Below are 57,821 nucleotides of genomic sequence, written 5' to 3'. Positions count from 1 at the left end.
GTATTGATGTGTAAGGAGACTAAAGGATAATGTATTGGACCAAGACTTTGAGTATGGGACGAAAAACTGGATTTCGTCAGCATATATTTTAAATTGGATATTTAGGCTATATAACAAGTAATAATGGCAGGAACATAAGAACAATAAGAAATTGCCATGCTGGGTCAGACCAAGGGTCCATCAAGCCCAGCATCCTGTTTCCAACAGAGGCCAATCCAGGCCACAAGAACCTGGCAATTACCCAGACACTAAGAAGAACCCATGCTACTGATGCAATTAATAGCAGTGGCTATTCCCTAAGTAAACTTGATTAATAGCCGTTAATTGACTTCTCCTCCAAGAACTTATCCAAACCTTTTTTGAACCCAGCTACACTAACTGCACTAACCACATCCTCTGGCAACAAATTCCAGAGCTTTATTGTGCGTTGAGTGAAAAAGAATTTTCTCCGATTAGTCTTAAATGTGCTACTTGCTAACTTCATGGAATGCCCCCTAGTCCTTCTATTATCCGAAAGAGTAAAAAACCGATTCACATCTACCCGTTCTAGACCTCTCATGATCTTAAAGACCTCTATCATATCCCCCCTCAGTCGTCTCTTCTCCAAGCTGAACAGCCCTAACCTCTTCAGCCTTTCCTCATAGGGGAGCTGTTCCATTCCCCTTTATCATTTTGGTCGCCCTTCTTTTCTTTTTTGAATTGGTAATATAGACGTCAATTTAAAGTGGTCAGGGGTAGATACCAGTAGTGAGAGACTGGTTTATTAAGTTGGTGAGAAAACCGAGAACGGGAGCAGGAAGTTCCTTTAATAGTGAACCATGACAGGGGTTAAATGGGGAAAGTGAGATCTTTGTCTTATGCAATACACGGGATATTGTTTCTGGGTCTGTGGGAGAGAAAGAATTCCAGATGCAATCTGTGTTATGATTTGACTCCTTGGGGTAAGGTAAATCTGAAAACTCAGAAGATACATTGATTATTTTGTTCATGAAGTGAGAAGCAATGGCATTGCAGGAATCGTTACTTAAAGCTGATGGGATGGGTGAGGGAAGAGATTTAGTTTCTCCACCATATTAAATAGTGTGGAACTATTTCCATTAGCTGCTTTTATTTCTGAAGAGTAGAAATTAGTTTTTGCCAGGGAATCTTCTTTTCTATATTTTCTAAGGCAGATGAAACAACATTTCTTTGAATTTGGGGTTTTTCGCTTTCTCCAGGCGCATTCTGATTTACGTAATCTCAATTTTAACTGCTTGAGTTTGCCTGTGTATCAACTTTAGGTTTTGACTGTGTGCGTGTGATTGGAGCTATAGAGTCTAAGACATTAGAGATAGTCTCATTCCAGAGGTTAACTGAGGAGTCGACATCTAACAAGGGAGAGGAAGGTTATCCGTGAGGTGAGTTACAAACTGTCTTGAAGTGATTTTTTTTGTGTTTTGAGATAAATTGGGTGGTTACTGATAGATTAGAGTTAATATATATTTAGGTGTGTATGTAACTCAATTAAACTGTGATCTGACCATGGAATGGAAACTACAGACAGAGCAATGTCTTCAGATTTCAAGAATTCTGGATTACAGAAGATTTGATCAAGGGTGTAGCAGTGTTTAGTATGTAATGCCAGCCTAATCCGGATAGAGCATCAGTAAAAGCTGTAGCTGATCAAAATGAATATTAAAGTCTCCTGCAATTATGGTTTTTGTGAGATCTAGAGGAAGTGTGGATATGGTTTCAATAATTATAGAGGGATCGTGATTAATTGAGCCAGGAGGGCAGTAAACCAGAAGAATGTTCAAGATATCAGTGGCGATGAGTAACACTTCAAAGGGTAAAATAGAATGAAGATTGACTTTACGCGGTGATATAGAAGATTCACAGATTGATAAAAGGCCGCCGCTGCCTCTTCTATTTGGTCTAGGTTCTGAGATGGGGTAGTATCCTGGGGGACAAAAAGAATTTATGGTGATGTTATCAGTGTCAGTTAACCATGATTCAGTGATAAGGAAACAGTCGGGCTTTTTTCCTATCAAAATGTCATGAATAATGGTTGTGTTTTTCCTAATGGATTGTACAAAGTAATGTGAACGAAGAGATGAGAAACAAAGGTGTGACTAATGACGTGGAAATATTAATTAGAGAGCCTCTAGAGATTTGTTTAGATTTAAAAGACTTATATTTGTTAGCCTGTGGTTGTGATTTGCCATATTTACCATAACCTGTTATAGTCGGTATTTCCATAGTTGAAATTTATCAGAGGAGGGGGAGAGTAGCTTGAATATATTTAGCTGAGTATGGATACAATTGTTATGAGAAGCCAGGAAAAAATGTAATTTAATAATAGAGAGATTTCTCAGAGCTATTTAAAAGTTCAGAATGGTTGCATGAGTAGTTGCACGAAGGGGCGCACAAAAGGGCATGCCCCTTTGTCGTGCTCCTTTTCGTGATTCTTTGTTGTGCCCCTTTGTTGTGCTCCTTTGGCGTGCTCCTTTGTCGTGGCAGGAGTACAAGCAAATGTCGTGCCCCTTTGTCGTGATTCTTTGTCATGCTCCTTTGTCGTGCCCCTTTGGCGTGCTTCTTTGTCGTGCCCCTTTGTCGTGATTCTTTGTCATGCTCCTTTGTCGTGCCCCTTTGGCATGCTTCTTTGTCATGCCCCTTTGTCGTGCTTCTTTGTCATGCCCCTGCCCCTTTGTCGTGCCCCTTTGTTATGCCCCTTTGTCATGCTCCTTTGGCGAGCTCCTTTGTCGTGCCCCTTTGTTGTGCTCCTTTGGCGAGCCCCTTTGTCATGCTCCTTTGGCGAGCTCCTTTGTCATGCCCCTTTGTCATGCTCCTTTGGCGAGCTCCTTTGTCATGCCCCTTGTATTGCTCCTTTGTCATGCCCCTTGTCGTGCTCCTTTGGCGAGCTCCTTTGTCATGCCCCTTGTATTGCTCCTTTGTCGTGCCCCTTGTATTGTTCCTTTGTCGTGCCCCTTTGTCATGCCCCTTGTACTGCTCCTTTGTCATGCTCCTTGTATTGCTCCTTTGTCATGCCCCTTGTATTGCTCCTTTGGCGAGCCCCTTTGTCATGCCCCTTGTACTGCTCCTTTGTCATGCCCCTTGTATTGCTCCTTTGTCGTGCCCCTTTGTTCTGCTCCTTTGGCAAGCCCCTTTGTTGTGCTCCTTTGGCAAGCTCCTTTGTCGTGCTCCTTTGTTGTGCTCCTTTGGCATGCGGCGCCTCTGGCGTCGCTGTGGGCTATTTATGCTTTTGCTTCAGATGATGTCAGGAAGGGGGAAGAGCGACTGGTCCCGGCGGCTTACAGAGAGGAGTAGGATAAGGAGGGGGAGGGATACAGAAATACAATATTTGGATATTTCCTCCCCCCCAGTGGATATATGTAAGCTGCTGTTCACAGCGTGCGTAATTTTACGTGCTGTGAAAACAGGTCAGGGGTATATGGAGGGTGGGGGGGGGTGGCAGGAGTACAAGCAAAGATTTCATTGTCGCAAGAGCAAATTTAGGTTTTGAACTCTCAAAGGTCCTCATGTGAATTTGAAATGAAGAATGCTAATGTGTGCTCATGTTAGTGACGGGCTCTGCACAAACTTTACTCCTGATTTCAGGAATTTTGTGCACCATCCAGCATCTTCATGCAAATCCCATTAGCTACGATCCCCACCCTCACCCCTACTGCAGAGAGGTGGGTGAGCTTTACGCACGTTTGATTGCTGCTTAAAATTTAACTTCTGGTGAGAAGTAAAGTTCCTGGGGTTAGTGCTCGTGTGTGCTGAGCTTGTGGTGCGGGGGCTGCAGTCCTCCACTTTTATGTGCACGGACCATGATTTCTGCATGGAAAATATTTTCAGAAAATAGGCTTTGTGCAGAAAGTGCGTTTTACGCCGTAGTAAATCATGGTTTACGCACAGAAAACACATTGTGTGCTGATGAACAACCTGGAACACTGCTTGCACAGAGCGGAGCAGGAACCAGGAACACAGAGGCAAACTGCTACTCCAGTGGAGTCGACCTATCGCCGAGGCATAGGAGGTGTGTCCAGGCAGACTTTCTGTACAGGAGGCCCCATGATGTCATCAGAGGGCGCCATGGCGGATTTATAGTTTATTATTTTTTATATGCCGACATTTCGGGGTTCCATCATATCGGTTAACAATAAATAAACTTAAACATAATAAAATCACAATTAAAAAAAAAACACAGCTAAACAATTAATACTAAAATACTAAAATCGGAACAATATCAGTTTGAACAATATGAATAAAATTTAAAATTCAATAAAATATATAAATAGACTGAGATGAAACTACATTAATATACTCTAGAATCATCATAAAATGAACATTTACATTCTAGACAAAACGAAGCTATCCAAGTAAGCACATTTGAAAAGCCAGGTTTTTAACTCAATTAGCAGGCAGAAAAATGTAGAGGCCAGTTTGGCAACATATGCACATTTAACGCTTCCACAATTGCAAGTTTATTTCTTTATATAGGGGGACTTACAGCCTGCGACATCCACAAAAGAACCATCAGATTAAAACACCCAGATGAGAGCATGCAACCATTTTAAGATGGGGTTAAAGCGAAGCACCACGTGTTAAGACAACAAATAGATTTCATAAAGGACCAAACGAAAGTCCAAAGAGTAGAGAAATCACAAGCAATGCAATGGTGCCAGCGTAGCACAACATCAGCTGGGCCGCAAACCCACTTCTGAAGCTAAAAATGCACAGGCCTGCGCCAGAGAGAGAGCTGGAACATTTCTTTTGATTTTTCAAAATAATAAAATGCAAGCAAATCTGTGGAGAAGAAAAAGAGATTGCATATTACATAAGCATTCGCAAGAACAATAAGACAGAGAGAAAATATTTACACCTAACCCAGCACCAGACAGAGCTGCGTGAAGGACGTTCCAAGGGCAACGCTAATTATGAATTCAAGGTCAAAACAGGCCGACTGCTAGAGAAAGAGAAAACCCAAAGATGCTGGAGTACCGTCCAGAAATGTTTTTAAGTGAGAGTGGTCATAAAAACTAGATTTGTTATTTTCCAATGTAATTATGCACGTGGCAGGATAACGTAACGAAAACTCTCCCCTTAAAACGAACCTTAATTTCACAAACAGAAAAGATAAAAGGTCTTTCCTTCTGACGTGAGTCTGCCTGCATACATCAGGGAAGATCCTGCTCCTCTGTCCTCAAAAAAAAAAGCACATTACAAGAGTATAAAAGGATTAGTGTGGGGTTTGGTTTTTTTTTCCTGCTCCAGAAACCCTAGGAATTATCAAAGTCGCACGTTCAGTCACCACCACCTCTTCAGTTTCTTCTAATAAACGAGTCAAAAACTTGTAGGGTAGAACATTTCTATCGCGAGCCTCAGCCAAACGGGCCCTGCTTTCACGGAAGGGACATCCGACGACGTGCGTGGATGCATCTGAACCCTCATCCCCAAATACCTCTAAACCACCGCCCTATCCTTCCTCCCTCGCTGTCCTGCACGCTGCACCTGCTCTCCGGGGATATAAAAGGCCCTCTAAACATGTGCGCACGCGTCCATGGCGGTTTTACAGGCGTGAAAATTCACCGGAACATGTTTAATGGATGATAATGTCTCTTTTTACCCACATGCTTGGATTTGCACGGCTTTTTTAAAATCCCCCATACATTACTACACCATTAGCTTACTGCACAGGGAAATAACTCAGGGAAATTCCAGGTAAAATTTAACTCACTTTTTTTTTTCTACTCACATTCATTACATTGGGCTCTTAAAAGTAGGCACCTAAATCCTTCAGACTTTGACCCCATTCTGCAGGCTGGGGCAGAATAACAGCCAGGCTGAGATTTGCAAGGCTGGGGAAGATAGATCGGGGAGGCAGCTCCCTCCGCTGGTAATCTCAGGAACCTGCTGCTTTTCTTATTTTTTTAAATTTAAAGAGCTTTTTATCTCCTTTACTGCAATGTGCTCCAGAAATAAAAGGTTGACTATTTACAAAAGCAGGACTATATTATTTATTTACGTAAAGAATTCATATTCTGCTGATCCATAAATCTCATTGGATTACAAGTAACATACACAAAAATATGTCTTTACATCTCTAGCTGGTGATTCCTTTCTGTTAGGGACTCAGCTTTCTCAGGTCGGAAATCACATGAACAGAAGGCGAAATCAGCAGGAAATGAAAAATAGTGAGGCTGCCATAAGGGAATCATAAACGCCTTCCAGTGATAGGATGGAGGGAAAAGGTGGGTGGCTATGGGGGGTTCATGGGTGATCAGAGGGTGACGGGCAGTATAATAGCTCAAAAAGCGAGAGGAAACACAGGCCACTGCTGAGTCCTTTTTTTTCCCAGTTGCAAAGTGTGCAATCTCTTAAAGTAAAATGTCTTACATTCCGGGATTGTTTAAAATCTTCCTTTAATTATCCTGATCATAAGGTCAGTGATGCAGTGGTCGGGTTCTGAAAACGGAGCAGGAGCAGGATCCCCTTCCCTGTGCTGTGTGATCCTGTGTCCTGCCTTTAATGTCAGGCCTGTCTCACCAGTGTAGCATGCTTCCTCACTCTCCCTGCACTGGATGAGATACACTGCATCACAGGAGGAGCAGGAGCAGGATCCCCTTCCCTGTGCTGTGTGATCCTGTGTCTTGCCTTTAATGTCAGGCCTGTCTCACCAGTGTAGCATGCTTCCTCACTCTCCCTGCACTGGATAAGATACACTGCATCACAGGAGGAGCAGCAATCAGATCCCCTTCCCTGTGCTGTGTGATCCTGTGTCTTGCCTTTAATGTCAGGCCTGTCTCACCAGTGTAGCATGCTTCCTCACTCTCCCTGCACTGGATAAGATACACTGCATCACAGGAGGAGCAGCAATCAGATCCCCTTCCCTGTGCTGTGTGATCCTGTGTCTTGCCTTTAATGTCAGGCCTGTCTCACCAGTGTAGCATGCTTCCTCACTCTCCCTGCACTGGATGAGATACATTGCATCACAGGAGGAGCAGGATCCCCTTCCCTGTGCTGTGTGATCCTGTGTCTTGCCTTTAATGTCAGGCCTGTCTCACCAGTGTAGCATGCTTCCTCACTCTCCCTGCACTGGATGAGATACACTGCATCACAGGAGGAGCAGGAGCAGGATCCCCTTCCCTGTGCTGTGTGATCCTGTGTCTTGCCTTTAATGTCAGGCCTGTCTCACCAGTGTAGCATGCTTCCTCACTCTCCCTGCACTGGATAAGATACACTGCATCACAGGAGGAGCAGCAATCAGATCCCCTTCCCTGTGCTGTGTGATCCTGTGTCTTGCCTTTAATGTCAGGCCTGTCTCACCAGTGTAGCATGCTTCCTCACAATCCCTGCACTGGATAAGATACACTGCATCACAGGAGGAGCAGGAGCAGGATCCCCCTTCCCTGTGCTGTGTGATCCTGTGTCTTGCCTTTAATGTCAGGCCTGTCTCAGCAGTGTAGCATGCTTCCTCACTCTCCCTGCACTGGATAAGATACACTGCATCACAGGAGGAACAGGATCCCCTTCCCTGTGCTTTGTGATCCTGTGTCCTGCCTTTAATGTCAGGCCTGTCTCACCAGTGTAGCATGCTTCCTCACTCTCCCTGCACTGGATGAGATACACTGCATCACAGGAGGAGCAGGATCCCCTTCCCTGTGCTGTGTGATCCTGTGTCTTGCCTTTAATGTCAGTCCTGTCTCACCAATGTAGCATGCTTCCTCACTCTCCCTGCACTGGATGAGATACACTGCATCACAGGAGGAGCAGGATCCCCTTCCCTGTGCTGTGTGATCCTGTGTCTTGCCTTTAATGTCAGGCCTGTCTCACCAGTGTAGCATGCTTCCTCACTCTCCCTGCACTGGATGAGATGCACTCCATCACAGGAGGAGCAGGAGCAGGATCCTCTTCCCTGTGCTGTGTGATCCTGTGTCTTGCCTTTAATATCAGGCTTGTCTCACCAGTGTAGCATGCTTCCTCACTCTCCCTGCACTGGATGAGATACATTGCATCACAGGAGGAGCAGGATCCCCTTCCCTGTGCTACGTGATCCTGTGTCTTGCCTTTAATGTCAGGCCTATCTCACCAGTGTAGCATGCTTCCTCACTCTCCCTGCACTGGATGAGATACACTGCATCACAGGAGGAGCAGGATCCCCTTCCCTGTGCTGTGTGATCCTGTGTCATGCCTTTAATGTCAGGCCTGTCTCACCAGTGTAGCATGCTTCCTCACTCTCCCTGCACTGAATGAGATACACTGCATCACAGGAGGAGAAGGAGCAGCATCTCCTTCCCTGTGCTGTGTGATCCTGTGTCTTGCCTTTAATGTCAGGCCTGTCTCACCAGTGTAGCATGCTTCCTCACTCTCCCTGCACTGGATGAGATACACTGCATCACAGGAGGAGAAGGAGCAGCATCTCCTTCCCTGTGCTGTGTGATCCTGTGTCCTGCCTTTAATGTCAGGCCTGTATCACCAGTGTAGCATGCTTCCTCACTCTCCCTGCACTGAATGAGATACACTGCATCACAGGAGGAGCAGGATCCCCTTCCCTGTGCTGTGTGATCCTGTGTCCTGCCTTTAATGTCAGGCCTATCTCACCAGTGTAGCATGTCCTCACTCTCCCTGCACTGGATGAGATACACTGCATCACAGGAGGAGCAGGATCCCCTTCCCTGTGCTGTGTGATCCTGTGTCCTGCCTTTAATGTCTGGCCTGTCTCACCAGTGTAGCATGCTTCCTCACTCTCCCTGCACTGAATGAGATACACTGCATCACAGGAGGAGCAGGATCCCCTTCCCTGTGCTGTGTGATCCTGTGTCATGCCTTTAATGTCAGGCCTGTCTCACCAGTGTAGCATGCTTCCTCACTCTCCCTGCACTGGATGAGATACACTGCATCACAGGAGGAGAAGGAGCAGCATCCCCTTCCCTGTGCTGTGTGATCCTGTGTCCTGCCTTTAATGTCAGGCCTGTCTCACCAGTGTAGCATGCTTCCTCACTCTCCCTGCACTGGATGAGATACACTGCATCACAGGAGGAGCAGGAGCAGGATCCCCTTCCCTGTGCTGAGTGATCCTGTGTCCTGCCTTTAATGTCAGGCCTGTCTCACCAGTGTAGCATGCTTCCTCACTCTCCCTGCACTGGATGAGATACACTGCATCACAGGAGGAGCAGGATCCCCTTCCCTGTGCTGTGTGATCCTGTGTCCTGCCTTTAATGTCAGGCCTGTATCACCAGTGTAGCATGCTTCCTCACTCTCCCTGCACTGGATGAGATACACTGCATCACAGGAGGAGCAGGATCCCCTTCCCTGTGCTGTGTGATCCTGTGTCCTGCCTTTAATGTCAGGCCTGTCTCACCAGTGTAGCATGCTTCCTCACTCTCCCTGCACTGAATGAGATACACTGCATCACAGGAGGAGCAGGATCCCCTTCCCTGTGCTGTGTGATCCTGTGTCCTGCCTTTAATGTCAGGCCTGTATCACCAGTGTAGCATGCTTCCTCACTCTCCCTGCACTGGATGAGATACACTGCATCACAGGAGGGGCAGGATCCCCTTCCCTGTGCTGTGTGATCCTGTGTCCTGCCTTTAATGTCAGGCCTGTCTCACCAGTGTAGCATGCTTCCTCACTCTCCCTGCACTGGATGAGATACACTGCATCACAGGAGGGGCAGGATCCCCTTCCCTGTGCTGTGTGATCCTGTGTCCTGCCTTTAATGTCAGGCCTGTATCACCAGTGTAGCATGCTTCCTCACTCTCCCTGCACTGGATGAGATACACTGCATCACAGGAGGAGCAGGATCCCCTTCCCTGTGCTGTGTGATCCTGTGTCCTGCCTTTAATGTCAGGCCTGTCTCACCAGTGTAGCATGCTTCCTCACTCTCCCTGCACTGGATGAGATACACTGCATCACAGGAGGAGAAGGAGCAGCATCCCCTTCCCTGTGCTGTGTGATCCTGTGTCTTGCCTTTAATGTCAGGCCTGTATCACCAGTGTAGCATGCTTCCTCACTCTCCCTGCACTGGATGAGATACACTGCATCACAGGAGGAGCAGGATCCCCTTCCCTGTGCTGTGTGAACCTGTGTCCTGCCTTTAATGTCAGGCCTGTCTCACCAGTGTAGCATGCTTCCTCACTCTCCCTGCACTGGATGAGATACACTGCATCACAGGAGGGGCAGGAGCAGGATCCCCCTTCCCTGTGCTGTGTGATCCTGTGTCTTGCCTTTAATGTCAGGCCTGTCTCACCAGTGTAGCATGCTTCCTCACTCTCCCTGCACTGGATGAGATATACTGCATTACAGGAGGAGCAGGAGCACGATCCCCTTCCCTGTGCTGAGTGATCCTGTGTCCTGCCTTTAATGTCAGGCCTGTCTCACCAGTGTAGCATGCTTCCTCACTCTCCCTGCACTGGATGAGATACACTGCATCACAGGAGGAGCAGGAGCAGGATCCCCTTCCCTGTGCTGTGTGATCCTGTGTCCTGCCTTTAATGTCAGGCCTGTCTCAGCAGTGTAGCATGCTTCCTCACTCTCCCTGCACTGGATGAGATACACTGCATCACAGGAGGAGCAGGAGCAGGATCCCCTTCCCTGTGCTGTGTGATCCTGTGTCCTGCCTTTAATGTCAGGCCTGTCTCACCAGTGTAGCATGCTTCCTCAATCTCCCTGCACTGGATGAGATACACTGCATCACAGGAGGAGCAGGATCCCCTTCCCTGTGCTGAGTGATCCTGTGTCCTGCCTTTAATGTCAGGCCTATCTCAGCAGATATCACACACACACACACACCCTTATACACCCAGATATAGAAGCTCACACACACACCCTTATACACCCAGATATAGAAGCTCTCACACACACACACACACACCCTGATATAGAAGCTCTCTCACACACACACACACCCTTATACACCCAGATATAGAAGCTCTCACACACACACACCCTTATACACCCACATATAGAAGCTCTCACACACACACCCTTATACACCCAGATATAGAAGCTCTCACTCACACACACATACATACACACACACACACCCTTATACACCCAGATATAGAGGCTCTCACACACACACACACCCTTATACACACAGATATAGAGGCTCTCTCACACACACACACCCTTATACACACAGATATAGAAGCTCTCTCACACACCCACACAGATATAGAAGCTCTCTCACACACACACACACACACACCCTTATACACACAGATATAGAGGCTCTCACACACACACACACACACCCCTACACCCAGATATAGAAGCTCACATACACACACACCCTTATACACCCAGATATAGAAGCTCTCTCTCACACACACACACCCCTACACCCAGATATAGAAGCTCACACACACCCTTATACACCCAGATATAGAAGCTCTCTCTCACACACACACACACACACCCTTATACACCCAGATATAGAAGCTCTCACACACACACACACTTATACACCCAGATATAGAAGCTCTCTCACACACACACACCCTTATACACCCAGATATAGAAGCTCTCACACACACACACATACACACCCAGATATAGAAGCTCTCTCACTCACACACACACACCCTTACACACCCAGATGTAGAAGCTCTCACACACACACACATGCACACACACACCCTTATACACCCAGATATAGAAGCTCTCACACACACACACACACACACATACACACACACCCTTATACACCCAGATATAGAAGCTCTCACACACACACACCCTTATACACCCAGATATAGAACCTCTCACGCACAGTGCTGCCTGAGTGCAGATGTGCGTACAATTGTAGACCCAGATATAGAAGCTCTCTCACACACACACACACACACGCCCTTATAGACTCAGGTATAGAAGCTCACACACACAGTGCTGCCTTAGTGCAGATGTGCAAACACTTGTAGACCCCTGGGTCACTTCCAGTGAACTGTCCAGCTGCTTCCTTGACAGTTTACATGGTTCAGCTTTCCCGCCAGAGGTCTTCTGTCTCTCCTGAGGGCTTAACCCCCATATGGTGAAAAGGGAATGTGGAGAAAGAGAGGGACAGATGGGGAAGGGTGTGGTACTGACAAAGAACTGAACTAAATTAGTTCCTTGATGGATTCAAACAAACCTTTTCCGACGCCAAGAGGAATCTGAGTGAAGCCACTGACAGAGAAGCTAAATATCCAAGGAGCAGATGAAACATACAGACATTTTACATTTACATTCAATTATGCATCATCAACATGTTGCTCACCAATAAAATAGATACAAAAACCAATGCAATCATTATGCAATAATCAACCAAGCATTAAACCGAAAAGTAAATGAAGGAAGATGCAGAGAAAGCAGAAAGAGCAAGAGAAATACGGTGGCCGGGAGAGAAAGGATGAAGTAAAGAGATAAATAAGGGGGAGAAAGGCAGATTTTCAGGAGAGGAAAGCATAAATCAGAAAGCAGAGGTTGCCTGCATGGAAGGTGAGCGGCAGACTTTGCCCTGCCCCAAGCTTCCCAGCAGAACTAACTCTCCAGGGACTTTACTAATGGATGTGTCCCCTCGGATATTTCCTTCCTCTCCGGGCTGAGGGAGGGTGGTTTCAGATAACCGAGGTGCACGCCTGCATCTGCTTTCTGCTTCACACAGGCAAGAGAAGACACCAAGGGGGCTGCCCAGGCTGTGAGCATTCAGAGTCTTTCACTTACACCGCTCTTTGCATGGAGTTTTCCTCTTATTTTATGATGGGCACTTAATCTACTTATTGAATAGCCAACAGCCTAGCCAAGGGCAGGGAGGATCCCTACATAGGACAGTAAGGTAGGAGATCCCCAGATAACAGGTATAGATTACAGGAGGATCCCTACATAGGACAGTAAGGTAGGAGATCCCCAGATAACAGGTATAGATTACAGGAGGATCCCTCCATAGGACAGTAAGGTAGGAGATCCCCAGATAACAGGTATAGATTACAGGAGGATCCCTACATAGGACAGTAAGGTAGGAGATCCCCAGATAACAGGTATAGATTACAGGAGGATCCCTCCATAGGACAGTAAGGTAGGAGATCCCCAGATAACAGGTATAGATTACAGGAGGATCCCTCCATAGGACAGTAAGGTAGGAGATCCCCAGATAACAGGTATAGATTACAGGAGGATCCCTCCATAGGACAGTAAGGTAGGAGATCCCCAGATAACAGGTATAGATTACAGGAGGATCCCTCCATAGGACAGTAAGGTAGGAGATCCCCAGATAACAGGTATAGATTACAGGAGGATCCCTCCATAGGACAGTAAGGTAGGAGATCCCCAGATAACAGGTATAGATTACAGGAGGATCCCTCCATAGGACAGTAAGGTAGGAGATCCCCAGATAACAGGTATAGATTACAGGAGGATCCCTCCATAGGACAGTAAGGTAGGAGATCCCCAGATAACAGGTATAGATTACAGGAGGATCCCTCCATAGGACAGTAAGGTAGGAGATCCCCAGATAACAGGTATAGATTACAGGAGGATCCCTACATAGGACAGTAAGGTAGGACATCCCCAGATAACAGGTATAGATTACAGGAGGATCCCTCCATAGGACAGTAAGGTAGGAGATCCCCAGATAACAGGTATAGATTACAGGAGGATCCCTCCATAGGACAGTAAGGTAGGAGATCCCCAGATAACAGGTATAGATTACAGGAGGATCCCTCCATAGGACAGTAAGGTAGGAGATCCCCAGATAACAGGTATAGATTACAGGAGGATCCCTCCATAGGACAGTAAGGTAGGAGATCCCCAGATAACAGGTATAGATTACAGGAGGATCCCTCCATAGGACAGTAAGGTAGGAGATCCCCAGATAACAGGTATAGATTACAGGAGGATCCCTCCATAGGACAGTAAGGTAGGAGATCCCCAGATAACAGGTATAGATTACAGGAGGATCCCTCCATAGGACAGTAAGGTAGGAGATCCCCAGATAACAGGTATAGATTACAGGAGGATCCCTCCATAGGACAGTAAGGTAGGAGATCCCCAGATAACAGGTATAGATTACAGGAGGATCCCTCCATAGGACAGTAAGGTAGGAGATCCCCAGATAACAGGTATAGATTACAGGAGGATCCCGCCATAGGACAGTAAGGTAGGAGATCCCCAGATAACAGGTATAGATTACAGGAGGATCCCTCCATAGGACAGTAAGGTAGGAGATCCCCAGATAACAGGTATAGATTACAGGAGGATCCCTCCATAGGACAGTAAGGTAGGAGATCCCCAGATAACAGGTATAGATTACAGGAGGATCCCTCCATAGGACAGTAAGGTAGGAGATCCCCAGATAACAGGTATAGATTACAGGAGGATCCCTCCATAGGACAGTAAGGTAGGAGATCCCCAGATAACAGGTATAGATTACAGGAGGATCCCTACATAGGACAGTAAGGTAGGAGATCCCCAGATAACAGGTATAGATTACAGGAGGATCCCTCCATAGGACAGTAAGGTAGGAGATCCCCAGATAACAGGTATAGATTACAGGAGGATCCCTACATAGGACAGTAAGGTAGGAGATCCCCAGATAACAGGTATAGATTACAGGAGGATCCCTACATAGGACAGTAAGGTAGGAGATCCCCAGATAACAGGTATAGATTACAGGAGGATCCCTCCATAGGACAGTAAGGTAGGAGATCCCCAGATAACAGGTATAGATTACAGGAGGATCCCTCCATAGGACAGTAAGGTAGGAGATCCCCAGATAACAGGTATAGATTACAGGAGGATCCCTACATAGGACAGTAAGGTAGGAGATCCCCAGATAACAGGTATAGATTACAGGAGGATCCCTACATAGGACAGTAAGGTAGGAGATCCCCAGATAACAGGTATAGATTACAGGAGGATCCCTACATAGGACAGTAAGGTAGGAGATCCCCAGATAACAGGTATAGATTACAGGAGGATCCCTACATAGGACAGTAAGGTAGGAGATCCCCAGATAACAGGTATAGATTACAGGAGGATCCCTCCATAGGACAGTAAGGTAGGAGATCCCCAGATAACAGGTATAGATTACAGGAGGATCCCTCCATAGGACAGTAAGGTAGGAGATCCCCAGATAACAGGTATAGATTACAGGAGGATCCCTCCATAGGACAGTAAGGTAGGAGATCCCCAGATAACAGGTATAGATTACAGGAGGATCCCTCCATAGGACAGTAAGGTAGGAGATCCCCAGATAACAGGTATAGATTACAGGAGGATCCCTCCATAGGACAGTAAGGTAGGAGATCCCCAGATAACAGGTATAGATTACAGGAGGATCCCTCCATAGGACAGTAAGGTAGGAGATCCCCAGATAACAGGTATAGATTACAGGAGGATCCCTCCATAGGACAGTAAGGTAGGAGATCCCCAGATAACAGGTATAGATTACAGGAGGATCCCTCCATAGGACAGTAAGGTAGGAGATCCCCAGATAACAGGTATAGATTACAGGAGGATCCCTCCATAGGACAGTAAGGTAGGAGATCCCCAGATAACAGGTATAGATTACAGGAGGATCCCTCCATAGGACAGTAAGGTAGGAGATCCCCAGATAACAGGTATAGATTACAGGAGGATCCCTCCATAGGACAGTAAGGTAGGAGATCCCCAGATAACAGGTATAGATTACAGGAGGATCCCTCCATAGGACAGTAAGGTAGGAGATCCCCAGATAACAGGTATAGATTCTAGGAGGATCCCTCCATAGGACAGTAAGGTAGGAGATCCCCAGATAACAGGTATAGATTACAGGAGGATCCCTCCATAGGACAGTAAGGTAGGAGATCCCAGATAACAGGTATAGATTACAGGAGGATCCCTCCATAGGACAGTAAGGTAGGAGATCCCCAGATAACAGGTATAGATTACAGGAGGATCCCTCCATAGGACAGTAAGGTAGGAGATCCCCAGATAACAGGTATAGATTACAGGAGGATCCCTCCATAGGACAGTAAGGTAGGAGATCCCCAGATAACAGGTATAGATTACAGGAGGATCCCTCCATAGGACAGTAAGGTAGGAGATCCCCAGATAACAGGTATAGATTACAGGAGGATCCCTCCATAGGACAGTAAGGTAGGAGATCCCCAGATAACAGGTATAGATTACAGGAGGATCCCTCCATAGGACAGTAAGGTAGGAGATCCCCAGATAACAGGTATAGATTACAGGAGGATCCCTACATAGGACAGTAAGGTAGGACATCCCCAGATAACAGGTATAGATTACAGAAGGATCCCTCCATAGGACAGCAAGGTAGGAGATCCCCAGATAACAGGTATAGATTACAGGAGGATCCCTCCATAGGACAGTAAGGTAGGAGATCCCCAGATAACAGGTATAGATTACAGGAGGATCCCTACATAGGACAGTAAGGTAGGAGATCCCCAGATAACAGGTATAGATTACAGGAGGGACAATGCTAGGCGCTGGAGGAGGGATGATCCCTAGTCACAAAGTGGAGAGGAGAAGAGTGGTCCTAGGTGCTGGGTGTGGAGGGGAGGAGGGATGGATTTAGTCATAGGGTGGAGAGAAGAGGAGAGGAGTGGTCCTAGGTGCTGGGTGTGGAAGGGAGGAGGGATGGATTTAGTCATAGGGTGGAGAGGAGAGGAGGTCCTAGGCAGAGTGAGGAGGAGCGCTGTGCACTTGTCCTCTTTGCCCGGTCTCTGCTGCTTCGGGTGAGTTTTCTAACTTTCTTGGTTGTGTGCGAGCTTCAGATTTTCTCTTCCTTTCTCTCAGCTCTGCCAATGATCTTTGCTGCTTCTGGGGCCAGGCTTGTGATGTGGGATGAATTTTGCGGTGCCCTCCTCCCAGAGCAAAGAGTAGATTAATCATGAAAGCGCCATAAAGAGCCATTTGTTCATGTGTTTTACGTTGATAGAAACAGGATTAGAATCCCTCGCTTAAAAATTAAAAGCAATGCCTTCCTGCCCTGACAGGTGTCCAGGTAAGGGCAATGGGGAGCCCCTGCTGCCTTCCTGCCCTGACAGGTGTCCAGGTAAGGGCAATGGGGAGCCCCTGCTGCCTTCCTGCCCTGACAGGTGTCCAGGTAAGGGTAATGGGGAGCCCCTGCTGCCTTCCTGCCCTGGCCGGTCCAGGTAAACCACTTCTGCCTGCATTGCTTACAAAGCTTAAGTTCTGAAGTCAGGACGCTGTTTAACTACAAAGTCTGAGAAATAAAAGTATAGAGCAAGTGAAAGATGTAGGCTGCAGGGGACCCAGAGCTGCAGGACCCGCCCTGCCCCTGCCTCCGCTGCACAGGAAATGCTCATTTAGTGCCTGACAGGGCTGGAGGCTGCGGGGGAGAGGTGAGGGTCGGCAGTCCCCCTGCAAAGTTCCTGGTGAGTAGACCTGCAGCTTTTTGCTAAAATGTTTTTGAGGAATAAAGTTCAGGAGAGAAGGAAGACTCTGCTAAGACAGAGGGAAGGGATCGGGGTGCAAGCTGAGTGGGATTAGGGGAGCAGCGAGTGAGGGGTCTGGCTAGGACCTGGGAAACGTCTGGGATGCTCTGAAACGTTCCCCCCCCCCCCCCCCCCCGACTATTTCACCACCGAAAGGCTGCGGATTTCCAGGGAGACCCAGCGGCCCCAGCACCTCCCTGCTTGCAAGCAAGACCATGAAATATTCCCAGTTTCATCTGCAGCCGATGCCCGGACCCCTTCCCCTCAGCCAGGATGGAAGAGCGTTAACCTGCAAATAATAGGAGAAAAGGGTAATTATGCAGCCGTGTTTGACTAATGGATTAGTAAGGGAGGCTGAATCCACAAGTGAGGGGGTTTCTGCCTTTTCTTCTTAACCTCTTCTATTCCACACTTTAACCTTTGCAGCTTTGCGCTTCTCTGAAAGAATCTCCAGCCCAATTTAAAGTGAGCGGAGCTGGCACAGCAGCGATAAATGCTCAGCTGGCTGCTGGGATAATGACTTGCAGGGATCTGATTTACTAAGGATCAGGCCCACTCCTCCTCCTTCTCACCAAGCGCAGGTCCCAGATAAAAAAAAAGCTTCTTCTGCCCTCATTCAGAGCCAGGAACCAGCCCGAAATCCCCAGGCTTCCTGATTTACCCCCTCGTTTGCAGAAAACCAGTCCGGGGTTATCCTAAAAGATCCCTGGGAAGGAAGGTTGAGCTGCGGATCCTCAGCATTGGTAAAATAATCCCAGCAGCCAAGGGCTGCAAGCATAGATTAAGGCTGAGCCCTGAGGTACCCCCAGCAGCTCTCGCCCGTTAAACAGGCCCGAAAGCAGCGTCAGGTAGTCCCATGGCTTGTACGCCAGACATCAGACTTTTCTCATGCACGGTGGCACTTCAGGGTGCAACAAGTGCCCAGTCATCCAAACAGGATTACCCAAATGTTTCTGCTCCCCCACCTTTCCTAAAAAAAACCCCATTTATCAAAAATCCCATTATCCTGTATTTTTAGCTGCATTTATTTGAGTTTTATACTCCGTTTATCCACAATCCTGAGACTAATAAATAATCTTACTAACTTTTCTGATGGTTTACTGAGATGACAAAGAGTTGAGATAGGGGCAGTAATTAGGAAGGGCATCTGAGGAGGATCCCATCTGCAAGACATAATGGTTGTTTGAGAAAGCAAATCATTCAGACTTGCCTTCCCCTCCGTATCATCAGTCAGCCAGGGCAGGCTCCATTGAGTCTTGCAGCAGCCGCCCCCGAATCTTATCATAGGAGAATTTAAGCTAATTCTGCCCTGCCAGGCAGTCTCACTCAGTAACTCAAGGGGTTTTATTCAGGCTCAGCTGGGCGCACTATATAACCCAGGATGCACGCGCGTCCATAAAACCTCAGACGAGAAGGGGTTTAGTGCGTCCGTATTGCGCATACAACCCCCCCTCCCGGGAACTAACAGTGCTCATCACATGCAAATACTGCTTTTCTGTACATCTTCTGACTTAATATCGTGGCAAAGTTAAGTCGGAGGAAGGAAGGGTTAAAAAGCGTGCCGGCGGATCAGGTTAGGAAAACAGACGCGCAATTTTACCAGCATCCGTTTTCCTAACCCTGCTGACAGCCACCTCTCTTGGGCCAAGGAGACGCTAGGGGTGCGCAATCGTCCCTGGCGCCTCCTTTTAGCGCGACCCCCTCATTTGCATGCTGAATCACGAGCCTAGGAGAGGGGGCAGTGCGTGCTGCGTGGAGAGAGCAGGCAGCCTGTTAATTTGCAGATGTCAGATTTCTTTGCATTATCCACAGAAACCTTACAACAAGTTAATGCATCTAAATATACAACTTGATCATCCTATCATTTATTTATTTATGTATTTATTTGCATGCATTTATTAATCGCCTTACTGTTAAAAATGCCCAAAGCAATGTACAACAGAATAAAATGATACATGAAACTTAAAACCAAATAAAACATACAAATTCATGTTTCAACCACAAATACCACACCTATCATTCATAAATGCATCTGACCCAGTCCCCTGCTATTAATATACAATATAGGATTAGCATTTACATATAATTATATCAATTACAAATTGTTCATATCATCCACATTTTCAGTTTTCTCTGGAAATGCTTTAACTCTGTTTCTGCCTTTATATCAACTGGAAGACTATTTCATCAAGTTGGAATAAAAGCTGAAAAGGACTTAACAAATAGCTTCAAATGGCAAAACATTTTAGATGGTAACATTTGTACTAAATGTTTACCCTCACGCCTTTTATATGTTCTCATATTTCTTCTCACCAGGTTACCATGGTTTTAATACACCCACTTTTCTCAAAATTCTCACTGGAGCAACAATATGATAAATCCTTGTAATAAGATTCTTCTTCTTCTCTCTCTCTCTCTCTCTCTGTTTCACCTTCACAGGCTCAGATTTTTTTAGGGGGTGTGGGATAGGAAGAGCTGGGGCAGACATTGCACAGAGCCTCTAACCTGTGATCCCCAGTGCCCAAACGTATAATGGCCCAGATGTGTCAAACATTTTTCTCATAAACACAAAATGGGAAAACCATCTGGTCCAGGCGTCTGGGCTAGGGACGTTGCAGCCTTGATGCAGTGTAGGAGAAATATTGCATATTTTATTTTTAGGGATCCGATGGATCAGCTTCAATCCCCGCAGGTCCTTGTTGGAAAGACTCTATACTAAGCGGGAGCAGGTTTCTAGCGCATCCAGTGCCCGCTGCTGGTCCAGGAGCTCAGGGCACTGATTGCGCTGATTGTAGGCGGCACTTATTGGGTCTGTCTGGTAGGTTAATGCCAAAATGTTACCAGAGAGCTGGTTTCTGTGGAACTTTCCTCGGTATTGGTGTAAAACTGCTGTAGGGGCAGAACTGTGCCATTCCCGATTCTTAGCTCAGGCTGGCAATGGTGGTGGTGATGGTGGGTACATAAGAACGTATACCATACTGGGTCAGAGCAAGGGTCCATCAAGCCCAGCATCCTGTTTCCAACAGTGGCCAATCCAGGCCATAAGAACCTGGCAAGTACCCAAAGCAAAGCTACTATTCCTTATTGATTGACAGCAGTTTATGGACTTCTCCTCCAGGAACTTATCCAATCCTTTTTTAAACCCAGCTATACTAACTGCACTAACCACATCCTCTTGAAGGTTTGGTTTTGCACTCAAGTCGCTGACCCCTGCAGACCTTTCGCTTCGTTTTCTTTAGGTGCTTGCCGGGGAGGAGAAGACCTGCAGCATGGAGAACCCTTCAGGCCTGATCGGCTCTCTGACCTCGCCAGCACTGCTGGTCCTGGCATCCACCTCGGAGGGCACCCAGGGTACCAGCGGCACATGCCAGCAGCCGTGCCACTTCGGGGTCCCTGTCACCCTGGAGAAGGCCACCCAGCTGCCCTTTCTGAGCACGGCGTATTCCCTTCTGTACCATCATCCCGAGCGCCTCGCCAGCCCCGTCCCAGGCAGGGACTACCCTTCCCAGCTGCTCCCAGTCCACCCCCAGTTTACAGCCCCCAATCTGGACCGCGCCGGAGTGGGGATGTTGGGCTACGGTGGGGCCCTCCATCCCTTCTCCCCCTTCCATCTCCCCGAAGAGGTGGAGTGTTTTCCAGGGGGCTTACACCCCAGCAGGAGAGGGGAGGCCCAGAGCAGCTCGGAGCCCCCCCAGGTGCGCTATCTGGCACTGGAGGCAGACCTGGAGGCTTCAGGAACCATCATCCCCCGAGAATCTGGGCTCACGGCAGGCTCCGTCACCTTCAGGAGCTCCCCTGATCGCAGGCAGAACCCCGGCAGGCGAGGTAAGTGAGCCTCCATCTCTTCTCTTCCCCCTACATCTCTGCTCCTCTCCCTGCGTGTAGCCCTCCTTGTATTGCTCTCTCCCTCCCTACCTCCTCCTTGTATTTACTCCCTCTCCCTGCCTCTGACCCTTTGAGATGCGATGCAGTAGCTTCTTTAGACACTGCACAGGTTGAGAGCCCATTGTGTAGGTTGCCGTAAGCAGGTGAATTTACCGGGGTGCAAGTGCTTGAAATGCAGAGCCAGCAGGCTGTGCCTGCCCGTAGCAGAGAGGGAGGAGAGGGGTAACCAGAGGGAGTCTCTGGGGGGCTCCCTGTCATTGATATGGGGCTTAGCTGGACACAGATCGCATTCCAGAGCGACATGGAAGTTAGGTGGATTTTGGCTTCCTTTCTTGCCACAGACACTGGGAACCATACACAGGTTTGTGCACAACAGCATCTTTGGAAGCTTTTTCATGTGGATTCACTGCCCTTAGGGCTGCCCAGTGCCACATTTCTCAGCTCCTGCAGTGGGACTCTGCCTGTCTCCGTCTGCCTGTCCTCTTCCTCTCTCCCTCCTGCCTCAGATCAGGGTCTCACACTACGCCCCTGTCTCTTCCTCTGGCCTTTTCTTATGGAGATTGCTTGAGAGCGGGGCCACCTGCAGAAAAGAGAGTTTGGAGGAGGAGACGACCCCCCCCCCCCCTAGGGATAATTAAACCGCCCCCCTTACAGAGCTGCGGATGCCACACACCTGCAGCAGCAGCAGAAGGCAGATAAAATGGGTAAGGATGCAGAAAACCATTGTGTACAGGGAGAAAAGGGGAGTTAACAGCTTCCAGCCCCCGCATCCTCTGCCCCTCTGAGAAAAGCAAACAGCGCGTCCCCTGAACTCCCTGTGCACTGCAGGGAGGGTGGAAAAGGGGCTTTCCCATGCACACAGAGCCAGGGACCACTCCTGTACCTGTTACTCAGATGATTTCATGGCGCTAGGACTCCCGTGCACACCACGTCTGTAACCCTGTCCTGTCTGCAGAGAAAGGCAGAGACGGCCCATCCAGTCTGCCCAGCAGGGTGGTCAGGGGTGTAACCGCCGCTCAGTGCAGGTTACCCCCAGTGCCTCATTGCTATCACCATCTCTCCAAATCCTGTCTATTAAGGACGCGAGGGGATGCATCGTTTTGCCTGACATTAAGCAAGACGAGTTCTTTTTTTTCCCCTTATGGGACTTGCTCCTACATTTTTTCTTCCACTGATTACCACGTGAAAGCTTGACTATTTGTTGACTGTGGAGATTAATTTCACCAGCGGCGCTGCTCATGACCCGACCTGCTTCACTCCAAGTCGCTGGCTGAGCAGCCGGCTGTCCTCTGTATAATGGGAAATTCACTTCCCAGTAGCTTTTCCCCTGGTGCCAGGAAGCACTTTCACTCTCCCTGCATTTCCCCCCCCACTAGGGGTAAGAGCAGGGGGGTCCCCCTTTCCGGGAGGGAGGAGAGGGCGTCACTCTGTGTTTTGGGTGAATGGTTAATGCCTGGCTTGGCGGAGCTGAACACACACAGTGCCTGGTGTTTGTCTCACAGCAGGACCCAGTGACACGGTACAGACCCAGGAACAATCCCTCCCCCAGCAAGCTGTACAGGCCCCTCTTTTTTTTTCTTTTGTTTTAAACAAAGTCTTCCTTTGGGATCTTGTCTTTTTGTGATGTTAATTCCTTTTGGGTGCATTGGACAGCAGGGCTCCTTAAGTCTCGGAGCAGATGGAGGGCAGCCTGCCTTACTGGGGGGGGCTCAGGGGGACTGCAGCGAGGTGGCCAGGCTGGACATGGGCATCGCCTTTACCTGCAAGGGATGATTGGGGAGGTCGATAAAGACTGCAGGGCCCATTGGGTTTAGCGCTGCAGGACTCTTCTGCTGCTGCGCCATTTTGCTGTCACCATCCGTTTCCTGGACCCGGCACGTCTCCTGGCGCTGCCTTTGAATTTTCCGCCTCTCAGCCAGGGACTGACGCGTGGGAGCCAACTCCTGTTGGAATCAGACCAGCGGCCGGGTCTGTCTGGCAGGCTGAAAGCTCGGCAATTTGTAGACGCTCTAAGGGAAGACACCAACGTAAGATTTGCCAGGCTGGGGTCAGAGCGAGGGTCCATCAAGCCCGGCATCCTCTTTCCAGCAGTGCCCAAGTCAGGTCCCAAAAGGTCGAACGATCCCAGGCCGCTTATCCCATCGATAAGAATTGGATTTCTCCAAGTCCTCCACCTTAATAATGGTTTATGGACTTTTTCTCCAGGAACTTGGCCCAAACCTTTTTTAAATGCAGCTACACCAACAGCTTCCACCACATCCTCTGGCAATGAATTCCAAAGTTTAATTATACATTGAATAAAAAAATATTTTCTCTTATTAGTTTTAAATGTATCACCCAGTGACTTCATTGTGTGTTCCTTGGTTTTTGTACTTTTAGAAAGAGTAAACAACTGATTAATGTTTACTTGTTCCATTCCACTCATTATTTTATAGCCCTCCCCTCCCCTCAGCCGTCTCTTCTCCAAGCTGGAGAGCCCTAACCTCTTTAGTCTTTCCTCATAGGGGAATTGTTCCATCCCATTTATCATTTTGGTCTCCCTTCTCTGTACCTTTTCTAATTCTGCTCTATCTTTCTCATGAGGGACTTTGTCAAATGCTTTCTGGAAATCCAGATACACTGTATCACCTGGTTCCCCTTTATCCACAGGTTTATTTATGCCCTCAAACAAATGTAGCAGATTGGTGAGGCGAGACTTCCTTGGCTAAATCCATGTTGGCCTTGTTCCATTAAACTATGCCTATCTTTATGTTCAGTAATTTTGTTCTTCATAATAATTTCTACCATTTTGCCTGGCACAGATGTCAGACTCACTGGTTTGTAGTTTCCTGAATCACCCCTGGATCCCTTTTAAAAAATAGGCGTTACATTGGCAGTCCTCCAGTCTTCATGCACCATAGATGATGTCACTGATGGTTAACAAATTTCCAATAGCAGGTCCTCAGCTTCATTTCTCAGTTATTTCAGCACTATGGGATGTTTACCATCTGGTCCAGGTGATTTGCTACTCTTTAGTTTGTCATTTTGCCCAAGTACATCTTCCAGGTTCACTGAGATTTGTTTCAATTCCTCTGAATCATCACCTTTGAATATCATTTCTGGCATGATATTCGGTGAATACCGAAGCAAATAATTCAGTCTCTCTGCTATGGCTTTGTCATCCCTAAGTGCTGCTCTTACCCCTTGATCATCCAGCTGACTTGAAATGTACCTGAAAAAAATTTTATTATGAGTTTTTGCTTCCGTGGCGAGCTTCTCTTCAAATTATACTTTGCATCTGACTTGCCAGTGCTCATACTGGTTTCTTCCTCATTCGTATCCCTTTTCCATTTCTTAATAGGTGTTCTTTTAGCTATTATAGCTGTTCTCACCTCACCTTTTAACCATGCCAGTAGTCATTTATCCTTCTATCTTTTCTAATGTGTGGAATACATCTGGTCTGGGCTTCCATGATAGTATTTTTAAACAAGGTCAATGCCTGGTTTAAAATCTTAACCTTTGCAGCTTCTCTTTTCAGGTTTTTTCCTAACCATTTTCCTCATTTTATTATAGTTGCCCTTTTGAAAGTTAAATGCTGTCACAGTAGATTTCTTTAATGTCCTCCCCCCAGTTATTAAGTCAAATTTGATAATGTTGTGATCACTATTCTAATGCCAAGTGGCTCCAACACTGCGATCTCTCACACCAAATCCTGTGTTCCATTAAGGACGAGGTCTAAAATAGTTTCCCCTCTTGTTGGTTCTTGTCCCAGCTGCTCCAGGAAGCAGTCTTTTATTTCGTCTGGGAACTTTACCTCTCTAGCATGTCCCGATGTGACATTCTCCCAGTCAGTACTGGGGTAATTGCAATCACCCATTATTACTGTGCTGCTGATTTTGTAGGCGTCCCTAATTTCTTTTAGCATTTCATTGTCTTTTAGTTCCCTCTGGCCTGGTGGATGGTAATACACCCCCATTATTATTTTATTCCCTTTTCCACCCGGAATTTCTATCCATAAAAATCCAGCATTGCATTTGTACTGCAAGAACTTTTATCCTGTTTGACTCAAGGCCCTCTTTCGTATATAGAGCCAGCCCTCCACCATCCCATCATTTCAATATAATTTGTACCCTGGTATCACAGTGTCCTTCCTCCTTCCACCAGTTATATCTACCTCTTCTTTCACTGCCATAAACCCTAACACTCCCATTTTATTTTTCAGACTTCTAGCATTTCAGTTTCAAAGTATGTTTTTTGTTTGTACTAATAACCTGCTCATCAATTGACAGGGGTAATTTGAGATCTTTCTGCTCTGCCTGCTCTCTACTTAAAGACACCTGGGCCACTAGCACTTATTGCAACCTCTCTGCTGGGACACCCTATCTCCCCTGTCTATTCGTATCCTTCAAAGACTCATCATTCCGAACCTTGCACTTCACCCATCATCTGGTTTAAAAGCCGCATTACCTCCTGGCCCTCATGTCGCTGGGTCTGCTTTGCTCACTCCAGGAGAGAGAGGGGCGCCAGCATGGCCATTTGGCTCGGGTCTACTTTTGTTGGGCGAAATTTAGAAAAAAGCTAAATATATCTATTTCTAACATGTATAAATCAAACTTTCAATTGTAATTGAAGAATTCGCTAACAAAAAAGCTCGTAAAGCCATCTTAAATAAATAAAACTTATTTGGGAAATTTAGAAAACGATTTCTCTTATGAAGTATCACATCAGAGCCGTACATAGGGATCTAATTTTCTGAGCTGGCGCGGGCCTAACTCCTGCTCTCTCCGGCCCTGGCTTTGCTGACTATGACCCTAGCAGGCCAGATGTTCATCAGGCAGTGGCAATACTAGTTTTGCTGGCTCTTTGGGATCTGCTTAGGCTTGGGAAGAGTGGGGTGCTGAGGGAATTAAGCAGGGATCTTGAGTGCAATTCTATCCATCATGGTGGAATCCAAAGAAGCAGGACAAAAAGACCATCCTGGATCAGGAAAAGTCTTGCAGGTGGTCACTTGCTGGGATGTATCCTTAGCAGCATAGAAGGATAACTGGATAAGGAGAAATCTTGCAGATGGTCACACTCTGTGACTGGCAGATGGGATATATCCTTAGCAGCACAGGATAACTGGATAAGGAGAAATCTTGCAGGTGGTCACACTCTGAGGCTGGCAGATGGGATATATCCTTAGCAGCACAGAAGGATAACTGGATAAGGAGAAACCTTGCAGGTGGTGACACTCTGAGGCTGGCAGATGGGATATATCCTTAGCCGCACAGAAGGATAACTGGATAAGGAGAAATCTTGCAGGTGGTCACACTCTGAGGCTGGCAGATGGGATATATCCTTAGCCGCACAGAAGGATAACTGGATAAGGAGAAATCTTGCAGGTGGTCACACTCTGTGGCTGGCAGATGGAATATATCATTAGTAGCACAGAAGGATAACTGGATAAGGAGAAATCTTGCAGGTGGTGACACTCTGAGGCTGGCAGATGGGATATATCATTAGCAGCACAGAAGGATAACTGGATAAGGAGAAATCTTGCAGGTGGTCACACTCTGTGGCTGGCAGATGGGATATATCCTTACCAGCACAGAAGGATAACTGGATAAGGAGAAATCTTGCAGGTGGTGACACTCTGTGGCTGGCAGATGGGATATATCCTTAGCAGCACAGAAGGATAACTGGATAAGGAGAAATCTTGCAGGTGGTCACACTCTGTGGCTGGCAGATGGGATATATCCTTACCAGCACAGAAGGATAACTGGATAAGGAGAAATCTTGCAGGTGGTCACACTCTGTGGCTGGCAGATGGGATATATCCTTAGCAGCACAGAAGGATAACTGGATAAGGAGAAATCTTGCAGGTGGTCACACTCTGAGGCTGGCAGATGGAATATATCCTTAGCAGCACAGGATAACTGGATAAAGAGAAATCTTGCAGGTGGTCACACTCTGAGGCTGGCAGATGGGATATATCATTAGCAGCACAGAAGGATAACTGGATAAGGAGAAATCTTGCAGGTGGTGACACTCTGTGGCTGGCAGATGGGATATATCATTAGCAGCACAGAAGGATAACTGGATAAAGAGAAATCTTGCAGGTGGTCACACTCTGAGGCTGGCAGATGGGATATATCCTTAGCGGCTCAGAAGGATAACTGGATAAGGAGAAATCTTGCAGGTGGTGACACTCTGTGGCTGGCAGATGGGATATATCCTTAGCAGCACAGAAGGATAACCAGCTAAAGAGAAATCTTGCAGGTGGTGACACTCTGAGGCTGGTAGATGGGATATATCCTTAGCAGCACAGAAGGATAACCAGATAAAGAGAAATCTTGCAGGTGGTGACACTCTGAGGCTGGCAGTTGGGATATATCCTTACCAGCACAGAAGGATAACTGGATAAGGAGAAATCTTGCAGGTGGTGACACTCTGTGGCTGGCAGATGGGATATATCCTTAGCAGCACAGAAGGATAACTGGATAAGGAGAAATCTTGCAGGTGGTCATACTCTGTGTCTTGCAGATGGGATATATCCTTAGCAGCACAGGATAACTGGATAAGGAGAAATCTTGCAGGTGGTCATACTCTGTGTCTTGCAGATGGGATATATCCTTAGCAGCACAGGATAACTGGATAAGGAGAAATCTTGCAGGTGGTCACACTCTGTGACTGGCAGATGGGATATATCCTTAGCAGCACAGAAGGATAACTGGATAAGGAGAAACCTTGCAGGTGGTCACACTCTGAGGCTGGCAGATGGGATATATCCTTAGCAGCACAGAAGGATAACTGGATAAGGAGAAATCTTGCAGGTGGTCACACTCTGAGGCTGGCAGATGGGATATATCCTTAGCAGCACAGAAGGATAACTGGATAAGGAGAAATCTTGCAGGTGGTCACACTCTGAGGTTGGCAGATGGGATGTATCCTCAGCAGTGTGGACATGATAACCAGGCAGAGTGGATGGGTCAGATGGTCTTTTTCTGTTGTCCTGTACTGTGTTACTATGTAGCTGAGCTATTCCCTAGAGAAAACTATGAGGCATGGAAGAGAATGTAAGGCGAGTGCTGAGGCTATTGAAAGATGGAGATGGAAGGAGCACTCTCTGCTCTTTGTGCACTCTCTGTCTAGCTTGCACTGCAGGTGTCTCTTGCACTCTCTGTTCTCTGTGCCCTTTCCACCACCTCCCCTGTCACTCCTTCATTCCTTCAGGACCCTTCCTTCCTTTCCAATACCATCTCCTCCATTCCTTATAGCACCTCTCTCCACCACCTACCACCTCACTCCTCCATTCCTTATAGCACCTCTCTCCACCACCTACCACCTCACTCCTCCATTCCTTATAGCACCTCTCTCCACCACCTCACTCCTCCATTCCTTATAGCACCTCTCTCCACCACCTACCACCTCACTCCTCCATTCCTTATAGCACCTCTCTCCACCACCTACCACCTCACTCCTCCATTCCTTATAGCACCTCTCTCCACCACCTACCACCTCACTCCTCCATTCCTTATAGCACCTCTCTCCACCATCTACCACCTCACTCCTCCATTCCTTATAGCACCTCTCTCCACCATCTACCACCTCACTCCTCCATTCCTTATAGCACCTCTCTCCACCACCTACCACCTCACTCCTCCATTCCTTATAGCAGCGCTCTCCACCTCCTCCATTACTTACAGGACTCCTCCCAGCCATCTCCCTGGCTCCCCTTTGTGCTTGTGGGTGCAGAATGTAAATGGCACTGCTTGAATGCAGGGTTATTATGGGTCACTTAGCAGTGATTAGGAAGGTTTGCAGCTGAGGCGCATTCAGGACCTCCTGTTGAGAAACAGTTTTCGGCAATTTGTCCTGTTCATGCTTTGTCAGGATTTAGGAAACCTCCTATCCCACAGGCCCAGTGCAGCGGAGGGGCCTTTTCTCTGCCCGCGGACCCCCAAGCAGGCGGAAAATTGCTGATTTCAGGGCACTGGTAAGGTGACAAATAGTGGCCGCCTGTGTACACAGCCCTCCTCCCAAGCCTTTTCCCGTTTGCATCTTAGGTTTTGAGCAGAGGGAATTTCACATGAGGGAGCCGGGGTGCACGGTGACTGCATTTCTGGACAGAAAGCGGAGACTACGGCGAGCTTAGGGCACTTCTGAGGGGCTTCTGTGAGATTGCAGGCTTTTCCACTGGCTTCATAAATGACTTGGCTTCAAGGTACAAGAGATTATATCTCGGACAGGAACTGCGATCCTGTGATCCAGTGGGAAGTGTGCGAGGTTTGCAGATGCCAAGTCATTTTCCACTGAGGGCATTTAATGGGTTTGTTTGTTTGTTTTTTGGTAGTAAACCTGCTTGTGGTTGAGAGACAAAACCTGGCCTTGCACTGAAAGTGGCAGGACAAACCATTCCCCTGATACTCGGGCTGCCCTTATCTTGGGAGCTGCTTTCTCTGGAGCTCATCGCTTCCTTTTGTTAAAGAGAAATATCATAAATCGTAACAAACATGCGCGGGCTTTACCCCGATCATGCAGCCAAGGAGTTTCACGTCCCCAGAATGTGCACCCAGGCCGGCGCAAAACGAGGGCATTTTAAAAGGAGTTCCGCCTATAAACGAAGGTAGGAAGCGCCCTTCAGCGCGTGAATACCCTGCGGGCCATTCAATGGCAGACGCCGAGGCAACTTTCAAAAGCTCACTTACACGGGTAAAGTGCATTTGCACGTGCAAAACCAGTTTTAAGTATTTAAATGCTTTGTGAAATCAGGGCCCTGCGTGTGTATGCGTGTGCACGCGTTCACACTGTTACTCTCCAGTGCAGAGACGTGGGGAGGCTGGGAACGTAACTCCCGGCCAGAGCTAGGGTTTGCAGGGGCCTGAGCATAAAATTTGTATTCTGGGGGGTGTGCACTCAGGATTTATCTGCACAAAGCAGAATTAGAGGCTCATTTTAAAAAGCGTTTGCACTCTTAAAATTGGGTTTACCTGCGTAAATGGCTTTTTAAAAAAAATTGCTGCAATACATAACCATTAAATTGTCCGTAGGAGCTACACACGTAAATGGCTTTTTAAAATCGCTATGATGTGTCCACGTAACTCCTTTTAAAATTACCCTTTTAATACACGAATCAAGTTTTCTGTGCACAAAGCATGCTATATGCACAGAGAATATGTTTTCTACACAAATATTTGTTTTATGAGCACAAATTGTGTTGTGTGCACAAAAAATGTTTTGTGTTTTATGAGGAATGCAGATAGCTCAATAAGTCCCCACAACTTCGCAATAATTTCATGAAAGATATTCTTTTTGTTTTTGTATCGGCAACTCTATTGCTCAGAAAGGCACAGATTTTAAGCAGGGTGTGTCTCCCCCCCCTCCCCCGACACGGACCCGTGTTTCGCCAAACCCGGCTGCGTCTGGAGGCACGGGCAGTTTGAAACGGGGTTCGTCAACTTCTCCACGCTGTGCGTACGTTTAAATTGCATTGCCGATCCGCCAGTTATGAGGGAAAGCTGCCGCGCCCTGGCTCTGTGCATTCCTCCCTCCCTGGCCATGGAAACCCTGCCATCTTCCTGCCCAGGGAATAAACCTTTCTCACGCCCCCTCCTCAGGGAGCCTTTTTCCTCACAAGACACCTTCTCAGGCATGTCTTAATATCTCTCTCTTGTCTTTAGTTTTATTTCTACCTTGCTGGCCCAGCTACCTCTCATTTTGTGTTGAGTTAATGACCTTTGTCCTTTTAAATAGATAAAATATCCAAACCGCTCATCCCCCCCCCCCCCCCACTCCATCAGTCTACAAAGCAATTCCATCTTCTCTACAAATAAAGCTGAGACATTTCCGCTCATCAATCCAGATTTCTGTCTCCCCTGTTTTACTGGGGGGGGGAGAGGAAACCCCTTGTTTTGGAAATTTTATTTTGCAAATATACGAATAATAAAGGAGGTAAAAATAAAACCAAAGCAGTTAAAGGTCCAACCCCAAGGCCTGTGCTGGTCTTTCAGCTCTCCGTGGTCGTCGTTGGTGGTCTTTCCATGATAAAAGAGGCTGGGGGAGGGCCCAGGACACAATGAGGGAGAGTCCTTTCTAGTTACAGTAAATAAGAGGCATCTCCAGATGTGCAATAAGCTTGCATTACACACATCCCTCCTGTGAATCTCCAGATGTGCAATAAGCTTGCATTACACACATCCCTCCTGTGAATCTCCAGATGTGCAATAAGCTTGCATTACACACATCCCTCCTGTGAATCTCCAGATGTGCAATAAGCTTGCATTACACACATCCCTCCTGTGAATCTCCAGATGTGCAATAAGCTTGCATTACACACATCCCTCCTGTGAAGTTCATCCATTTCAATAACTATCAAGCTCTGCATTTCCACTTTAAAATGATCAGCAAATAACTCTCTGCTTACTTACACTTAAGAACATAAGAGGTCGCCATACCTGGCCAGACCGAGGGTCCATCCAGCCCAGCATCCTGTTTCCAGCAGAGGCCAAACCAGGCCACAAGTACCCAGCAATTACCCAAACACCAAGAAGATCCCATGCTACTGATGCAATTAATAGCAGTGGCTATTCCCAAAGTCAACTTGATTTCTCCCCCATTAACTTATCCAATCCTTTTTTGAACCCAGCTACACTAACTGCACTAACCACATCCTCTGGCAACAAATTCCAGAGCTTTATTGTGCGTTGAGTGAAAAAGAACTTTCACTGATTAGTCTTAAATGTGCCCCATGCTAACTTCATGGAGTGCCCCCTAGTCCTTCTATTATCTGAAAGAGTAAATAACCGAGTCACATCTACCCGTTCTAGACCTCTCATGATTTTATAGATCTCTATCGTATCCCCTCTTAGCAGTTTCTTATACCCTCTGGCACTCTCTGCTCTATGTGTACTCTCTATAGCTTGCACTGTAGGTGTCTCTGGCACTCTCTGCTCCTGCAGTCCCAACCTCTCCCAGCAGAAGGCACTGTAGTTGTCTCTGGCGCTCTGCTCTGAGTGTACTCTCTCTATGGCTTGCACTGAGGGGGTCTCTGGCACTCTGCTGTCTGTGTACTCTCTATATAGCTTGCACTCTGGCACTCTCTGCTTTGTGTACTCTATATATATCTTACACTGTAGGTGTCTTAGGCACTCTCTGCTTTGTGTACTCTCTCTATAACTTACAATATAGGTGTCTCTGGCACTCTACTGTCTGTGTACTCTCTATATAACTTACAATGTAGGTGTCTCTGGCACTCTACTGTCTGTGTACTCTCTATATAACTTACACTGTAGGTGTCTCTGGCACTCTCTGCTCTGTGTACTCTCTAATTAACTTACAATGTAGGTGTCTCTGGCACTCTACTGTCTGTGTACTCTCTCTCTAGCTTGCACTGAGGGGGTCTCTGGCACTCTGCTGTCTGCATACTCTCTATATAGCTTGCACTCTGGCACTCTCTGCTTTGTGTACTCTTTCTATATCTTACACTGTAGGTATCTCAGGCACTCTCTGCTTTGTGTACTCTATATAACTTACACTATAGGTATCTCGGGCACTCTCTGCTTTGTGTACTCTCTCTATATCTTACACTGTAGGTATCTCGGGCACTCTCTGCTTTGTGTACTCTATATAACTTACACTGTAGGTATCTCGGGCACTCTCTGCTTTGTGCACTTTCTATATAACTTACAATGTAGGTGTCTCTGGCACTCTACTGTCTGTGTACTCTCTCTATAGCTTGCACTGCAGGTGTCTGGCACTCTTTGTACTTTATAGCTTGCACTATAGGTGTCTTGGGCACTCTCTGCTCTATGTACTCTTTATATAACTTACACTGTAGGGGTCTCTGGTACTCTGCTGTCTGTGTACTCTCTGTATAGCTTGCACCTCAGGTGTCTCTTGCACTCTCTGTGTCTGCACTGCAGGTGTCTCTGGCACGTTCTGCTCTGTGTGCGCTTTCTCTCTGTCTCTGACGGTCCTCCTGGGTTGCAGGTGGTGGCTTCCTGTGTCTGTATACGATGCACTCAGATACAAAAGCTGGCAGTAAGGAGTGAAAGGAATTGATTAATAGCTGCTGCTTACCCAGACACTGACCCTTGTTTTGGGCCTGATTTATTAAGGAGCCTCCCCATACTTTCTTTATGGGAAGAAAAACGTCTGGCAAATGAGAGCCTTTGTTAGAATTAAATGGGCTGATGTGTCATGACCTGGACAGAGCTAATCAATGACTGTGAATGACAGGAATCTGGAGATCATTGCAGCCAGGGCAGGACTTTCACTAACACCATTATTTCATTCCAGCCAGACAAAAACATCTGGAGTTCACTCCAGATGTTAAATGTTTAGCGTCATTAACTAGAAAAATTTCACAGAAACACAGCAAGCAAGAAACCTCTCCCAGCAGGAGGCACTGTAGGCAATTGTGCAGGAGCACTGGGTATGGAGGGAGTCACAGCTCCTGCAGTCCCAGCCTCTCCCAGCAGGAGCTGCTGTAGGGAATGGTGCAGGAGCACTGGGTATGGAGGGAGTCACAGCTCCTGCAGTCCCAGCCTCTCCCAGCAGGAGCTGCTGTAGGGAATGGTGCAGGAGCACTGGGTATGGGGGGAGTCACAGCTCCTGCAGTCCCAGCCTCTCCCAGCAGGAGGCGCTGTAGGGAATGATGCAGGAGCACTGGGTATGGGGGGAGTCACAGCTCCTGCAGTCCCAGCCTCTCCCAGCAGGAGGTGCTGTAGGGAATGATGCAGGAGCACTGGGTATGGGGGGGGGGGAGTCACAGCTCCTGCAGTCCCAGCCTCTCCCAGCAGGAGGCGCTGTAGGGAATGGTGCAGGAGCACTGGGTATGGAGGGAGTCACAGCTCCTGCAGTCCCAGCCTCTCCCAGCAGGAGGCGCTGTAGGGAATGGTGCAGGAGCACTGGGTATGGGGGGGAGTCACAGCTCCTGCAGTCCCAGCCTCTCCCAGCAGGAGGCGCCGTAGGCAATGGTGCAGGAGCACTGGGTATGGGGGTCATAGCTCCTGCAGTCCCAGCCTCTCCCAGCAGGAGGCGCTGTAGGGAATGATGCAGGAGCACTGGGTATGGGGGACACAGCTCCTGCAGTCCCAGCCTCTCCCAGCAGGAGGCGCTGTAGGGAATGGTGCAGGAGCACTGGGTATGGGAGTCACAGCTCCTGCAGTCCCAGCCTCTCCCAGCAGGCAGCGCTGTAGGGAATGGTGCAGGAGCACTGGGTATGGGGGAGTCACAGCTCCTGCAGTCCCAGCCTCTCCCAGCAGGAGGCGCCGTAGGCAATGGTGCAGGAGCACTGGGTATGGGGGAGTCACAGCTCCTGCAGTCCCAGCCTCTCCCAGCAGGAGGCGCTGTAGGGAATGGTGCAGGAGCACTGGGTATGGGAGTCACAGCTCCTGCAGTCCCAGCCTCTCCCAGCAGGAGGCGCCGTAGGCAATGGTGCAGGAGCACTGGGTATGGGGGAGTCACAGCTCCTGCAGTCCCAGCCTCTCCCAGCAGGAGGCGCCGTAGGCAATGATGCAGGAGCACTGGGTATGGGGGAGTCACAGCTCCTGCAGTCCCAGCCTCTCCCAGCAGGAGGTGCTGTAGGCAATGATGCAGGAGCACTGGGTATGGGGGAGTCACAGCTCCTGCAGTCCCAGCCTCTCCCAGCAGGAGGCGCCGTAGGCAATGGTGCAGGAGCACTGGGTATGGGGGAGTCACAGCTCCTGCAGTCCCAGCCTCTCCCAGCAGGAGGCGCCGTAGGCAATGATGCAGGAGCACTGGGTATGGGGGAGTCACAGCTCCTGCAGTCCCAGCCTCTCCCAGCAGGAGGTGCTGTAGGGAATGGTGCAGGAGCACTGGGTATGGAGGGAGTCACAGCTCCTGCAGTCCCAGCCTCTCCCAGCAGGAGGCACTGTAGGGAATGGTGCAGGAGCACTGGGTATGGAGGGAGTCACAGCTCCTGCAGTCCCAGCCTCTCCCAGCAGGAGGTGCTGTAGGCAATGATGCAGGAGCACTGGGTATGGGGGGAGTCACAGCTCCTGCAGTCCCAGCCTCTCCCAGCAGGAGGCACTGTAGGGAATGGTGCAGGAGCACTGGGTATGGAGGGAGTCACAGCTCCTGCAGTCCCAGCCTCTCCCAGCAGGAGGTGCTGTAGGCAATGATGCAGGAGCACTGGGTATGGGGGGAGTCACAGCTCCTGCAGTCCCAGCCTCTCCCAGCAGGAGGCACTGTAGGGAATGGTGCAGGAGCACTGGGTATGGAGGGAGTCACAGCTCCTGCAGTCCCAGCCTCTCCCAGCAGGAGGCACTGTAGGGAATGGTGCAGGAGCACTGGGTATGGAGGGAGTCACAGCTCCTGCAGTCCCAGCCTCTCCCAGCAGGAGGTGCTGTAGGCAATGATGCAGGAGCACTGGGTATGGGGGGAGTCACAGCTCCTGCAGTCCCAGCCTCTCCCAGCAGGAGGCGCTGTAGGGAATGGTGCAGGAGCACTGGGTATGGGGGAAGTCACAGCTCCTGCAGTCCCAACCTCTCCCAGCAGGAGGCGCTGTAGGGAATGGTGCAGGAGCACTGGGTATGGGGGGAGTCACAGCTCCTGCAGTCCCAGCCTCTCCCAGCAGGAGGCGCTGTAGGGAATGGTGCAGGAGCACTGGGTATGGGGGGAGTCACAGCTCCTGCAGTCCCAGCCTCTCCCAGCAGGAGGTGCTGTAGGGAATGGTGCAGGAGCACTGGGTATGGGGGAGTCACAGCTCCTGCAGTCCCAGCCTCTCCCAGCAGGAGGTGCTGTAGGGAATGGTGCAGGAGTGCTGGGTATGGGGGAGTCACAGGTCCTGCAGTCCCAGCCTCTCCCAGCAGGAGGCGCTGTAGGGAATGGTGCAGGAGCACTGGGTATGGGGGGAGTCACAGCTCCTGCAGTCCCAGCCTCTCCCAGCAGGAGCTGCTGTAGGGAATGGTGCAGGAGCACTGGGTATGGGGGGAGTCACAGCTCCTGCAGTCCCAGCCTCTCCCAGCAGGAGGTGCTGTAGGCAATGGTGCAGGAGCACTGGGTATGGGGGGAGCTCACAGCTGCTGGAGTTTATTTGCAGGAGGGGGTGTATGATGCACCTTCTCTTTAGGTTTAGTGATTTCTGCTTTGTCTTTTTTTATGCAGGGGATAAGAAGGTGGGCAGCTCTTCACCCCTGCACTGCCCACTCTGTGCCAGGGAGCTGCAGCGTGCACATTTACAAGAACATTTGCAGTATGAGCTGGACATTTTCGTCCAGCTGTCAGACAGGTAAAAGAACCTCTCTTCCCTTCCTAGCTTGGCGCACAGCATGTGGTGACCCTGACGCTGGGCCTGCCGTGCCCGTAAATAATAAAAGCGATTCTGGTGATCCTCTTCTGCCTCCCCAGAGCTTCTTCAGGATCAGAACTGTGGGAGCCTGATAACTAGAAAGTGAGCAGGGCTGGGCTGGGGAAAACGTGAGATAAATCTGTCACTAGGCAGCTAATGTGCTGTTAGTGAAGAGCCCCTATTAATCTCACGTACAACAGGTGCCAGAGATGCCAGGAGTCAGGTTTTTGCTGCCCCTGGGCAGTCTGTGGGCAGTCTGTGGGTGCTGTAGCGCTTCCCAGACCTCTCCTCAGAGAGCAGCAGGTCTGCAGTTTATTTACTGCAGCAGCCCAGGGGCAGATACTGCAGCAGGAAGTAGAAATTTCCGAAGCAAAAGTTTCCAAGGGACTTTTATTCCAACCCTCCTAAAATCTGGGAGCTTTTCTTGCAGAAAGCATGATCTGCATCAGGATCTTAAAATGCTGGAGCCTGGACTGGCGTTTGGTGCACAACGTGCGTTATTTGCAGTTTACTCATTGTCACTGTTTAATGTGCATGGGACACCCTGCATAGCCCTACACTTACTTCCTAACCTACTCCCATCTGCAAGAGAATGGTTTATCCAGTGTTACTTATAATGGGAACTAGCTGTGAATACTTTTTCATTGATAATATTTGAGTTTTATGAGCTGTAAATTCAAACATTTCAATTAAAAAAAATCACAAGGAAGCAGCAACGTGGAAGCTTGCACATGAAGGTTTGTCTTTTTATCCGTAGCCTACTGGAGCCATCCCAGGAGGAAGAGGAGAACTCTCAGCAGGTAACAGGAGGTAGTGAGACTCAGAGAGTGAGTGAGTCGGGGAGAGAGAGAGTTTCTTTTACTCTTATTACTACATTCACGGCTTTATTTTAACCATTCCTTAATTTGGAAGCACATGCAGAAATCTTCATGCCAATAACATTTCCTGAATCTGAGTCCAGTCAGACGGGCAGTGAGGTGAGAGCTCAGTCTAGCACCGGGAGGAGAGCAGAGACTGGCAGTGAGGGGAGGGCTCACACTGGCACTGGGGCCAGAGACTTGCAGTGATGGGAGGGCTCAGGCTGGCACTGGGGGAAGAGCTGAGACTGGCAGTGAGGGGAGGGCTCACATTGGCACTGGCTGAGACTGGCAAGGGGATGGAAGAGAGAGTCAGACTGGCAGTGAGGGGAATGCTTAGACTGGCACTGTATGCAGAGCAGAGACTTGCAGTGAGGGGAGGGCTCAGACTGGCACTGGGGGAAGAGCAGAGACTTGCAGTGAGGGGAGGACTCATGCTGGCACTGGGGGAAGAGCAGAGACTGGCAGTGAGGGGAGGGCTGAGACTTGCAGCGAGGGGAGGGCTCAGGCTGGCACTGGGAGAAGAGCAGAGACTTGCAGTGAGGGGAGGGCTCAGGCTGGCAGTGAGGGGAGGGCTCAGACTGGCAGTGAGGGGAGGGCTCAGGCTGGCAGTGAGGGGAGGGCTCACACTGGCACTGGGGCCAGAGACTTGCAGTGAGGAGAGGGCTCAGGCTGGCACTGGGGGAAGAGCTGAGACTGGCAGTGAGGGGAGGGCTCAGGCTGGCACTGGGAGAAGAGCAGAGACTTGCAGTGAGGGGAGGGCTCAGGCTGGCACTGGGAGAAGAGCAGAGACTTGCAGTGAGGGGAGGGCTCAGGCTGGCACTGGGGGAAGAGCAGAGACTGGCAGTGAGGGGAGGGCTCAGACTGGCAGCGAGGGGAGGGCTCAGACTGGCACTGGGGGAAGAGCAGAGACTTGCAGTGAGGGGAGGGCTCAGGCTGGCAGTGAGGGGAGGGCTCAGACTGGCAGCGAGGGGAGGGCTCAGACTGGCACTGGGGGAAGAGCAGAGACTTGCAGTGAGGGGAGGGCTCAGACTGGCAGCGAGGGGAGGGCTGAATCAGTGGCAGCTGTACCTCTATTCATTCGGTTTGACTTTTGCTCATTCCTGTCATTTTGCCTCTTGGTGCAGGTTTTCAGATTCTCCTCAGAGCAGTTCCTACCCCAGCTCATGATTTCCCTCACTAGGGTTGAGCTTCTCCTTGCTGAAGACCTGTGATGAATCTGTAGGTGTGATGCTGACTTTTATTTACTTTCAGTCTCCTCCTGCTACAGAGAAAGAGGGCGCGGACTCTCCCAGGAGCTCTCCCCAGGCCTTGGAGGACGGACACAAGCTGGACAGACAGCAGGTGGGGTATCTTGCAGGAGGGGGCCCTCAGCTCCCCCCCTCCTCCCTGTGCTGGCTGTGGGGGGGGGTTTCCTGGGGGGCTCGTTCCTTCCTCGTGGCTGGCGCGGGCAGCAGCTCCCGTGTAATGGGCACAGGGCTCCCCGAGTGCTTTTCCCAGGTTCAGCCACCAGGGGGCAGTGAGATATTAATGTGCAGCCGCGGGAATTTCAGGAGGAACCTCTGAGATCTGAAGGTTGTACCCAGTGCCAGTTACTTACGCATCCTCCCACCCTCCCTGAGGCTCTCACCTAACTCCCCTGCCGGCAGCCACGTTCAAGAAATAAATACAGGAATGACCCTTCAGCCCTAGCTTTTCACTGCCACTGCCCTTGCCCACCGGAATGAATATCTTTCTGCCTGTGCGGCACATCCCAGGCGGAGGGCAGCGTCTGTCTGACACTGTCTGTAATGGTGCTCAGGACGGGAACTTTCCTGAGAGAAGATGCAGGGGGTGCAGACAGTGACAGGAGCTGGGGGGTCTGACAGGAGCTGGGGGGGTCTGACACTGTCTGTAACGGTGCTCAGGACGGGAACTTTCCTGAGAGAAGATGCAGGGGGTGCAGACAGTGACAGGAGCTGGGGGGTCTGACAGGAGCTGGGGGGGTCTGACAGGAGCTGGGGGGTCTGACAGGAGCTGAGGGGGTCTGACAGGAGCTGGGGGGGTCTGACAGGAGCTGGGGGGGGCTGACAGGAGCTGGGGGGGGGTCTGACACTGTCTGTAACGGTGCTCAGGACGGGAACTTTCCTGAGAGAAGATGCAGGGGGTGCAGACAGTGACAGGAGCTGGGGGGTCTGACAGGAGCTGAGGGGGTCTGACAGGAGCTGGGGGGGTCTGACAGGAGCTGGGGGGGGGTCTGACACTGTCTGTAACGGTGCTCAGGACGGGAACTTTCCTGAGAGAAGATGCAGGGGGTGCAGACAGTGACAGGAGCTGGGGGGTCTGACAGGAGCTGAGGGGTCTGACAGGAGCTGGGGGGTCTGACAGGAGCTGGGGGGGTCTGACAGGAGCTGGGGGGGAGGGGGGTCTGCTGGCTCTATGGGCATTCAGTTTTGCTTTTTTCTCTCACAGTCGTTTCTGCAGGTGAAATCCAACAGGGAAGCTCGCCTGGGAGGTAAGAGGCACTTTCGGGGCAGTCAGAAATGGGATAATTTGCACTCCAGGGAGCAGATGGGACGGTCGCACTGGGTCGTCTGACTGATGCTGGGGCCTTCTTACTGAGCTGCTGAGGGGATGAATACCAAGATTATTATCTCGTCTTAGTCTATGTCCTGGAGCAGTGCATCTGTCTGTCCGTCTGGAGGACATAGCTCTGTGTCCGAGGACAGATCAGAGACAAATCTGGGACAAATTTTAGTGCCTGGATTCTAAGAAGGAGAGTTTTAATCTCAGGGGGGGGAACTGCCAAACAACCCGCATGGTGCGCAGCTTTTGCTGAGTGTTTTCGAGGTAGAGTCGCGTGCATGAGTTTGCTCTGGGAATTCTCAGGTCATCGGCCCTCACAACGCACAGACCTGCCCTTTGCAAGGGGTCATTCACCTGCATCCTTTTTAAAACAGAAAAGCACCGTGGGCAAACCTCAGCTCCTTCCGGGAACCTGTCCCTGTATTTCATGTAATCAGATTACATTAGATTGGATGCCCCAGACCTGTTAAGTAAAGTCCTTGACCTGGGTTTTATGCGGGCAAATGGTTTCGAAAATTCGACCCCCAAATCCTTGGGGAGCTCTTTGCATGAAGAGTGCCGGAAGGAGGCCAGAAGGAAGGGATCAGGGTAGCCTAGAAGATAAGGCAAGTTCTCAGGCCCAGCAGATTCAGCTTGAACTCGCCTTGCTGGATATTTCTCTCACCCTACCAGAGTCCCCTCTTTAAACGTCTTCTCTTCCTCTACTGCAGCCAGAGCCGGGCGGTGTAAAAGGATGAAGTCGGACCTGGACGAGCAGGTGAGTGCTCGAGTCATCTTGTGATCACCCTCCCTCCCGCTCAGTGACAGAAACCTTTCGTGGGGGTGAATCTCTCGCCCGCTGCTGAGCCCCGACCCCAAAGACAGAAGGGCGATCGGCACCTCGAGGTAAAAGAGATCCGCCTAGTTCTGAAAGCTCGTACTGACTCCCACACCGGCCACGACCCTCGAGGCGACTCGCAATGACCTCAGCTTTTCCTGTCCCCCTCCCCTAGTAACACAGAACTCGTTTCAGCTCCCATGCGCTTGGTTTTAAGCAGTTTTTTTCCTCCTCTCCCGCTCGGTGCCTTGTGGACTCCAGATGGCGATGCCCTTGATGATGAGGGACCCTAGACTGGGGGAGGTGGAAGACGAACTTCCTGAAGGCGTCCGCTGGGGGGAGTACGAGTACCAGAGCCCAAGGAAAAGCTTCATGGAGACGAAAGGTGAGGACAGGTCACACCCCCCCCCCCCCCGGTCCTGTGGAAGAGAGGAGGAACCGCACCTGTAAACTCAGGAGAGGAGTGCGGCAAAGGGGGGAAGAGAAGAGGTCAAAGGAATGCGTGCTCCAGTTATTTCATGGCAAGCCCTAGATAGAGCAGCAGCCCTCAGCCGAAGCGTTTCATCAGTTTTATTTACGTCATAGGCTTGGATTCTGCAAACTCCCCGACATGTTCAGTGCAGAGGGAAGAGGAGGGAGGGGAATGTCAGCTCAGCTTCACTCCCCACCCTCCTCCTTTCGGGATCGGAGCAAGAATGAGCAGATTTCCAGATTCACTACACATCTCCTTTTTTTCCTCCCCATTCTTCCTTCTCATCTCACCGAAGCAGAGGGCAGAGGGTCCACCCCCAGGAGCAGCTTGAGTCAGGAGAGCGACGTGGACATGGACTCCGAGGCAGAGGATCTCCCCTCCTTCGCCAAGCACAAGTATCCTTTCTGACTTGCTCTCAGTGGCTCCCCTCCTCGTGTGGAGGGAGGGGGTGAATCTCCTATCTAGAAAGGAACAACATAAGAACATAAGAACATACCATGCTGGGTCAGACCAAGGGTCCATCAAGCCCAGCATCCTGTGTCCAACAGTGGCCAATCCAGGCCATAAGAACCTGGCAATTACCCAAACAATAAGTAGATCTCATGCTACTGATGCCTCTAATAAGCAGTGTCTATGCCTTATTGATTAATAGCAGTTAATGGACTTCTCTTTCAATAACTTATCCAAACCTTTTTTTGAACCCAGCTACACTAACTGCACTAACCACATCCTCTGGCAATGAATTCCAGAGCTTAATTGTGCGTTGAGTTAAAAATAATTTTCCCTGATTTGTTTTAAATGTGCTACTTGCTAACTTCATGGAGTGCCCCCTAGTCCTTCTATTATCTGAAAGACTAAATAACCGATTGAAATTTCCCTATTCGTCTTTCCATGATTTTGTAGACCTCTATCATATCCCCCCTCAGCCGTCTCTTCTCCAAGCTGAAAAATCCTAACCTCTTCAGCCTTTCCTCATAGGGGAGCTGTTCCATTCCCTTTATTATTTTGGTTGCCCTTCTCTGTACCTTTTTTGAGGTGTGGTGTTCAGAATTGCACACTCTGACCAGTGCTATCTGTGGCTACTCCCTACCAGTCATTACTAGAGTTAGGGTGCTGTCTGCAGCAATGTAGGATGCCATGTTTAGGAAAGGTATATATCATGCGTATGAGAGTTAAAGATACAGAGAGACACTCTCAGTACGTGAGAGAGACTGTGTGCATTTACATGCATGCAGGTAGATTCCTGTGGGGGTTACAGTAACTTAAGTGACACTAACATGATTGTACACATCTTTGGAAGATGCCAGCTATTTGTGGTTTTCTTCATTGGTTGCTCAGACATACAACAGCAGATCCCAGGAGCTCGGAGGCAGACATAGAAGGTGGATCTGGCAATCTGTGCTCAGGCAGCACAGTGACAGCTAAGGGGTAAGTCAGGGCTTCTTCTCCCAGCTGCATATTCTTCTAGAATTTCCTGCAAGTGACTGTAACAGTGAGGATGGCTAGCAGCACTGAAGGGGGTCATTCTATGCTGGAGAGAACATAAGAACATAAGAAATTGCCATGCTGGGTCAGACCAAGGGTCCATCAAGCCCAGCATCCTGTTTCCAACAGTGGCCAATCCAGGCCACAAGAACCTGGCAAGTACCCAAACACTAAGAAGATCCCATACTACTGATGCAATTAATAGCAGTGGCTATTCCCTAAGTAAACTTGATTAATAGCAGGTAATGGACTTCTCCTCCAAGAACTTATCCAAACCTTTTTTGAACCCAGCTACACTAACTGCACTAACCACATCCTCTGGCAACAAATTCCAGAGCTTAATTGTGCGTTGAGTTAAAAAGAATTTTCTCTGATTAGTTTTAAATGTGCTACTTGCTAACTTCATAGAGTGCCCCCTAGTCCTTCTATTATCCAAAAGATTACTGTGATAGATCAGGAGGATGAGAGAGGGGGATGATGGTGATGGATCAGGAGGATAGGAGATGATGGTGATGGATCAGAGGATGGGAGATGATGGTGATGGATCAGGAGGATGGGAGAAGGTCCTGTCCTTGGGGATGATGGTGATGGATCAGGAGGATGGGAGATGATGGTGATGGATCAGAGGATGGGAGAGGGTCCTGTCCTTGGGAATGAGGGTGATGGATCAGAGGATGGGAGATGATGGTGATGGATCAGAGGATGGGAGAGGGTCCTGTCCTTGGGAATGAGGGTGATGGATCAGAGGATGGGAGATGATGGTGATGGATCAGGAGGATGGGAGATGATGGTGATGGATCAGAGGAGGGGAGATGATGGTGATGGATCAGGAGGATGGGAGAGGGTCCTGTCCTTGGGAATGAGGGTGATGGATCAGAGGATGGGAGATGATGGTGATGGATCAGAGGATGGGAGATGATGGTGATGGATCAGAAGATGGGAGAGGGTCCTGTCCTTGGGAATGATGGTGATGGATCAGAGGATGGGAGAGGGTCTTGTCCTTGGGAATGAGGGTGATGGATCAGAGGATGGGAGATGATGGTGATGGATCAGAGGATGGGAGAGGGTCCTGTCCTTGGGAATGAGGGTGATGGATCAGAGGATGGGAGATGATGGTGATGGATCAGGAGGATGGGAGATGATGGATCAGAGGATGGGAGAGGGTCCTGTCCTTGGGAATGAGGGTGATGGATCAGAGGATGGGAGATGATGGTGATGGATCAGAGGATGGGAGAGGGTCCTGTCCTTGGGAATGAGGGTGATGGATCAGAGGATGGGAGATGATGGTGATGGATCAGGAGGATGGGAGATGATGGTGATGGATCAGAGGATGAGAGATGATGGTGATGGACCAGAGGAGGGGAGATGATGGTGATGGATCAGGAGGATGGGAGAGGGTCCTGTCCTTGGGAATGAGGGTGATGGATCAGAGGATGGGAGAGGGTCCTGTCCTTGGGAATGATGGTGATGGATCAGGAGGATGGGAGATGATGGTGATGGATCAGAGGATGGGAGATGATGGTGATGGATCAGAAGATGGGAGAGGGTCCTGTCCTTGGGAATGATGGTGATGGATCAGAGGATGGGAGAGGGTCTTGTTCCTGTTGATGATGGTGATGGATCAGAGGATGGGAGAGGGTCTTGTTCCTGTTGATGATGGTGATGGATCAGAGGATGGGAGAGGGTCTGCTCCCTGCTCTTGGTGGTGTTAGTGGTAGTGAATAAGGGGGACTGGACAAGTTATATTCTGGTTTTTTTTCTCATGTTCCTGTTCTTTCCAGATCCATCATTGAGAACACATCCGGATCTGCAGCCAACATGGAGATCCTGAAAGTTCAAATTCAGGAGCTGACGGAAAGGTTGCTGCGCTCTGACTTGTACAAATGTCATATTTGCTTGGTAAGGGACCCCCCTTCTGTTCTCCTTACCTCTCCATTTCCATGGCTTCCCAGTTCCCCCTTCCTCTCTTGTCTTTGGAGATTTGTCCCGCCTGCTGACCGAGGCCCGATGTATTTGCTTTCTCTCACAGGAGTCCTACACCGTGCCCCTCACTTCGATTCAGTGTTGGCACATCCACTGTGAGCAGTGCTGGCTGCGCACGCTGGTAAGGTATCTGCGTCTGCCCCGTCCGTCTCCCGCTGTCTGTCTGACTCTCCGTCTTCCTAGGGGGGTGATTGCAGCCGGGACCAGAGTTATATCTCCCCACTGGAAGGGGGGGAGGGGAGGGGTTACCCACAGTGCTCTGCATGGTGCAGACACCCCAGAAATGAGCCCGGTGGGAAATCCAATGCAAAGGCTTTGCAAATAAATATCCTCTGAGGTCTCTTCACAGTCTCAGCTTCATTAACTTCCTTTTCTTTTAACCATTCTCTGGCCTTATGAAACACCCCAAGTCTCCTGTCCTGTATGTTTGTCTTATTAGATTGTAAGCTCGGTGGGGCAGGGACTGCCTGTTTGTATGTTAGAGCAGTGCTGCCTATGTCCTGTAGCGCTATGGAAACGTAGCACTAGCAGTAGGTTAGGCAGAGCTGGCAGGCTGTGTGGACGTCTCCTAATGCAAACTCTCACCCTCCTCTCAGGCTCTGAATACGCTTTCATTTCAGCCTTAGGATATGGAGGTCTAGGTCACAGTCAGGATGGCTGGATAAGGGGATAGGGCAACGAACACACAGGAGAACTTGGCCACTAGGAGGCCTGGAGAAGGTAAGGACTGGACAAGGAATCCAGAAGTACAAGATAGGCCTCTGGAAGGCTTGGATAAGACACAAGGCAACACAAGGCAAGGGGCCACAGGAAACAGGAAGGCCGCTGGGAGGCTCACAGGCAATGGGACAGGAACACCGCAAGGAACCACTGATAAGGGCGGTCACTAGTGGGCTGAGGCAGGGCAAGACACAGAATGCACACAGATAGGCCCAACCAAGACAAGGACCACGGGCAAGAGACAAGACAGAAGCAGGGCAGGCAGGCAGGAAGCCTCAACAGGGCAGGAGCTCATACAGAGCAAGGGCCCATGAACACACAGGCAGAAGGGAACCAAAGGCAAGACAAGTACAGGAGTAGAGGAACAAGCCAGGCAGAGACCTAGACAACAAGAGCAGGACAAGGCAAGGGGCAGCCAGGTTAGGCCACCAAGAGACCTAGACAACAAGAGCAGGACAAGGCAAGGGGCAGCCAGGTTAGGCCACCAAGAGACCTAGACAAGAGCAGGACAAGGCAAGGGGCAGCCAGGTTAGGCCACCAAGAGACCTAGACAACAAGAGCAGGACAAGGCAAGGGGCAGCCAGGTTAGGCCACCAAGAGACCTAGACAAGAGCAGGACAAGGCAAGGGGCAGCCAGGTTAGGCCACCAAGAGACCTAGACAAGAGCAGGACAAGGCAAGGGGCAGCCAGGTTAGGCCACCAAGAGACCTAGACAAGAGCAGGACAAGGCAAGGGGCAGCCAGGTTAGGCCACCAAGAGACCTAGACAAGAGCAGGGCAAGGGGCAGCCAGGTTAGGCCACCAAGAGACCTAGACAAGAGCAGGACAAGGCAAGGGGCAGCCAGGTTAGGCCACCAAGAGACCTAGACAACAAGAGCAGGACAAGGCAAGGGCAGCCAGGTTAGGCCACCAAGAGACCTAGACAACAAGAGCAGGACAAGGCAAGGGGCAGCCAGGTTAGGCCACCAAGAGACCTAGACAACAAGAGCAGGACAAGGCAAGGGGCAGCCAGGTTAGGCCACCAAGAGACCTAGACAACAAGAGCAGGACAAGGCAAGGGGCAGCCAGGTTAGGCCACCAAGAGACCTAGACAAGAGCAGGACAAGGCAAGGGGCAGCCAGGTTAGGCCACCAAGAGACCTAGGGCCATAGGAACAGAAGCACAACTGGGAACAAGGGATTCAAACAAACAGGAACAAGACAGAACAATACAAGAAGGCCAACAAGGCAAAGTAGAGAGGCCGCGAGGTCAGGAAAGAAGAGCCGAGGTGACGGGACGATGAGGAGCCGCGTGCAGGCAAAGGCAAGGTTACATAGGGCCAGAGCGAGTGTGGATCCAGGGACCCCTGCTGGCGGGCCAGGGCATTGCCGCCTAGGAGCCAGACTTGTTACTCTGTAGGACTAAGCAGGGTGAGATTTCCACCCCCCCCCTGTGCCGGCCAATTTACTGCCAAAACCAGAGGGAAGACAGGCTATTGCCTCCTGCACCCTGCTTACCTGCTCAGTGAACTGTTTTAAGATATCTTTTTACCTTCTGGTTTCCTGCTTCTCTTTCCCTCGCTTGAGGGCACATTTAGTTATTGTTAAGGCCACGGCCCGGCAGAACTGGCCACGCGGCCCTGAAGGATTCTCCTCGCCCGAGTAACGCAGTCGCAGACCCAGGATCTACGAGAAGGGATTTCCATGCTGGAAATGAGAGATCAGCCGGGGGGAGTCCTAGTTTTTGGGTGCCCTCGAAGCCTGCGCCTAAGTCACATCCATGAGATACTTGGCCCTGTGTTTTCAGTTTAAACTGATTTTTACCCCTCAGATTTCAGCTCTTGCTGGTTTGCATCCCATTTCTGTAAGTCTGGAAAGCCAGAATTTTGTTCTGTTCCTGCAGAATTTGTGAGTGACCCGGGCCCCTCCTCCCAGTTCTGGACCCTGCGCTCTCACCTCACAGGACGCACTTCCCACCCTCCGGGGGAGAGGCCCAGCATCATATGCTTGTCACTGTTTGTGTTTTGGTAGTAGACAGTGATGCTGGGGAAGAGTAAGATAAGGAGTTTGATGAAGCACCCGGTACCTTCCCTGGCCTCCTCTTTCAGGTGCGCTGTTTGCTGGCCACGCTTGACGAGAATTGAAAGAGAATCTCCTATGACAAACAGATTATTGGCAAACATGAAATGCCAGCTCCCAGTGTGCTGGCCAACGCCGTCAGCCCTAGCAGTCGAGGGGCAAGCGAATGGCTTCCTCGGTGCTTTCTCCGTGAGCGAGGTCTTGCTGGGTGGCGCTGGCGAAGCTTGCCCTGAACGGGGTGCGTGTGGGGGTAAGGCAGCAGGACAGGGGCCTGAGCGTGTTTACCCGGGGCCATTGCTCCGGCAGTCGGGAGAGGTTGGTGAGGTGGGAAGGGAGACGTGACCCACGAAAACGCGTCGCTGACCTGCCGAATCCTCTTTCCTCACCAGGGATCCAAGAAGCTCTGCCCACAGTGCAGCACCATCACCTCCCCTGCCGATCTGCGTCGGGTCTACTTCTGATGCCCCGGGAAAAGGGATGATGGCCGCCATGGTGGAAGAGAGATGGAGAGAGAGAGAGCACCTGACCGGCTGCTGCTGCCTTAGCTCCTCTGCATCCAGAGCCCTCAGCAAGGCGTTCACTTCAGACTTTGGAAGGTCTTAATGTTAGTTCATTAGCAGGTGATGCTAGAGGGCCACTGATCTGCCTTTATCTTCCAAAAGCTTCTGTACAGCCTCCACTCGGTTTGTTTGTTTATCATTACTTTTCAGACAATATAATAATTCATCAATTACCTTGCAGTATTAATTTTAATGTCTAATCTATAAGTATTGCTTTTCTCTTGCATTCTCTGTATTCCGGTTTTTAAAAATAAACTTTTCCATTTAGAGAGAGCATTTCCCTGAGCGTGTTGGGATACATCTTACTGTTGAAGCTGGTGCTGATGGTTGCGAGTGGCAGATGAGTGACTGGGGTGGGGAGGTTGCTGGGTAATGGGTCAGAGGTTTTCTGTTTGTGGATTGATTGTAATGCAAAGCATAAACAAAGTATATATACAGCAAATGATACCTGGGGTATATTTCACAGATTTAGGATGCCTGGGTTATATAACTTGTATGGATCACTGATTTATGGTGCATGGGGTATATAACTTGTATGGATCACTGATTTATGGTGCATGGGGTATATAACTTGTATGGGCCACTGATGTAGGATGCCTGGGATATATAACTTGTATGGGTCACTGATTTATGGTGCATGGGGTATATAACTTGTATGGATCACTGATTTAGGGTATCTAGGGATATATAACTTGTATGGGTCACTGATTTAGGGTATCTAGGGATATATAACTTGTATGGGTCACTGATTTAGGGTATCTGGGGTATATAACTTGTATGGATCACTGATTTATGGTGCATGGGATATATAACTTGTATGGATCACTGATTTAGGGTATCTAGGGATATATAACTTGTATGGATCACTGATTTAGGGTATCTGGGGTTATATAACTTGTATGGGCCACTGATTTAATGTATCTAGGGATATATAACTTGTATGGGCCACTGATTTAATGTATCTGGGATATATAACTTGTATGGGCCACTGATTTAATGTATCTAGGGATATATAACTTGTATGGATCACTGATTTAGGGTATCTAGGGATATATAACTTGTATGGGTCACTGATTTAGGGTATCTAGGGATATATAACTTGTATGGGTCACTGATTTAGGGTATCTAGGGATATATAACTTGTATGGGCCACTGATTTAGGGTATCTGGGGTTATATAACTTGTATGGGCCACTGATTTAATGTATCTAGGGATATATAACTTGTATGGGTCACTGATTTAATGTATCTGGGATATATAACTTGTATGGGCCACTGATTTAATGTATCTGGGATATATAACTTGTATGGATCACTGATTTAGGGTATCTGGGATATATAACTTGTATGGGCCACTGATTTAGGGTATCTAGGGATATATAACTTGTATGGATCACTGATTTAGGGTATCTGGGGTATATAACTTGTATGGGTCACTGATTTAATGTATCTGGGATATATAACTTGTATGGGCCACTGATTTAATGTATCTGGGATATATAACTTGTATGGGCCACTGATTTAATGTATCTAGGGATATATAACTTGTATGGGTCACTGATTTAGGGTATCTGGGGTATATAACTTGTATGGGTCACTGATTTAATGTATCTGGGATATATAACTTGTATGGGTCACTGATTTAATGTATCTGGGATATATAACTTGTATGGGCCACTGATTTAATGTATCTAGGGATATATAACTTGTATGGGTCACTGATTTAGGGTATCTAGGGATATATAACTTGTATGGGTCACTGATTTAGGGTATCTAGGGATATGTAACTTGTATGGATCACTGATTTAGGGTATCTGGGGTATATAACTTGTATGGGTCACTGATTTAATGTATCTGGGATATATAACTTCTATGGGCCACTGATTTAATGTATCTGGGATATATAACTTGTATGGGCCACTGATTTAATGTATCTAGGGATATATAACTTGTATGGGTCACTGATTTAGGGTATCTGGGGTATATAACTTGTATGGGTCACTGATTTAGGGTATCTAGGGATATATAACTTGTATGGGCCACTGATTTAAGGTATCTGGGGTTATATAACTTGTATGGGTCACTGATTTAGGGTATCTGGGGTATATAACTTGTATGGGTCACTGATTTAAGGTATCTGGGGTTATATAACTTGTATGGGTCACTGATTTAGGGTATCTAGGGATATATAACTTGTATGGGTCACTGATTTAGGGTATCTAGGGATATATAACTTGTATGGGCCACTGATTTAGGGTATCTAGGGATATATAACTTGTATGGGTCACTGATTTAGGGTATCTAGGGATATATAACTTGTATGGGTCACTGATTTAGGGTATCTAGGGATATATAACTTGTATGGGCCACTGATTTAGGGTATCTGGGGTTATATAACTTGTATGGGCCACTGATTTAATGTATCTAGGGATATATAACTTGTATGGGTCACTGATTTAATGTATCTGGGATATATAACTTGTATGGGTCACTGATTTAAGGTATCTGGGATATATAACTTGTATGGGCCACTGATTTAATGTATCTAGGGATATATAACTTGTATGGGTCACTGATTTAGGGTATCTAGGGATATATAACTTGTATGGGTCACTGATTTAGGGTATCTAGGGATATATAACTTGTATGGATCACTGATTTAGGGTATCTGGGGTATATAACTTGTATGGGTCACTGATTTAGGGTATCTAGGGATATATAACTTGTATGGGCCACTGATTTAATGTATCTGGGATATATAACTTGTATGGGTCACTGATTTAGGGTATCTAGGGATATATAACTTGTATGGGTCACTGATTTAGGCTATCTAGGGATATATAACTTGTATGGATCACTGATTTAGGGTATCTAGGGATATATAACTTGTATGGGTCACTGATTTAGGGTATCTAGGGATATATAACTTGTATGGATCACTGATTTAGGGTATCTGGGGTATATAACTTGTATGGGTCACTGATTTAGGGTATCTAGGGATATATAACTTGTATGGGCCACTGATTTAATGTATCTGGGATATATAACTTGTATGGGTCACTGATTTAGGGTATCTAGGGATATATAACTTGTATGGGTCACTGATTTAGGGTATCTAGGGATATATAACTTGTATGGGTCACTGATTTAGGGTATCTAGGGATATATAACTTGTATGGATCACTGATTTAGGGTATCTAGGGATATATAACTTGTATGGATCACTGATTTAGGGTATCTGGGATATATAACTTGTATGGATCACTGATTTAGGGTATCTAGGGATATATAACTTGTATGGGTCACTGATTTAGGGTATCTAGGGATATATAACTTGTATGGATCACTGATTTAGGGTATCTGGGGTATATAACTTGTATGGGTCACTGATTTATGGTGCATGGGGTATATAACTTGTATGGATCACTGATTTAGGGTAGCTAGGGATATATAACTTGTATGGGCCACTGATTTAATGTATCTGGGATATATAACTTGTATGGGTCACTAATTTAATGTATCTGGGATATATAACTTGTATGGGCCACTAATTTAATGTATCTGGGATATATAACTTGTATGGGTCACTGATTTAAGGTATCTGGGGTTATATAACTTGTATGGGCCACTGATTTATGGTGCATGGGTTATATAACTTGTATGGGCCACTGATTTATGGTGCATGGGTTATATAACTTGTATGGGCCACTAATTTAGGGTGCATGGGTTATATAACTTGTATGGGCCACTGATTTAGGGTAGCTAGGGATATATAACTTGTATGGGCCACTGATTTAATGTATCTGGGATATATAACTTGTATGGGCCACTGATTTATGGTGCATGGGTTATATAACTTGTATGGGCCACTGATTTATGGTGCATGGGTTATATAACTTGTATGGGCCACTGATGTAGGGTGCCTGGGATATATAACTTGTATGGGCCACTGTGTATCTGGGATATATAACTTGTATGGGTCACTGATTTAAGGTATCTGGGATATATAACTTCTATGGGCCACTGATTTAATGTATCTGGGATATATAACTTGTATGGGCCACTGATTTAATGTATCTAGGGATATATAACTTGTATGGGTCACTGATTTAGGGTATCTGGGGTATATAACTTGTATGGGTCACTGATTTAGGGTATCTAGGGATATATAACTTGTATGGGCCACTGATTTAAGGTATCTGGGGTTATATAACTTGTATGGGTCACTGATTTAGGGTATCTGGGGTATATAACTTGTATGGGTCACTGATTTAAGGTATCTGGGGTTATATAACTTGTATGGGTCACTGATTTAGGGTATCTAGGGATATATAACTTGTATGGGTCACTGATTTAGGGTATCTAGGGATATATAACTTGTATGGGCCACTGATTTAGGGTATCTAGGGATATATAACTTGTATGGGTCACTGATTTAGGGTATCTAGGGATATATAACTTGTATGGGTCACTGATTTAGGGTATCTAGGGATATATAACTTGTATGGGCCACTGATTTAGGGTATCTGGGGTTATATAACTTGTATGGGCCACTGATTTAATGTATCTAGGGATATATAACTTGTATGGGTCACTGATTTAATGTATCTGGGATATATAACTTGTATGGGTCACTGATTTAAGGTATCTGGGATATATAACTTGTATGGGCCACTGATTTAATGTATCTAGGGATATATAACTTGTATGGGTCACTGATTTAGGGTATCTAGGGATATATAACTTGTATGGGTCACTGATTTAGGGTATCTAGGGATATATAACTTGTATGGATCACTGATTTAGGGTATCTGGGGTATATAACTTGTATGGGTCACTGATTTAGGGTATCTAGGGATATATAACTTGTATGGGCCACTGATTTAATGTATCTGGGATATATAACTTGTATGGGTCACTGATTTAGGGTATCTAGGGATATATAACTTGTATGGGTCACTGATTTAGGCTATCTAGGGATATATAACTTGTATGGATCACTGATTTAGGGTATCTAGGGATATATAACTTGTATGGGTCACTGATTTAGGGTATCTAGGGATATATAACTTGTATGGATCACTGATTTAGGGTATCTGGGGTATATAACTTGTATGGGTCACTGATTTAGGGTATCTAGGGATATATAACTTGTATGGGCCACTGATTTAATGTATCTGGGATATATAACTTGTATGGGTCACTGATTTAGGGTATCTAGGGATATATAACTTGTATGGGTCACTGATTTAGGGTATCTAGGGATATATAACTTGTATGGGTCACTGATTTAGGGTATCTAGGGATATATAACTTGTATGGATCACTGATTTAGGGTATCTAGGGATATATAACTTGTATGGATCACTGATTTAGGGTATCTGGGATATATAACTTGTATGGATCACTGATTTAGGGTATCTAGGGATATATAACTTGTATGGGTCACTGATTTAGGGTATCTAGGGATATATAACTTGTATGGATCACTGATTTAGGGTATCTGGGGTATATAACTTGTATGGGTCACTGATTTATGGTGCATGGGGTATATAACTTGTATGGATCACTGATTTAGGGTAGCTAGGGATATATAACTTGTATGGGCCACTGATTTAATGTATCTGGGATATATAACTTGTATGGGTCACTAATTTAATGTATCTGGGATATATAACTTGTATGGGCCACTAATTTAATGTATCTGGGATATATAACTTGTATGGGTCACTGATTTAAGGTATCTGGGGTTATATAACTTGTATGGGCCACTGATTTATGGTGCATGGGTTATATAACTTGTATGGGCCACTGATTTATGGTGCATGGGTTATATAACTTGTATGGGCCACTAATTTAGGGTGCATGGGTTATATAACTTGTATGGGCCACTGATTTAGGGTAGCTAGGGATATATAACTTGTATGGGCCACTGATTTAATGTATCTGGGATATATAACTTGTATGGGCCACTGATTTATGGTGCATGGGTTATATAACTTGTATGGGCCACTGATTTATGGTGCATGGGTTATATAACTTGTATGGGCCACTGATGTAGGGTGCCTGGGATATATAACTTGTATGGGCCACTGTGTATCTGGGATATATAACTTGTATGGGTCACTGATTTAAGGTATCTGGGGTTATATAACTTGTATGGGTCACTGATTTAGGGTGCATGGGTTATATAACTTGTATGGATCACTGATTTAGGGTATCTAGGGATATATAATTTGTTCGGGTCACTGATTTAAGGTATCTGGGGTTATATAACTTGTATGGGTCACTGATTTAGGGTGCATGGGTTATATAACTTGTATGGATCACTGATTTAGGTTATCTAGGGATATATAATTTGTATGGGCCACTGATTTAGGGTATCTAGGGATATAAAACTTGTATGGGCCACTAATTTAGGGTGCATGGGTTATATAACTTGTATGGGCCACTGATGTAGGGTGCCTGGGTTATATAACTTGTATAGGCCACTGATTTAGGGTATCAGGGTTATATAACTTGTATGAGCCACTGATTAAGGTATCTAGGGATATATAACTTGTATGGGCCACTGATTTAGGGGCGCATGGGTTATATAACTTGTATGGGCCACTGATTTAGGGTATCTAGGGATATATAACTTATATGGGTCACTGATTTAAGGTATCTGGGGTTATATAACTTGTATGGGTCACTGATTTAGGGTGCATGGGTTATATAACTTGTATGGATCACTGATTTAGGGTATCTAGGGATATATAATTTGTTCGGGTCACTGATTTAAGGTATCTGGGGTTATATAACTTGTATGGGTCACTGATTTAGGGTGCATGGGTTATATAACTTGTATGGATCACTGATTTAGGGTATCTAGGGATATATAATTTGTATGGGCCACTCATTTAGGGTATCTAGGGATATAAAACTTGTATGGCCCACTAATTTAGGGTGCATGGGTTATATAACTTGTATGGGCCACTGATGTAGGGTGCCTGGGTTATATAACTTGTATGGGCCACTGATTTAGGGTATCAGGGTTATATAACTTGTATGGGCCACTGATTTAAGGTATCTAGGGATATATAACTTGTATGGGCCACTGATGTAGGGTGCCTGGGTTATATAACTTGTATAGAACACTGATTTAAGGTATCTAGGGATATATAACTTGTATGGGCCACTGATTTAGGGTATCTAGGGATATATAACTTGTATGGGCCACTAATTTAAGGTATCTGGGGATACATTATTTGTATAGACTACTGATTTAGGGTATCTAGGGATATAAAATTTGTATGGGCCACTGATTTAGGGTGCATGGGTTATAGAACTTGTATGGGCCACTGATTTAGGGTGCATGGGTTATATAACTTGTATGGGCCACTGATTTAGGGTATCTAGGGATATATAACTTGTATGGGCCACTGATTTAGGGTATCTAGGGATATATAACTTGTATGGTCCACTGATTTAAGGTATCTAGGGATATATAACTTGTATGGGCCACTGATTTAGGGTATCAGGGTTATATAACTTGTATGGGCCACTGATTTAAGGTATCTAGGGATATATAACTTGTATGGGCCACTGATTTAGGGTACATGGGTTATATAACTCGTATGGGCCACTGATTTAGGGTATGTAGGGATATATAACTCGTATGGGCCACTGATTTAGGGTATCTAGGGATATATAACTTGTATGGGCCACTAATTTAAGGTATCTGGGGATACATTATTTGTATGGACCACTGATTTAGGGTATCTAGGGATATAAAATTTGTATGGGCCACTGATTTAGGGTGCATGGGTTATATAACTTGTATGGGCCACTGATTTAGGGTGCATGGGTTATATAACTTGTATGGGCCACTGATTTAGGGTGCATGGGTTATATAACTTGTATGGGCCACTGATTTAGGGTGCATGGGTTATATAACTTGTATGGGCCACTGATTTAGGGTGCATGGGTTATATAACTTGTATGGGCCACTGATTTAGGGTGCATGGGTTATATAACTTGTATGGGCCACTGATTTAGGGTATCTGGGGATATATAACTTGTATGGGCCACTAATTTAAGGTATCTGGGGATACATTATTTGTATGGGCCACTGATTTAGGGTGCATGGGTTATATAACTTGTATGGGCCACTGATTTAGGGTGCATGGGTTATATAACTTGTATGGGCCACTGATTTAGGGTGCATGGGTTATATAACTTGTATGGGCCACTGATTTAGGGTGCATGGGATATGCCATTAATTGGGGTACCTCTCCTACTGATTTTAGTTTTGTGGGTCATGCTTGCAGAGGAGCTCCTATAGGTGCATGGTTACGTTTGCTAGTGTCCTCGATGACTTGGGAGTCTTTACCAGGTTAAAATTTAGCTTCTGTGGCTTTGCAAGATTCTTGAAATCAGTTACCAGGTGCCTGATGTGTGTGGGATTTTTTTGTATTTATGTTATCATATTTATTTCTTCTTATTTATCTGTGTAGCGACAATGATTGAATTGAGAACACAGGGTCTTGGCTGTATAGGACTTGGGGATCCTTCTGCGGCTTATAGGAAGGTTTCATGATTTAGGGACCTGATTCAGTAAGGCTTTCCACTCATTCTTAGTCTCCAGGGAAAGACCTTGTGGAATCAGAATATTGAGGGATGTCCTTGGATATCCAGCAAGTTTGGGACTCTGTTCCTCCTGACTGTGATCAGGAAACTACTCTGGCTTTCTCTCAGAGAGGATAAATAATTCACAGAAGGGAAGTGAAATGCGAGAAGTCTTCCTGTGCAAGAAAAGGCTTCGGCTGATGAGCTCGTGGGGGAAGGACATGACGCAGGCAGGCACAAGGTGAGGGCTCCCCTCAGGGTAGCAGCATGGAGGGCAGGGAGAGAAATGAATCATGCCTTAAGATTAATTAGGGGAACTCTTATCAGATTCTTAGAAAAGTTCTGCAGTGCAGTCAGGAGCAATAGCGCTGGAGCCTAAACTCATTGGATAGCCCCCGGGTAACTTCCTTCACAAAGGTATCCACAGCAGGCATAAGCATTTCCTCCCTGAGTTAGCTCCTGACTACGTAAGGGCGCTTCCCACTCTCTCCAAGCACAAGGCAGAGCAGGCAGGGCGGACATGCAGAGGACCCTATATGGACAAAGGAGGAGGCCCAGCAGCCCTCTTCCAAATTGTGAAACTAAGGCAGCGAGAGAGAGAGAGAGAGAGAGAGAGACAGGAACCTCTCAAAATGCACAGCGCCCTTTAAGTACAAGAGGGGAAAGTCACTGCCAAGATACTCTGATGTCAGATAGAGTCTTTGGATATTAGGGTGGGAGTGATAATGGGGCTGTTTAGGATACTCTGATATCAGATAGGCTCTTTGGATATTAGGGTGGGAGTGATAATGGGGCTGTTTAGGATACTCTGATATCAGATAGAGTCTTTGGATATTAGGGTGGGAGTGATAATGTGGCTGTTTAGGATACTCTGATATCAGATAGGCTCTTTGGATATTAGGGTGGGAGTGATAATGGGGCTGTTTAGGATACTCTGATATCAGATAGGCTCTTTGGATATTAGGGTGGGAGTGATAATGTGGCTGTTTAGGATACTCTGATATCAGATAGGCTCTTTGGATATTAGGGTGGGAGTGATAATGTGGCTGTTTAGGATACTCTGATATCAGATAGGCTCTTTGGATATTAGGGTGGGAGTGATAATGTTGCTGTTT

General features: G+C 47.8%; 1 protein-coding gene across 2 annotated transcripts; it reads left to right on the top strand.

The window, feature by feature from the left end:
* Window positions 1-20,666: 20,666 nt before the first annotated feature.
* LOC115082250 (E3 ubiquitin-protein ligase Rnf220-like) lies at window positions 20,667-48,352 on the top strand. 2 transcript variants are annotated; one of them, XM_029586499.1, is made up of 12 exons: window positions 20,667-21,248; window positions 36,399-36,522; window positions 37,340-37,382; window positions 38,694-38,783; window positions 39,891-39,933; window positions 40,715-40,761; window positions 41,083-41,206; window positions 41,592-41,688; window positions 42,632-42,721; window positions 44,560-44,677; window positions 44,808-44,882; window positions 47,927-48,352. In XM_029586499.1, exons 1-12 carry the CDS (start codon window positions 20,693-20,695, stop codon window positions 47,996-47,998), a joined length of 1,479 nt encoding a protein of 492 aa, XP_029442359.1. In that variant the 5' UTR covers window positions 20,667-20,692; the 3' UTR covers window positions 47,999-48,352. The 2 variants fall into 2 exon arrangements, with proteins under 2 accessions (XP_029442359.1, XP_029442358.1); XM_029586498.1 differs by having other exon boundaries at window positions 41,589-41,688.
* Window positions 48,353-57,821: the final 9,469 nt, after the last annotated feature.

The sequence above is a fragment of the Rhinatrema bivittatum genome, unplaced genomic scaffold (assembly GCF_901001135.1).
Source record: "Rhinatrema bivittatum unplaced genomic scaffold, aRhiBiv1.1, whole genome shotgun sequence".
NCBI classification, from domain to species: Eukaryota; Metazoa; Chordata; class Amphibia; order Gymnophiona; family Rhinatrematidae; genus Rhinatrema; species Rhinatrema bivittatum.
Note: the sequence above shows the minus strand (reverse complement) of the source record. Positions and strands in the feature narration are given on the sequence as shown.

Excerpts from the sequence above, each read along its gene's own strand:
- LOC115082250 (XM_029586498.1), top strand. The coding sequence starts at position 20,693 with ATGGAGAACCCTTCAGGCCTGATCGGCTCTCTGACCTCGCCAGCACTG. Across the intron at positions 41,207-41,588 it reads AAGCTTCATGGAGACGAAAG|CAGAGGGCAGAGGGTCCACC; the intron begins GTGAGGACAGGT and ends ATCTCACCGAAG. Across the intron at positions 44,883-47,926 it reads AGTGCTGGCTGCGCACGCTG|GGATCCAAGAAGCTCTGCCC; the intron begins GTAAGGTATCTG and ends TTTCCTCACCAG.